Source organism: Antedon bifida, chromosome 3 (genome assembly GCF_963402885.1).
Source record: "Antedon bifida chromosome 3, ecAntBifi1.1, whole genome shotgun sequence".
Taxonomy (NCBI): domain Eukaryota; kingdom Metazoa; phylum Echinodermata; class Crinoidea; order Comatulida; family Antedonidae; genus Antedon; species Antedon bifida.
This window is the reverse complement of record NC_136228.1, coordinates 14,615,042-14,687,130: the sequence shown is the minus strand read 5'-3', so window position 1 is coordinate 14,687,130 and position 72,089 is coordinate 14,615,042. Positions and strand designations below refer to the sequence as shown.

The 72,089-nt window shown below is 31.3% G+C and overlaps 3 protein-coding genes and 1 long non-coding RNA gene across 4 annotated transcripts; 3 read left to right on the top strand and 1 right to left on the bottom strand.

Moving 5' to 3' along the window:
* The first annotated feature begins 27,679 nt into the window (after positions 1-27,679).
* Positions 27,680-35,258, top strand: LOC144837123 (uncharacterized). The gene is made up of 9 exons (XM_078692132.1): positions 27,680-27,778; positions 28,079-28,267; positions 28,834-29,034; positions 29,341-29,655; positions 29,914-29,967; positions 30,488-30,698; positions 31,254-31,301; positions 32,643-32,696; positions 35,108-35,258. Exons 1-9 carry the CDS (start codon positions 27,680-27,682, stop codon positions 35,146-35,148), a joined length of 1,212 nt encoding a protein of 403 aa, XP_078548258.1. The 3' UTR covers positions 35,149-35,258.
* A 1,820-nt stretch (positions 35,259-37,078) lies between these two features.
* Positions 37,079-37,627, top strand: LOC144837844 (uncharacterized). The gene is made up of 2 exons (XR_013611554.1): positions 37,079-37,380; positions 37,563-37,627. It is a non-coding gene; the product is annotated as an uncharacterized LOC144837844 (long non-coding RNA).
* A 9,049-nt stretch (positions 37,628-46,676) lies between these two features.
* Positions 46,677-55,457, top strand: LOC144837121 (uncharacterized). The gene is made up of 9 exons (XM_078692129.1): positions 46,677-47,205; positions 50,128-50,654; positions 51,243-51,377; positions 52,006-52,141; positions 52,309-52,338; positions 52,580-52,609; positions 53,321-53,850; positions 53,936-54,542; positions 55,338-55,457. The coding sequence occupies exons 1-8, from the start codon at positions 46,677-46,679 to the stop codon at positions 53,951-53,953; spliced, it is 1,935 nt and encodes a 644-aa protein (XP_078548255.1). The 3' UTR covers positions 53,954-54,542; positions 55,338-55,457.
* Positions 55,458-62,689: 7,232 nt separating this feature from the next.
* Positions 62,690-65,171, bottom strand: LOC144837930 (uncharacterized). Its single transcript, XM_078693263.1, has 4 exons — positions 65,010-65,171; positions 64,640-64,799; positions 63,830-63,936; positions 62,690-62,841 (listed from the first exon to the last, which is right to left on the bottom strand). The coding sequence occupies exons 1-4, from the start codon at positions 65,100-65,102 to the stop codon at positions 62,755-62,757; spliced, it is 447 nt and encodes a 148-aa protein (XP_078549389.1). The 5' UTR covers positions 65,103-65,171; the 3' UTR covers positions 62,690-62,754.
* Positions 65,172-72,089: the final 6,918 nt, after the last annotated feature.

The window sequence follows — 72,089 nt, the reverse complement described above, 5'->3', positions numbered from 1 at the left end:
AGTATTCATAAATTTATACTGTATTTTGAGTACCCTTTTCTGCGCCAATAAAAAAGACCGTTATTTTAATTTGCTGAGTTAAAATGTTAAACATTTAATTTGCACAATGTAATAATACTTAATAGTGCACAGGAAGAGACTGTTTATGTAGTTAATTTATGCAAGCATCCACATATTGTTCATTTGGCTAGTAGTCTTTTGTGTCTATAAGTACCTATTGTTCTTCTATTCTGCATTATGCTGATTAATTCATTTATTTGGTTAAGTGAAATGTCAACTTACTATTTTTTTGTAGACATAGGTTGCATCGTTTAATAATATTATAATTGTTATTTTTTGTAAACAAAATATTGTCCCCTTATAGAATCCCAAAAAAATGTTTTTTTTTTTTTGCGATGACGTCATTACGTTTCACATTCATTTACGCGAATCTCGCGATGTCAGTGTGCTTAGACCATTATCTTTCCGGAAGGTGATACTGTATTTATTTTTTATTTGATAACGTCATCACGTCAAAACATTGGAATGATGTGGGTCACCTATTTTTATCTTTGCAGTATTTTATCAATCAATCAATTTTAATCTGTTATAGCTCTTCCGAATAAAAAGTGATACCCATGAATGTGTATACTGTACAATGACCCAAAATATACAGAATTCACCATATAACAACAAAATATTATTTTATTCTATAATGGCATACTTTTTTTTCTGTGCGCAATATTCTAAAGTAAGTAACTTAATGACGTGCAAGTGGATTTTGCTGTGCGGATAACTAACTCGTCAAAGTAGGCCTAACGAGTTCAAGTCTAGTTTAATTCGTTTATTTATTTTAAATTGTAATATTATTTTAACTAGTTGGATGGCGATCAGTAAGTTGATAAGTATTTTTTTTTTTAGAGCCAACGTGGCCAATAAGCTTAAGAATGTCTTTTTAAGGGGTCAAAAAGCTTGCTGAATGCTGCTGGCCTACACCTACCATGTTGTTCGTTTAGGCGACCCACCTAGGCGTATTAAATTAGTCAACAAAGCAAAGACTAGTAGCCTACTATTGTTTTATTCGGATATGCTTTGTTTTATTTATCTTTTAAGAACAATGGTATTTGCGTGTGGCTTTTGCTTCGGAACTGAATATAGTACGTCCATGAGTTGGGAGGTTTAAGTTACAAAAGTTATTCGCGATTACAAATTACATCTCGGGTCCTCCGTGCGTGGAGTATATTTTAGCTACCATATGAAGGAATATATTTATTTATTGTAAATATTGTATTTATTTTGACCACTTTGACCCTGGGAAAATAAACGGGGAACATTGGTGGATTTTCGTTTTTCCAATTAATTTATTTTACATGAATAGCCTATATAGCATAGACCTACCAGTAACATTTCAAGTTTATTTGTTGTTTACTAGGCCTATTTATTACTATTCTAGCTTTGTTCTCTAAAAATTAATAACTACGAAACACCCTACTTAGTCTCATAATGGTCATAACTGAAAAACAACTTCAGTATAGTATAGTATAGTATAATTAATCTTTTAATCTGATTTTCATAAACAGCAGAGCACATGTACACAATATGCATAGGGTGGAAGAACATTTAAAGAAAGAGCCTGTTATTGCTAGGTATGCGCGTAAAACAAAACAGTCCTTTGTATCCACGGCAGAGCACGTGTACACAATATGCATAGGGTGGAAGAACGTTTAAGGAAACGGTCCTCTGCCGATCCTTTGGATCGTCGGAGCACGAGCACATGGCCTAAACAATGTCGTTTCTTAATATGTGCATGACCATGTGACATTGACTGAATTAATAATATAAATTAATGAAGTATTTTATGATGATAATCATAAAATAAGGACACACTTAACATACAAACAATGCATACATTTCAAAGAACTAAAATACTGAATCTTCCTAAACATTCAAATCAAGCTATTTAGTATTATATTCGGCTATACAAAAAAAAAAAGCCGTATACGGTACAGTATAGGCTAATGAAGCCTACGGGGTTTCCCCATTTATTTTATGTATGTATACGTACACGACAGTATATGTATAGACCGGGGAATAGGTCTACATTTATCAGCCGATTTCTTTGTTGTCATAGGACCTGACCCTAAAAACGCATTTTTATCGTTGTGTTCGACGCAAAATCGATTTCAAAATAGTATTACATTAAACCGCGATGTTCGCGTTAATCGCGTCTTTTTACCGACGTAATAGTAGGCGGTCCTAAGCTTTGAATATTTAATGAGTACAATTAATGAGCTTGATTAAGACGTTTAACGCGTTAAACGGTCAAAGAAATCTGAACCGCGTTTCACGCATAATTATCGTTTTGAAACATTTTGACATGACGCCTAATGTTATATAGAAGTCCAGGGCTGGAAAAGAATATCGGTAAATTGGCAGACTGCGCACATATTTTTTTGTAGATATTTTTCTGACCATGCGCAGAATGAATTTCTGAATGAGTAGTGGCTTGTGGTGCGTCATGAGAGGTACGAAAGAAGGCCAAAATCCTGTCATATGGGGATCGTCGATTTGTCCATAATGATTGTGTTTTGCCGGCTGGAAGTTTTCTATAATTTAAGGCCAAAAATCATAATTTTGCGTATAGTTTTGTATTTCCATGTATTACCCTGTTTATCTTCATGTCCGTACGTCTGCAATAGTAGGCCGAATTTCCTTAGTAATTATCACGGAGTAATACTCTCATTAGTTTCTTTGTTTTATTTTTGAGTGTGGTTTAAGCAACACTATTATTATACAGTATAGTGGATAAATGGAAATGAATTTTGGAAATTGTGGTTTTAACTGCAGACTTTAACAATTTAACGTTTTTCTCAATTTATTTATATATAACAGCAGCAGCTTCAAATTTTTTTCTCTAACTTTTTCAAATCAGTAATTGATAATAATAATAATAATAATAATAATAAGTAATATTCATTAATTGATTACAGTTATTAGAAATTGAATATATTATTATTATTCTCACCCTGCTATTGTGAGGTTCAAGGGAATTGTTTGTTGCAAGGTTTCTTAATTTGTATTCATCATAAATGTTTGTGTTTCAACAATTTCCTTTTTTGGTTTAAACCAGGGCAGTTTTTGTATTGTCATTTTGAGATCAATGATTCTTACCATATAATAGTACAAATTATGCTTAAAAGAGACATTTGAAAGTCAATGTAGAATTATGCATTATTGATATATGATATTATTGTAGTCAATACAGTAAAATGCAGTTGGAAGGCATATAGTCCAGTAAAAAATCACCCTCACTGTGGCATAAGCTGATGATGAAATTGACATAGTATGTTCAGAATATTTGTTGTAAAGATCATTCCTTGATTTTACGTCGTGCCAAATCTGGGATTTAACAAGAAAATTAGACTTTTATACAAAATTGTTACCTACCTCATGTCGTAATATTTTTTTACTGCAAATGCGACGAAGCGTGACCAAAATTATGATACACCGTTAATGCATGTAAACAAATATATTAATAAAGCTATGAAACCTATGGTAATTAACTGTTTATAGCATAAATTTAAGTATAGTTTACAATAAAATATATAATGAAATACATAACATATAAAGATATCCAAATATAAACTAACAGGTTTATATGTTTCATGGTTTTTCACAAGCGCTTTGAGCACTTTAGTGGATATGTGCGCTGTATAAATCTTATTATTATTATTATTAACAAATTTACAGATACGTGTTTAAAAATGTCCAAATAAACTTGGCCTTCCGTAAAATGAAGTAAAAACTATCATTCAGAAATATTGTCTGATTCAGACGAATCCCAAACTGTCGGTGGTACGCTCTTAATGTTTGAAAAAGTAAAGGTAGCATCTGTCATAGGCGCAAAATGGATTATGCTCATTTATATTATTAGGTGATCATTTAGAATTCTAAATGATCACCTATTGTTATTGTATGAAATCTTTATTTTTAGGTGATCATTTAGAATAAAATGATCACCTATTGTTATTGTATAAAATCTTTATTATTGGTTTTCCGCAACGAAGTTGCAGGAAAACCTCTTGTGATTGTACGAAATCATCATCATCAACATCAACTTTTTATTTATCTTCTTTCTTTCTGTATGATTTTTGTGTATCGCTTTTCTCTGAAACTTGCAAACATAACATTTTGTGAACTATGTTAACATTTTGACATTTATGTAACGTCGTCAAGCGAAGCTTTTCATGGTGTTTACAATTGCGCATCGTGACGTACGCGCGATTTAACGACTTTCTCGTATTTAACATAGGTCAAAAACCAAATAACATTTTATATTGAAACTTTGCACAAATTTAATTTATATCATGCGCTAACTTTCTGTCGAACCAAAATTGCGTGTTTTACACAAAGTTACGCGCGCACGCGCATTTAAAATTTCAAAATGCGCTAAATTATTTTCTAATCAAGTTTCTACGCGTTTCATGTCGTTTTAAGCATGTAAAAAATTCCCACGCGTGCGCAAATTTTTACGTGTGCGGTGCGCACGTAGCATTAAAAACATATTTTTTTCGCGTGATTTATGTTTTTCCAGCCTTTTCTAGTAATTTTACCAACTTTTAAACAATTTCGACTTAAAGTAACGTCATACGAGCACGTGGAATTGGACAATTTGCGCGAGTTTTTGTTGAAAAAGTTAAAAAAATTGTCAAAATTATGCCTTTTTTTAAACAGTCGTAATTTCTAAACTGCACGGTCAACTTTTTGTGGATGACATTTTCTGGAAGTTAATGAGTTGTAGATATCGGATCATATATTAATATGGCTAACCGGACATTGTGACGTCATCGTATGGCCACGCTAATATAAAATTTAGGATTTTTGTATCTTTCGTCATAGCTCATCACATTTAATAGAGCGCATCTCCACTTATCCGTTTTCCATTTTCACCCAAATTTTGATATTGTCTAGGTCAATCAACTGTCTTTCGCATAAATTATAAATATTTTAATTTTTTTGACGTCATCATTCCTAAAACTTTAAATTACGTGTGGCATTAATTTCATCTTTACAGTAAATTTTAATCTGTTATAGCTCGTAAGAATAAAATTTGATAATCACGATTAAAACGTTTTCTGGAAGCTATTGGATTTTAGATACGAAATCATGTGAAAATTTTGCCAATCGGATGTTGTGACGTCATCATATGGCCAGTTAAATGAAAAAAGTCGTATTTTCATCTTTTGCGTCATAATTCATTGCATTTAAAAGAGCGCGCATCAATATTTCACGTATTCAAATTTCTTTTGCACGTTAATATGTTGTTGCTGAGATAATATCCTTCCGAAATTGCTATCTTTGTATTTCATTTTGATGCCGTCGCCATGTTAAAAATTGCAATAAATAGCGGGTCCCGTAATTTCACCTATTCTACACTGTATGTGATATGGATACAGATTATACTGTGTATACTATATATGAATCAAAATAATAGAATTCAGCAATAAAAACATATCATATTCTTCAGTTCAGGTCATAATGCCAACGTGGACACTTCCTTTTGTCCTCAACCTATCCCCTTAATGTTCGGTACGGTAAGGTACGTCGTTACACGTTCATGTTGCACCACTTGCGCGGCGGAAAACCAAACTCGTCAAAGTGACGAGTTACATGTCTAGTTATTTTTAGGTGATCATTTAGAATAAAATGATCACCTATTGTTATTGTACAAAATCTTTATTATTGTTTTCCGTGTTGTTATTATTCTTTCTGTACACTTTTTGTGTAACAATTATCTCAAAAAGTTAAATGTCAATGATCACAATTCTTTTACAATGTCTTTTAAATACTTTAACTTAACCATAGTAAGCTTTTCAGCGTGATCACTCAACCGTGACGTCATTAATACGCGATTTTGTGAAATCACACTATCAATCATATCTCCATAACTCTTTATCACATATCAATAAAATTCAATTTTCGTAAACTTCAGGTGAAGGATAAAAATATTAACAAATAAAAACTTACGTTTTTCAAGGTCATGCACGTGAAATTGCGCGTTAAAAATTTAAAAAGCTCCAAATGAAGTTTTGATCAATTTAGAGCATGAATTAGGCCATTTGCGTGTTTAAAAAAATTACTGCGCAAAAATGCGTTTTTGCGCGCGCAATTTTTAAAATGCGTAAAAAAATATAATTTTTTTTACAAATCACATTCTACTCACCATCCTTAGTACATTCACCAAATTTGAGTCTGTTCCGACTTAAAATAACGCTATACGAGCACGTTAAAAATGACAAAATGCGTACAATAATTTCACAAAAGTTCTGAAAATGGTGAAAAATAGGTCTTTTTTAAAATGAAAATAACTCTTCAGAATGCAAGATGACCCCCAATTTTTTTAACTTATTCGGGAAGCCATTGAGTTGTAGATATAAATTCATGTACACATTTGACGTACAAAATGTTGTGACGTCATCAAATGGCCACTTGAATTTAAAATTAAGTTTTTTTCTCTTTCGTCATATAATTATCACATTCAATAGAACGCATCTCTGTTATTTTGTTCCTGATTTTCGCTAAAATTTTAGTATGAAATTTTTCAATTAATTGGCTTTCTCATGACTTGCCCCTATTTTCATTTTGATGACGTCATCACGCGTAAAACCTTGAATAACGTAGGTCGTGTAATTTCAACTTCGCCGTAAATTAAAATATCTTACAGCTCTTCAGAATTGAAGGTTACCTTGATTATTATAATTTATTATGAAAGCTGATGAAATGTAGATATGAATTCATATAAAAATCAAGCCTATCGGATGTTGTGACGTTAACATATGGCCAGATGAAGTTAAAAAGTAGTTTTTTCATCTTTTTCGTTAAAGTTATACAAATTTCAAAGAGCGCGCACAGCGCTTCTACGTGCCAGATTCTCTTCCAATTCTTATATTTATTTGCTCTATTTATAATCTTTCGAAATTGCCATCTTCGAATTTATTTTGATAATTCCATCATACCAAAAATTAGAACATGATGTGTGTCCCGTAATTTCACCTATGCTACACTGTATATAGATATACAGTATATACTGTACATATTGTATATGGCATATAATAGGCACAACTCAGCACTATAAGCATATAATAGGTTGGTATACATCAACATTTTCTGATCGTATGTTAACGTACGTGCATGTTTAAAAAAAATTAATTTCAGTAAAATGATAAAAATGATCACCTATAATTCGTCAAAATGACGAATTAAATTCTAGTTTTTCTTTTTATTGTTTCTGTACACTATTTTGTGTAACAATTATCTCAAAAAGTTTAATATCAATGATTACAAAAATTTCAGAATATCTTTCAAATAATATAACTTAATCCTAATAAGCTTTCCAGCGTGATCACTCATCCGTGACGACATTTATACGCCATTTTGCGAAATCACATTATCAATCATATCTCCATAATTCATTATCACATATTAATGAAATTCACTACACGTAAACTTCAGATCAAGGGTAAAAATATTAGCAAATAAAAACGCACGCGCACGTAGGTTCATGCGCGTGATATCGCGCGTTAAAAAATTAAAACGCTCAAAATTAAGTTTTGATCAATTTAGAGCATGAATTAGGCCATTTGCGTGTTTCAAAAAATTACTGCACAAAAATGCGTTTTTGCGCGCGCGATACTTAAAAAGCGTAAAAAACATGAATTTTTTTACAAATCTCATTCTACTCACCATCCTTAGTACATTCACCAAATTTGAGTCAGTTCCGACTTAAAATAACGCTATACGAGCACGTTAAAAATGACAAAATGCGCACATTAATTTTACAAAAGTTCTGAAAATGGTGAAAAATAGGTCTTTTTTAAAATGAAAATAATTCTTCAGAATGCAAGATGACCCCCGATTTTTTTAACTTATTCTGGAAGCCATTGAGTTGTAGATATGAATTCATGTACACATTTTACGTACAAAATGTTTTGACGTCATCAAATGGCCACTTGAATTTAAATATTAGGATTTGTTATCTTCTTGTGTAGATTATCACATTCAACAGAGCGCATCTTGGTTATGTGTGCTCGAATTTCGCACAAATTTCAGTATGTGCTTGCTTAATTAATTATCTTTATCATGAGTTGACAATATTTTCATTTTATTGACGTCATCACGCGTAAAAACTTGAATAACGTAGGCCGTGTAATTTCACCTTCGCAGTAAATTTGAATATCTTACAGCTCTTCAGAATTGAAGGTTACCTTGATGATTATAATTTATTATGAAAGCTGATGAAATGTAGATATTAATTCATATAAAAATTAAGCCTATCGGATGTTGTGACGTTAACATATGGCCAGTTGAAGTGAAAAAGTAGTTTTTTCATATTTTTCGTCAAAGTTATACACAATTCAAAGAGCGCGCACAGCGCTTCTACGTTCCAAATTTTTTTCCAAATTATTATTATTATTATTATTATTATTTTTTTGCTCAATTAATTATCTTTCGAAATTGTCATCTTAAAGTTTAGTTTGATAACGTCATCATGCCAAAAAATTAGAACATGTGTGTCCCGTAATTTCACCTATGCTACACTGTATATAGATATACAGTATATACTGTACATATTGTATATAGGCACAACTCAGCACTATAAGCGTATATAATAGGATGGCATACATCAACATTTTCCGATCGTATGTTAACGTACGTGCATGTTTAAAAAAAAATAATTTCAGTAAAATGATCACCTATAATTCGTCAAAGTGACGAATTAAATTCTAGTTATTGTTTCTGTACACTATTTTGTGTAACAATTATCTCAAAAAGTTTAATGTCAATGATTACAAAAATTTCAGAATATCTTTTAAATAATATAACTTAATCCTAATAAGCTTTCCAGCGTGATCACTCATCCGTGACGACATTTATACGCCATTTTGCGAAATCACATTATCAATCATATCTCCATAATTCATTATCACATATTAATGAAATTCACTACACGTAAACTTCAGATCAAGGGTAAAAATATTAGCAAATAAAAACTCACGCGCACGTAGGTTCATGCGCGTGATATCGCGCGTTAAAAATTTAAAACGCTCAAAATTAAGTTTTGATCAATTTAGAGCATGAATTAGGCCATTTGCGTGTTTCAAAAAATTACTGCGCAAAAATGCGTTTTTGTCGCGCGATACTTAAAAAGCGTAAAAAACATGATTTTTTTTTACAAATCTCATTCTACTCACCATCCTTAGTACATTCACCAAATTTGAGTCAGTTCCGACTTAAAATAACGCTATACGAGCACGTTAAAAATGACAAAATGCGCACATTAATTTTACAAAAGTTCTGAAAATGGTGAAAAATAGGTCTTCTTTAAAATGAAAATAACTCTTCAGAATGCAAGATGACCCCCAATTTTTTTAACTTATTCGGGAAGCCATTGAGTTGTAGATATGAATTCATGTACACATTTGACGTACAAAATGTTGTGATGTCATCAAATGGCCACTTGAATTTAAAAATTAGGATTTTTTATCTTTTTGTGTAGATTATCACATTCAACAGAGCGCATCTTGGTTATGTGTGCTCGAATTTCGCACAAATTTCAGTATGTGCTTGCTTAATTAATTATCTTTATCATGAGTTGTCAGCTTTTTCATTTTGATGACGTCATCACGTGTAAAAACTTGAATAACGTAGGTCGTGTAATTTCACCTTCACTGTATTTGAATATTTTACAGCTCTTCAGAATTAAAGGTGACCTTGAAGATTATAACTTATTATGAAAGCTGATGAAATGTAGATATGAATTCATATAAAAATTAGGCCTATCGGATGTTGTGATGTTATCATATGGCCAGTTGAAGTTAAAAAGTAGTTTTTAAATTTCTTTAGTCAAAGTTTTACAAATTTCAAAGAGCGCGCATTGCGCTTCTACGTGCCAAATTCTCTTTCAATTCTCATATTTATTTGCTCAATTCATTATCTTTCGAAATTGTCATCTTCGAGTTTATTTTGATAATTCCATCATACCAAAAAATTAGAACATGATGTGTGTCCCGCAATTTCAACTATGCTACACTGTATATAGATATACAGTATGTACTGTACATATTGTATATGGCAAGTAATAGGCACAACTCAGCACTATTATAGTGCTGAGTTGTATAATAATAAGTGTATAATAGAATGGCATACATCAACATTTTCCGATCGTATGTTAACGTACGTGCATGTTTAAAAAATGTTAATTTACGTAAAATGATAAAAATGATCACCTATAATTCGTCAAAGTGACGAATTAAATTCTAGTTTTTCTTTTTATTGTTTCTGTACACTATTTTGTGTAACAATTATCTCAAAAAGTTTAATGTCAATGATTACCAAAATTTCAGAATATCTTTCAAATAATATAACTTAATCCTAATAAGCTTTCCAGCGTGATCACTCATCCGTGACGACATTTATACGCCATTTTGCGAAATCACATTATCAATCATATCTCCATAATTTATTATCACATATTAATGAAATTCACTACACGTAAACTTCAGGTCAAGGGTAAAAATATTAGCAAATAAAAAGTTGCGCGTTTCAAGGTCATGCACGTGAAATCGCACGTTAAAAATTTAGAACGCTCAAAATTAAGTTTTGATCAATTTAGAGCATGAATTAGGCCATTTGCGCGTTTCAAAAAATTACTGCACAAAAATGCGTTTTTGCGCACGCGATTCTTAGAAAGCGTAAAAAATAAAATTTGATGTATAAATCACAATCTACTCACAATTCTTAGTACATTCACCGATTTTGAGTCCATTCCGACTTAAGATAACGCTATACGAGCACATTAAAAATGACAAAATGCGCAAATTAATTGTATCAAAGTGCTGAAAATGGTGAAAAATAAGGCATTTTTAAAATGAAAATAACTCTTCAGAATGCAAGATGACCCCCAATTTTTTTAACTTATTCGGGAAGCCATTGAGTTGTAGATATGAATTCAAGTACACATTTGACGTACAAAATGTTGTGACGTCATCAAATGGCCACTTGAATTTAAAATTAAGTTTTTTTTCTCTTTTGTCATATTTTATCACATTCAAACAAACGCATCTCTAATAATTTGTGCCTGATTTTCGCTCAACTTTTAGTATGTGATTGCTCAATTAATTGACTTTCTCATGACCTGCCACTAGTTTTATTTTGATGACGTCATCACGCGTAAAAACTTGAATAACGTAGGTTGTGTAATTTCACCTTCGCCGTAAATTTGAATATCTTACAGCTCTTCAGAATTAAAGGTTACCTTGATAATTATAATTTATTATGAAAGCTGATGAAATGTAGATATGAATTCATATAAAAAATAAGCCTATCGGATGTTGTGACGTTAACATATGGCCAGTTGAAGTTTAAAAGTAGTTTTTTCATCTTTTTCGTCAAAGTTATACAAATTTCAAAGAGCGCGCACAGCGCTTCTACGTGCCAAATTCTCTTCCAATTCTTATATTTATTTGCTCAATTCATTATCTTTCGAAATTGTCATCTTCGAGTTTATTTTGATAATTCCATCATACCAAACAATTAAAACATGATGTGTGTCCCGTAATTTCACCTATGCTACACTGTATATAGATATACATTATATACAGTACATAATGTATATGGCATATAATAGGCTCAACTCAACGCTATAAGCGTATAATAGGATGGCATACATCAACATTTTCTGATCGTATGTTAACGTACGTGCATGTAAAAAAAAATTAATTTCATTAAAATGATAAAAATGATCACCTATAATTCGTCAAAGTGACGAATTAAATTCTAGTTGGTTTTCTTCTTACTCTAATTGACATTGACCAATCGCGAATAGAGGAATATAAATACAGGTACATGAATTTTAATTCATTTAAAAATGTCCACTGCCCACAATAGAAGTGGAAAGTAACCTTAGTAAATACTAATCTGACAAATAACTGTAATTTTATGCCTACTTACAAATTCTTAAACATGTTCAATAAATGTTCCTATTTGTTTTATAATTTGGTTATTATATATGTTACACAAAAACATGGAAATTAATCTAATGCAATATATTCTTTACAGATGACATCGTAAATAAAGTGAAATGGCAGATTCACAAGGTAATGTTCAGATGATTATAAAATTCAAATCAAAATCAGTCTAATTCCATTCATAAAATTAATGATATAGAATTCTATTAAGTCGGTTTTATAGTCTTGGTACTAAAGAAGAAATGAGTATTATAAAATAGTTGACGATTTAATTGTACAGTTCAAGTATATTATATACCTGTATCAATAGGAATGTATTATATTGTTAATTCAAATGTATTTGATGATAATTGATAATTAATTTTGTAAATTGAAGGAGTCAAAAAATACAAAATTGACTACCAAAGAAATGTCATTCTTAGGTCATTGAATATTAAGGGTAGCATAATCTTGAAGATCATTGTAACCACCGTTTTAGCCTAATTTGGTATAATTTTTCTTTTGTCCAGAGAATTAATAAAAGAAATTAAAACAAATCTATTTAAATCAGTGCATATAGCCTATAATTCGTCATAGTGACGATCTAATTCTGGTTTTTTTTTTTTGAGTTACTGAAAAATATACTTTGAAATCTTATTTAGTTGAAAATGATCCATCTGCTATTACTGCTCATGGTGCAGATGTTCAGGAAGCGTACACTAAGGCATTGACTGAGGGATCTGTCCCTGTCAATCTTGGAATGCTTAAAGTGATTGGGCAGGAAGGAGTGGGTAAAACATGCCTGATCAATGCCTTACTTGGAAAGGAGTAAGTACTAGTTAAGTACAGGGAAATGAACATAAGAAGTATGTGAGTCAACTAAAGAATACAAACTAGCCATTTTCTTTCATTTATATCACAGGAGAAGATCTTGAATTTTTTAAATGGAAGAGAGTTAATAACTTCTTTGGCACATATCAAATAGATATCAAAAAGTTCATAATTTCATCTTAACTGTTAAAAGGGGGAGTGCACACCCCTAGCCCCCCCCCCCCCCTTGCTTCTGCATTTGTTTCAATAAACCACTTGTATTAAAGTGTCACAATTTCAATACTTATTTCGAATAATAATAATATTTATTTGGCAAAAGTTCTTAAAAGTACGTTTTACATTTCATCTTGCCATGAAAAAGTAATAGACATGAGCCCAAACTGAAAACTGCTCTTACTCCATCAATGATTTTCACTTCAGATTTAACCCCAAACATGATGTTACAGATGGAATAGCAGTGATAAGAACTGTAAGCACAACATGGACAGAAGATCATGATGATAGTGGTAAACATGAATAAATTTAGCATTATTATTATCATTATAAACACTGGCAGCATAAGTGAATAAAGATCTCACAGCAAAATAGTATACTTCATATTGAAAGATAAATTGAAAATATTTTTGGATATTAATTTGCATATTAGCAATAGAGTAACCTGAATAATGTACATAGAGGCTTATTGTCAACAATCTAATTTCATTTCTTATGCATACTTTGTTACATTGATTGACGAATGAACAAAATTGGTGAAATGGTTTAAATATTATAGATATTTATTAATATTTAACTATTAATAAAACCAATATGATTATATTTTTCTACAGGTAACCCTTCAAAACAGTATACAAAAATGGTCGCTGATAAACTGAGAGGAATGGTAAGTTCATTTAAATAGCGCCTAGATGACAATTCTAATACTGCTAAATTATATAAGTCTTAAACCAAACAGCATGGAATGATTACAATAAAGTAGACAATGCTTTTAATATCTTATTTTTATCTTGTGCCAGGTTGACAAGGAATCTCTAGCAGAAGGTAGGCCTATGGAATTCCTTTAAATTTTTGTTTTTTGTCAATAATACTTGAAGATAAGAATATCTAAGAATTTTAAGAATTTAATTCTAAGAATGTTACACAACTTGTTTTAAACATTTGCACTTCTAAGCGACATAAATTAACGTTTTTATATTAGCTGAGTTTGAGTAAAGTTTAATTCCCTTTTTGGTAAAGTTCTCGTTTCAGTTTAGCCTTCTAATTCCTGTAAAGTTCTGCTCTAAATAGACAATTTTGTTTTGGCAATTGAGTTATTGACAATGCACAACCATTTAGAATAATCTGATAATTTAAAAATGTATTTTCCCAATCTAAAGTAGCTAAAGAATTAACATACAATCTCCATTGTGGTTATTTAATCAATTAACCAATCTGTATAACACTTTTCTAAATCTACTATGACAATGATATTGACTTGAATGATAAAAATAAAATATTGATTACTACTACAAAAATGACAATGACAACAACAGTGATGATAATGAATACACCAATGTTTAAAAAAACAATGATGGTAACACAGCTGCAAGAATTGTTATAGTCTTCAAAATCATGACAATGACAGACAGCAATGATTATGGAGACAAAGATGACAGTGATAACAACAGTGATGATAATGGATACAACAATGATACAAATATATACAGCTGCAACAATTGCTGCAACATGAGAATGACAGACGACAATGATAGTTGAGACAAGATGATAAAAAGATCAAGGAAAATGATGATAATAACAATTATGATAATGTTCATGATGCTAGTTGCATACATTTTAAGTGTTGAGTGTGACCCAAAAAAAAAATTTCACTGCAGGTACTGAAGCTATACCATTTGATACAGAGGAACAGTTAGATAAAGATGTGATTAAGACTATTGAGCAAAATAAGGGGGAAACATATGAAGACACGTTCAACATCTGGGATCACGGGGGACAACACATATACCATGGTCTACAGCGTGTAAGTTATGATTGTATTTGCTTTGAATAAAGGTCAATAGAAATATAATAGTATTCTTCTATTCTTCAATATAATAACAACATTGATTATTTACACAGTGCTTAAATACTTTTTTTACAATTTTGTTTTAAATATTTATTTACTACACTATTAATTTAATAGAGAACAATTGCACTTGATAAAAAGATCTCAGTGTTTGAGTATTGATGTTTCAGAAGTTTTTATCTGAGAAACTTCCTTTACTGTAGGAAATAATATTTTTACATATTTCTTTTTTCCTAGATGTTCATGACATCGGAAGCCCTTTACATCGTAGTGTTCGATCTCAGTAAACCTCTTAATGATCCTGCCATTTACATTGATTCAAATGGAGTAAGTATTTAAAGACAATGTAAGGTAAAGGTATTTGTGATTAAAATTACCTACCAGAAGAGTGTGACGATTAAGAAAAAAATATGACTATTTCATTTTATTTTAATCAAATAAAGATATAATGTGTAGTGTCTTTTTTTTTCAGCATAAACGTAAACATCATTGGACCAATCTCCAGTTCATATTATCTTACATCCAGACAGTTTATTCTCATAGTCGTATTGTGGAAGAAGATGAAGAGAATGAAGTTCACAAACCAACTATCCTTATTGTGGGTACACATAAGGGTAAGCTTGGTAAGACTGAAAAAAAACAAAATGTTGAGGTTAATACTTTCATTATTAAAATAGTATACATTTCTGTTCTAAAAGCTAAAAAAAAAAAAGAAAAAAAAGTAGTATTTAAATATTATTTAAAGAAATAACAGTAATATTTAAATACTTCAAGTCCTATTTGAGTACTGTATCAAATACATTCAGTACACTAGTAGGACTTTTAAAGAAGTAACAGTTTTTACCCCATGTTCTCATTTATTGAAATTGCTTACAACCAGGCAATGGAGGACTTTATAACATTTTTTTATCTTTATTTACAAACAGGCAGAACAGATGTTTCACAAGATTCAAGATGTGCTGAAAACTAAACCATATGGAAAACATGTGTATCAATATTTTGCCATTGAAAACAGCCAACCAACTACAGATAAGAGCTTTAGTGACCTCAAACAAGTTATTGATGAACTTATGAAAGCTTTAGAAAGAAAAATGCCTTTAAAGTGGATGCGTTTCCGATGTGAACTAGATTATCTAAGAAGAGAAAAACACTTTTCTTTGTGTCGTTTAGGAGAGGTAAGTTTTATTAGCATCATTTTTTGTTTCTGTTTTTACAGAAAAAAGAAACATTAAAAAAAAAAAAATTATTAATATTACATTTTACACAGTCAATCCAATATACAGTTATTATTTATTTATTATATTTATTACTAAAAGAAGTCAGTGAAGGAGAGGGCTAACCAGTTCAAATGCACTTCTACAACAACCAAAACCATATTTGCATTGATTAATAAAAAAAGAGTCAAGAAACCATTAATTATTTACAAAATTCAAATGTATCTAGGCCTAGAAACATTCAAAATAAGACAAAAAATAGTAAATTAAAAATTTATTTAATTTATTTATTCTTGGTTCTAGAAATATCAGTAAATAGTTAAATATTTTGGCGCATATGGCGTTTCATATGTTTTAATACAAAAATAAAAATGCCAACTGATGGACTATAATGCCTTGCCTACACTATCAAACTTTATGATGTGTCCAAATATGGTAGTGGTATGCCCAAAGATGGTAGTGATATGACATCATCATGTCCATACTGTATATGGGCACATAACTTTGTTTTGGCACATAAAGTTTGATAGTGTAGACAGAGCTTAACATATAAAAGAAAATAACTACAGCCTTGGGGCAAGTCAGAATTTTTTTATTAGCTAAAATTATGTAGATTGACAATTGACACATACACAAATAGAAACCCATGTGCAAACATCAACAGACAGTAATATTAACCTATTTTTATTATATTATTATGAAACTTATTTATATAACACCAATTGTTTTATATTGTTTGATGGAGGTTTGTATGGTGAAATCAAATGTTGATATCAAGTTTGCGGTACACCACCTATATATAGTTCTGTATTTGATTAATATACTTTGGTCGTCCTCAGGAGTGAGAATGCTTTGTGATAATTGTTTTGTTGTTATTGATTTTCCACATACAGATACAGAACAACATCAAATTCATGATGAAAAAAGAGTGGTGTGGCTGCAAATATGAACTTTAAGGCTTTCCCATGAACAAAACAAATAAATGCACTTCAGTTGAATAAGAATGAAATTTAAAATCTAAACAAACTTTTTATTTATTTTATATTCAAAATTGTCAAAAAGTCAGTCTCTCCATGGTGATGTACTTTTGCTTCTGTATTTTTGTATAATATTTTGATACCGTTTACAATGCGCTTTGGGATTCCATATGCTGCAAATATTTTAAACATTCTTTTTTGATTAATAGAGTCAAATGCACGTTTAAAGTCTTCAAAAAACATGTGTCCTATGTATTGTAAAATGTGTAAAATTCACTTTATATCTGTTGAATTATATCTGTAAAATATAGAAATTAGGGGAAATTTAGGGGAAATTTTGCGGACACTCTCGTGTTATGGCGTACTGTTGTTGTCGCGAACTCCTTGACTGATTGTGTCGAATAAATAAATGAAAAATGAAATGGAAAATAATAAGAGTATATTTACATAAATTTTACAAAAAATTCTGATTTTGAAATATTTTATTATTTCTTTAGCTGAAAGTGCTGGCAAGCAGGAATGGTATTGTTGACGAATTGGAAGTATCAGTCCTGCTTCACTTCCTGTATGATCTTGGTGAAATTGTTTACATGCCTGACAACAAATTATTAAGAGATAAAGCAGTGTTAGATCCGATGCAGCTGGTTAAAATTGTTACTGCTTTTGTAACAGTCATTCCACCAAAATCTCCAGTAAGTAGGTTCATAAAAATGTTAATTCAGTGTTCCTTGGGGAAATAATAGAGGTACATGTGAATTTCTATATCATTCATGTATCAAATGCAATATCTGACAGTTACCTTATAGTTTAACATTGAGAGGTATAAGGGTTGAAACATGTAATTGCATCTATAATTCTGCTGTTTGATAACTTAAATAAACACAATTTTTTTTTTTTTTTATGGCTAATTGGTGTGTTTTTTTAGCCGGCCATGTATATTGATGCCTCTGATAAGCTTGACGAGGGCATACTGGAGGAAGACTTGTTGCGAAAATTATGGAAAGAGCGTAAAGTTGATGAAGGAAAGAATTTTGAGTTTCTTGTAGCACTGATGATTCAATTAGGATTTATTTGTGAGAGGAAGACAACCAGCAGCCAAGATGTGACAAGTACATCTACAGTAGGTTTTGTTCAGTTATCTTTTCTAACATGTTATGTTTTGTATGCAAGATTATGTAAAAAAATAATTTTTTGGGGATGATACATAATTGGTGAAATTTTAAATACAATTTTAAAATATTTGTAGGCTTATGACATATTTTGGTTAAACATCCTGCTGAAAGATGATTTTATCATGTACAGGAAATGATACTTATTAAAAGAAATCTAAATGGCATTTTACAAATCAACAATTTCAGGAATCTGTTGGAAAGAGATCATTTTATGTGCCACTTCGCTTTGCTTTCAAGACATCCAGTGAAGTGAAACCAGTGCCTGATGATTCACAATCTATCAGTATCTATTATGACTTTAAGGGATATCTGCCACCAGATGTATTGTTTCCATATATGATTATTGATTTCCTCAACAAATTTCAAAAGAAAGGAGTTGACCCAATACTGTTGTATAATCATGCTGTACTCTACTTAGACCAAGATCATCATGTGACTTTATCACTTGTCAAACTTGTGACTAAGAAGAATGAGCAAAAGTTCTTGTTAAAGGTATGACAGATTCTATTGCTATTTGAATGTTTAATATTTTTGATTGATTTGATTTTTAGTCAAACAGCCCTGCAATTATCATAAATGAATAAATAGATCTTATTACTAGTTTTATTTTCATTGTTGAATTTATTTTCAATATTATAAATTTAGGATATAGAAATGTCACAACTAAGTTTTCTTTTCAGATGACTATTAAAAGAACAGCAAGTTTTGGTAATGAGAAATATGAACCTTCCTCTGAAGCTTGTAAAAAGGTTTGTAACAACCATTTGTTGATTACTATATGAATAATTGTTTGACATTACAAGATATTAACAATAATTAATTATATCAAATAAAAACAAAGAGTTTGCTTTCTGCTATTTGTTTAACGAAATGATGCCAGTAATAAGTATTAAAATTGTATTTTTGTTGTCAAAAGTCAATGAAAACTTTTTGGGGGCCGCATATAGGAAGTAATTTAAAAACAGAAGATCTTTAATGTGTACTACTGATTCAAAAGCATATATTTGATATACAATATTATTCTTATTGTGTGTCTTAAATTGTCAATTTGCAGTGTGCTGTACATTATGTTGTTAGAAATCAACATTCAATTTTATATCTTTAGGCATTGTCAACGGTTGAGATGTCATTTGAACATTCTAAAGATGGTGGTAGAAGAGGGATTCAGTTTGAGAGATGCATACTTTGTGACAAGTGTAGTGATACATTAGGAAAGAAGCATATTCAAATTCTTGAGGATCTCCAGCATGAGAAGTTGCCATGTAATAAAGATGGCAAGCTTGTTGAGATGGATGTGGCACGTTACAAGAGACTATTTGGAAGTAAGAATAATAATACAGTAGTAATATAACAAATGTACAGCATACTGTATCCTTTAATACATAATATTAGTTAATAAATCCCTTAAAGGCATTGAATCAATATTGTTTTGCAGTATGTTGTCTTAATATACACATCATTTTTAATTTGTGGTAGAGTAGTTGCAAAAGTTATGGTAACATTGCTAGATGATCATAACATTCTGTGGTTGTACAATTTTCTAATTGAATCCATAATCTCTTACTTGAGAAATAAGTGATATAATGCAATTTTTTATGTTTATGTCTACATTTCTAAAAATTGAATTTTTTATCATCTCGGTGCACTATAGTTTAGCCACACACACTCTAAACATTTGAATGCTGATGTTTATTGATTTAATTTAAAATAATGTACATGTAAATCTGATTTTTATCAGTGCAAAAGAATATTCCATCGGCTATTGCTGCTCAGAGTCCAGAAATCATATTAGAGTATTTTAAAGCCTTGAAAGAGGGATCTGTCCCTGTCAATCTTGGAATGCTTAAAGTGATTGGGCAAGAAGGAGTGGGCAAAACGTGCCTAGTCAATGCATTACTAGGAAAGAAGTAAGTACTAGTTATTGGTCAACAAACATTATGACAACCAAACTAATGCATAGAAGATAGATTGACATCTGTTAAGTGATTGCCTGATTTAATATAATATATTTAATAATATTATTGATTTACGTCAGATTTCAGAAAAACCATTATGTAACAGATGGCATAGCACAGACTACAACTGTTAGCTCAAAATGGGAAGAAGATAATGCTGATAGTGGTAAACATGATGAATTATTATACAAATAATGAATGTTTATGAGTTGGATGGTGAGAATATTTTATGAGTTAAAAGATTGACTGCTCTATTTTTAATGAGGCAGAGCCGACTCATGAAAAATTCTCTCCATTCAATGAATACAAAATAGTCATTATTTGTTTTATAACACACCTACTTTTATTCAATGTATCTATCAGAAATCATTGACAAATGCTAGGCCAGGAAGATAGATTGGATGTGGAGTAGAACAGTTTTGATGGCACACACAACAAGTTGATTTTCAGATGCAATCAGCCAACAACATCGTGTGGCAAACATTCTCAAATTGTTTACAAAAAGCTGAGCGTGCATTAGAGCGTGTTTATTATCACCATTAGATATCATTTTCCGTTAGGTAGGGTTAATTTCAAATGACACCTGATGTGTAATTAACCAATCAAATTGCAAGAATACTATCAGGTGTGTTATAATATTATCATCTATCCCCATCATCATAGCCACAAACAGTTGCACTTTGCATTTACTTTAATTCTGCTCTCAATCAATCTGGCAACTATGGCATGGTGTCAGCAGTTTAAGTTTTACATAATTTACATTATACCATTGTTATTTACAAGCAAGCTATGTTACCATGTTTTAATGCTACACTGTAGTTTTTTAATGAAATTGAACTACATTAATCAATGAGTTTTACAGTGGTAAAACATCCAGATTATAGTCACATATCAATGTATTCACTTAAATCAAACATACTGTACGATCTACACAAATATGTACACTTTGGTTTTATCCCAACAGGTAATCCTTTAAAACAGTTTGGAAAATTGGTTGCTGACAAACTGAGGAGAGCAAGGTTAAATAGAAATGTATGTCAACAATAATGTAATAAAAATAAATATTAGTGCCTACAGGACATTTCCGCTATCAAACCAACCATAAGTGAATGTTTTTGTTATGAATTTTGAAAGTTTTCTCAAAGCTAAGTTAAGTTGGAAAGTAAATGCTATTTTTTTTACACTATTAAAGCTAGACAATATTATTATGTCAGGTTGAAATATCAGCTATAGATGATGACTACCGTGATGATATTGTTGACGAAAATAGTATTGATAACAATGATGACCATGGCAATGATGTAAATGATGACAACCACGACAATAATGATGACCATGACAATGATGTTAATGATAACAACCACAACAAAGATAATGATGACCATGGCACTGATGTTAATAATGACAACCACAACAATGATGATGACCATGGTTTGTAACTTCTCCTCAATTTATTCTTCCAGTCAATAATACTGATAAAAAGAATATTATTAAGAATTGAGTATTATTGATATTAAAAGCGGTTGACTACAAATATCAACCTATTGTGGCCAAATGTAAACAAAAGGGATTTTCTTCATACTTTGATAATTAATCACACTTTTGGAAAAAAATTAATTGTTGCAATGGTAACAATTAACGCCAAACAACGCCAATTTTACCAATTTGGCATGTGAATTTTGCCCTTAATTAGATATGGCACCTACAAAAAAAAAAAATTTGTGAATTGTTTTTGTGAAATCTTGCTCTTATGTAAACTTGCATAAAAAAGAAAGGGACTGCCAATTTTAAACGTAATATCCTTTATAGATTAGATCATAGTTCAAGAGTTATTTAGATTTTCTCTCCAATGAAGTACATGGAGACCCAAGTTATTCAATCCAACCCAATATATTTATAGAAAACACAACTTCACCTAGAAGGGACACAGGCCCTACACAGACTGATGAAAGTGGTCTGTTCTGTTGGCCAGAGGAAGATTAACAAAATCAGCAGACAACATATTGTCATTAAGTTCTTGACATTGCCAGAAGTATATGAGTGATAATTTGTTATCACAATTTGAGAGGAAAATGCATTCAAATTAATTGGTATATTTTAAAGTATAGAACATTATGCGAGTATTCATATTATGACACCAGACATATTAAAGAACGTATGTAACATCAGGGAAAATTACAATTAATTTTTCCGCGGTCACTCCTTGTGACGATGGATGGACATAGTAGCCAGGCTGTGGCCAAAATACTTTGTGACCCCCCTCCCCCCCCCCCCACCACACACACACACACAAATAGTCTGTCCCGCATTCAAAATATCTCAAGTTTGTAACTGTGTACGTACACAAGTTAACAAAACACTGAGTTCTATATTAAAAATAGATTAAAAAATTTTGGGTAGGGTTTAATAAAAATAGCTGTTAAAGTACAGTTTTTCTTTTCCAAACATTTAATTCTTTATATTAATGTATAGAGTAATGTCTGCTCTACATTTTGGTTTTAATATTGGATTCAATTTGAATTCAGTTCAATTTTTATGCCATTGTTTTACAATTAACATATCCTGAAATCAGAAAAAATACAAACTTTTTGTATAACAAAAATATATTCCCCAAAGTTTTTTTACAATTACTAATATAACTAGATTTGAACCATATTAAAATATGGGAAAGATTGACAAAAATGTGCGTAATGCAATTGAAAGTTGATTAGAAATTATTTTTAAATTTTAAATGCGGGTGCGCGTAACTTACTCTGAAACACGCCATTTTTACTCCACAGAAATGAATTAATTTACTTTTGGTTTTTATGCTATGATCAATCATTGAAATTCATAAAATCATAATTCATAAGTCTGACTTCATTAAAAAATAGGAGGTGTACAACTTCATGTGAAAGTCGATATGTTGACAAAGTTACAAAATATTATGTTTACACGTTTTTGAGAAACGCATGCACAAAAATAGGGTGAAAAGAAAGAAGAATAATACAGAAAAAAAAGATGATCTCATACAATTTCAATAATGATAACAAGGACCATTATGATGCAACAATGTTATGAAATAATATTTGTTTTACCTACAGATGAAACTGAAACTCTATTGAATACAGATAAAAATGTACTTCAAAATTTTGAACTAAATGAGAGAGAAACCTATGATACCTTCAACATCTGGGATCATGGGGGACAAATGATGTACCATGGTATACATCGTGTAAGTTATAATTGTATTTGTATTGTAAGTACTTTATATAGTATATAGATATATTTTGGTATTGTATTAACATTGATATTTTATCCATATTTCTATAATTACTACACAATCTGTAAACTCTACATAAAGTTGTATTAGTTAATCTTGTTTCCACCTAAAGTAACCTATTTAAATGTAGAAATACATATTTTAGTACAAAAGATCACAATATCTTTCCATGGTACTAATTTATTTTTTTGAAATGCACTACTATTACCTTCCCTACAGTAAAGCCTGATTTTTGTATAATTTTGTCCACATGTCAATACAAACCCTTGGTAAATGTCTCATTTAAACAGTCTACCAAGTGCTATATTTTCAGTAACTCTTAATTTATGGTTTTTGTTTTCAATTTTTACTGGTTCAGGGTATTCATGAATTTGTACTACAAAAAATTTGCTTTATTGGAATGAGTATGAGTCGCATCTAGCTTGGCTAGTTAGTTAAGCCTGATCTGTTTGTCTGGCTGACAACAGGAGCACATATTGCAAAAAAAACTTTTTTCCACCTGCTCCTCCCAAAACAAATTTAGAACCTAATTAGTCAAATATTTTATATACATTATTTTTCTAGATGTTCATGACATCAGAAGCACTCTACATTGTAGTGTTTGATCTCAGTAGACCCCTTAATACTCGTGCTACTGTCATTGATTCTACTAGCGTAAGTATTTCAAGATATTGTGATAATAATAATGTATTGTCCCCCAAAAACATGAAAAATGAAGATTAATAAAATCAGACTTTAAATAGCCCATTTTGCAGTTTTAATAAAGTTATTTACTTCTGTAAAAAAAAATAAATAAATAAGTATTTTACTTATAAAAAGACAAAAGAAATGGTTAATTTTAAACAAAAACTACTGACAGAAAATTTAAGCAGTTTTTTGCTTTAAATTTTATTTTTTTTTTCGATCCAGTTTTTGGTCAAAGTGAATAACTATTTTTGTGACATTAAAATGACATAATAAAAAAGAAATGTAAAAACAATTTTTGTTTAGGGGGACTGTTGAGCCATGAAATGTGCAAAAATTCACATTTGTGCAAACAACCACATTTATGCAAACATGGCACCCACAAATGTTCAAATCTGTAAACATTTGTAATTCACTAATGTGCAAACATCACGCAGTTATTATGTAAAAACGATTAGTTTTGACGTTAAATGTGCAAAAAGAATTTCTACAAATGTACAAAAAGAATTTCTACAAATGTGCAAAAAGAATTCCTACAAATGTGCAAATTATTTTCTCTTGACGACAGTTATAAACCATGTGTTGTTATGCGCACACCAAATTATTCAACACAGGGGATGTATAAAAAACACACTACCTATACCTAATTACTACAATCATGAGTGAATCTTGAATTATTTTATAATCATCATAGTTCTTGAGATTTTTAGTACGTTTAGTGTATTTAAAGATGTATTGTCCCCCTGAAAAAATAATTCTCACCAAAATTTTTGTTGAATATGCCATTTTAATGTAACATTATGGTTATCCACTTTGACCAAAAATTGGACGGAAAAATGTATTTACCTGAAAAAACTGTAATTAATTGAATTTAACCATTTATTAGGTTATATGTAATATCATGCATATATATTGATTCTGTCAAAATCTTTATTTATTTATTCTTTCCTTAGCACTATTTCCTTAGTCAATTTTTCACAGTAAATTCCTTATGGCCAGGAATCGATGTGGTTATGTTTCACGATGGGCAATCAAAAATTTTACGAAATCATGTTTGTTTCATATATCAATCATGAATCACAATTAAACAAAATTTGGTATTTCAGGTCATATTTCATCATGTGGCAATACAATTACGTGCGTAGCGCATATAATGCATGCGTACGCTCGCTTAACATTTTTTAAATAGTCAAAACATTTTTTTAGTTAGAGTATGTTTCAGGCAACTTTAAGCGTTTAAAAAATTGCCATGAGTGCATAGATTTTTGCACCGGCACTGCACGTTAAACGTTGATATGCACTCATTTTGCCCGATTTCTGTTTTACAACTTTTCTTTGATAATATCATGATTCACTTTTCTAATTGAAATTGCGTAATACGAGCACGTCAAAAGTGACAGGCTATGCACATGTAAGTTAACAAAATAGTGAAAATATGCTAAATTTTAAAATTATTATAGATCGTCAGAATGCTCGGGAACACCTATTTTTCATTTCATTTTCTTGAAGTGTATATGTATGATTTATTATGAAATTAAGAGAACAAAATTTGATTAAGTCATCATCAATTGCAAATTAAATTTTTTTTTAAATTTAATTTTGACAATCCAACAAATTATGACATTTTCTTAGGCCGAAATAACAAACTTAACATTAACTTTCTTCCTTAAAATGTTCATATATTAAAGTTAAAAGTATATAGTTTGACATAGTTTTGTCATTGTTTAAAATTTTTAAAGATGCCATCATAGTAACAAATTATAATTCATTGCAGTATGTAATAATCTATTTGCACCAAAGTGGTTACTGCATAGTAAATACATGGAGGAATCTTTCTACAACTTTTAGTCAGTTGTGTATGGCTCGGTGGTCTTTGCTCGTGTCTATAGCATTCAAGGTACCGAGTTCGAGTCTCACCTTGCGAAACGAAACGAAATAAGATTTTTTTTTATTATCCGTATTGTTTGTTCAATTGTATTTCTTAGTGTATAGATTATACACATGATTTATAATGAAATCTAAATAAAAACACAAATGTGGTATATGACATTATATACGCAGAAGGATCTTTGATCGGATTGTTATATTGTATTTGTGTTAGCAAGGTCCTATCATATATTATAAATAATTAAAGATTCTGAGAAAATCAATCAATCAATATATTATTTAAAAATCAATTATCTTTATTTAAATCAATGCATATAACTTATAATAGTTTTTGTTACTCTAAACTCTAAACTTAAATGTCATTTTAATTGAACATTATTTTGCAGAAAAAGCGTAAACATCATTGGTCCAATCTTCAGTTCATATTATCTTTCATCCAGACGGTTTATTCTCATAGTTGTAAGGAAGTGAAAGAAGACACAAAGAATGAAGTTCACAAACCAACTATCCTTATTGTAGGTACACATAAGGGTAAGCTTGGTTGTACTAAAAAAAAACAAGAAGATGAGGTAATACTATTTCTGTTTATATATTAGGGAGTTTTTGCAGGAGCACATAAACGTTAACTTTATTTCCCAACATGCAACATGCAAGCTCCACTCCCTTTGGAAACAAATCGATCTGCGAGAGATCACTTATTTTTATTAATTAGGCTGCAAAGTGCAGGGAAACAAGAATTTCTGTAAATTTTCGTTCTGCAGTAAAACTCGCTGAGATGTTCACTGTTTCTAAGGACCCTTCCACAAGTGTCCGCTCTACTTTTGGTTAATGCATTGGGCAAAATGTTGTCAATACCTTTGGCAAATTCCAGTAACAATGATTCCCGTCTAACTTTCAGATGAGGTAGACTAAGCAGCTCAAGTGCTTAGCCATATGATTCAAATTGCTGGCCAATTCTGCAAGCACGTTTCTGTATACTCTCTAATTCTTTAGTCTGTGCATCAGTTAATCCAAAATGCCAGACAGGACATGCATATTCTAAAATAATTAAGAAAACAAAAATGGGAAATTTAAATTTATGTTTTAATTAAGCCAAACAATAAGAATTGTGCATCACAATGTCCTATTTATCATATGCATGATTAAACAAGCCTAGCTAGGTGTAGTATCTAAGGCGCCAAGGTATTCAATTATTTGTTTTAAAACGAGCAGAGTATGTTGTGTGCGCGACACATGCGTTTCGTTCTACACTTCCCGTCGAAATCAAAAAAGAGTATGTTGCGCAACTGTTGGCTGAACTACGCTGTTATGCAAATAGTAGAATGTTGACGTCATCCGTTAAAGTTTACGTGCTCCTCTGAAAACTCCCTGTTATTAAAAATTGAGAACTAATACATTGTTGCTTTAAAAGCTACTGGTGTATGTATTCAATACTTTATTTTTTCAATTAAAATATTATTGTCCTTGCAATATATATAGATAAATTTGAATTGTTTATTATAACCAGGCAAAAAAGCTGTTTGATGAGATTGAAAAGGCACTTGAAGACAAACCGTATGAAGATCATGTACATCGACCATTTTTTGCCATCGAAAACAGCAACGCTGCAGATGAGAGATTTATTAAACTCAAACAAGCTATTGATGAACTTATGACAAAATTAAAAAAGGATGTTCCTTTAAACTGGATGCGTTTTCGATGTAATCTACATGATCTAAGGAAGTCTTTTCCTTTGTATCCTTTAAATAAGGTAAATGTTGTTTCTTTATTGAATGCCACACTTATATAAGTTGGCTATGCAGATTTTTTTCATGTTTTGAGTTGCAAAAATGTGGTAATGTAATGAACCTATCACAACAATAATGCTTGCTATAGCTTTTGTACGGTGTCTTTGTTGTGTAATGTTTCAAGAATTCTTCGAACATGCTCTTTTATATTACACTCTATTATACTACACTAATTTACAAAAAACTATTTTAATGACATTTGGATGTAAAAAATGAATAGAAATTCATAGTGGAATAATACATGACATTCGTTATTTCTTTAGATCAAAATACTGGCTTCTAAGAATGGTATTGTTAGCGAAAGGGAACAGTCAGAGGTGCTTGACTTCTTGTACAATATTGGTGAAATTATTTACATGCCTGACAGGACATTATTAAGAGATCAAGTGGTGGTAAATCCAAATAGCTTGGTTAACATTGTCACCCAATTTGTAACTGTGGTTCAACCAAAAGTAAGTAGACTCATATCAAACTATAAACAAGTGCTCAATATCATTTCTTTTTCCTTTTGGAAAAAATTGTATTTTCTAAATTTTAGAGGCAAGATAATTTTGAACAGTAAATGCCAGAGAAATCTAAAAAGTTTTCATCCTAGAACTATATGATACCCATCTATGTTTCCTTTGGTAAAAATGATGTTTTCACACGTCAAATCAAATGACATCATGATTAGTAAAAGCAATAATATCGTGACAATACAATGATTTTATTGTTTTATTTATCATGACATCATTTGATTTGAATTTTAACAATATTATTTTTATCAAAAACAGCATAATAATTATCTTATAGCTCTAGAACAAAAACCATTCTAATTTGTTTTGTTTTATGTAAAAAAATGCATACTTATCTATTTATCATCGTGGTGGTATAATGTATAAGATTATATGTGATCCTTAAAACTTGTTATTGTGTCTATTTAAAGCAATGATGCGTTGTCATTCTCCTTCAGTTTCTGAATATTCTGTCACTGAACACACAATCACATTTGTGGCTAATTATTGGTGCTTTCTTTTAGCCGACCGAGTTTATAAAGGCTTATCGTAAGCTTGGCGAGGGCATACTAGAGGAAGTCTTGTTGCAAAAATTTTGTAAAGAGTGTAAAGTAGATGTATGCAATGTACAGAATTTTGAGTTCCTTGTAGAACTGATGATTCAATTAGGTTTTCTTTGTGAGAGGAAGACAACCAGCAGCCAAGATAGGACAAGTACATCTACAGTAGGTTTTGTTTCTTTTTATTGTTTATGTAAACCATTTTAAAGGGCCAACTGAGACAATTTTTCATTTTTATGCTCTTTACTTTGTATGGCATTTGATGAAATAAATGTTTGTTGAACTTGTTAATAAATTAATAATTTCCAATGTGTGTAATATGATTTGTCTGTGATTTTACTGAATAGTTGATACACAATTTTAGCCTTGAGACATGATTTGTTAAAATTTCTACTAAAAGATATTTTTAACATATAAATTAACTGATCTTTGGTTCTTTTAAATGACATTACACAAATTTATCAATTTCAGGAATCAGATGTAAAGCGATCATTCTTTGTGCCACTACGCTTTGCTTTCAAGACATCACGTAAAGTGAAACCAAAACCTGATGATTCACAATCTATCAGTATCTATTACGACTTTGAGGGATATCTGCCAGACGTTTTGTTTCCATATGTAGTTAATGAATTCCTTTCCAAATTTCAATCTGATGGATTTAAGACAGAACTATCGTGTAATTATGCAGAACTTTACCTCAACGAAATTCATCATGTGACTTTATCTCTTGTTAATTTTGAAACTAAGAAGAATGACTCATCTTTTGAGCAAAAGTTCTTGTTAAAGGTATTGTACAAACTCTAGTGAATATTTAATAAATATCACAAATATATTTTAATTTGATAGTAGTTAACGAAATAAAGCAAAACAATTTATATATTATTATTTATTTGCTTATAGTATATATTATTTATTTTATTAAGGTCTTTATATTGCCAATTTATTGTCAATTTCATAAATCTGTTAAATATCAATTAAAGAATTTACTTTTCAAACATATCAACTCAAATTCTAATATCAATTATTTTGGTTATTTTTTTACAGATGACTATTAAACAAAACAAGAAATGTGACCTATATCCACAAGCCTGTCAAAAGGTATGTTATGATTGTGTTTTTGAGATATTAAGAGTAGTGTTTATACATTTTACATCCATTTGTCTATTGCATACAAAAAGTGTTGTATATTAACACTTAATAGATTGTATTAAAAATATGTAATTCTGTAAAAATAATGATAATTGAATAGTGGCTGGGGTTCAGGTAATGGTTAAAAAAATGCTTGAGGTTATCTGGAGACAACTGTTGCTGATACACGGTATAGTATAGTCTCTAGATCAACTCATAGCAATAAAGTAGCAATGATTTGAAGAAAATGTATAGCAGTAGCCTACCTTTTGCATATATTTTAATAAATTTAGAAAAATGTTTCTTTTATTTAAAATACATATGTTATTTATTTGGTTGTTTTCATTTCTTTTTACAATTGTATTGTAAATTAAAAATTAAAATAAAATTGTTCAATGCTTCTGTTCAATAAAGTAGCTGTTATTTTATTTTGTTTTGTAAATTGTCTGTTACAGATATCTCTAAATCTGTATTTAATTTATATCTTTAGGCTTTGTCAACGGTTGAAAAGACATTTGAACAATCTAAAGATGGCGGTAGAAGGGGGATTCCATTCAAGAGATGCATTCTATGTAGTTGTAGTAGTGATAAGAAAAAGAAGCACATTCGAGAACTAGATACATCCAAGGACGAGTTACATTGCAACATAACTGGCAATGATTTTTGGACTGATGTTACATGTTACAAGCGGCTATTTGGAGGTAAAGTAGTAACAGACTACAACTTACAAGTTTAATTATATTTCATTTATTTCAACAATATAGTAACAATGCTATAGGCTGATGCTAAAATGTTGTTATCTTCATCAATTTGGCAAATGTATTTCTCCTCCACTCCACACCAAAAAAAGACCTCAGTTAATAACTAGCACACGGTGGTGAAATCACTCACGGAATCACAGAATATACAATTGTCAATTTAAGCGTGTAACTAAATAACTGTTTTGAATAAACAGTGGTCGAGGCACATGTTCTTAAATAGTGGACATCCCGATCAATAATGAAATCTAGTAAACATTGTTAGTCACATGATTACAGAACACACAGTTGGATGTAAATAAATGAGCAAGCTTTTTGACTAAAACAGTTGTAATCCACAACCCTGTAAAATACTGTGTGTTGTCACAGCTCTCTTTGGTGCTATTGGTACTATAAAACAGGATACAAAATAAAGAATAATAATGTACTGTGCTATGACAAACAAATGATTTTTGTCCTGTAATTGAATTATATATACACTTATTTCACCTTTTACAGAGATATCTCCTGTTACAGATGCAGTTCCAGATCAAACATGTATTCAAGGTAATCAAAAACTTGCCTAGGTTTCTCTTTCTGTTCTCAATTAATGTAGCTAAGAATTATTTATAAATCAAAGAGCTGCATAGGCAGAGTAGATGGAAAAAAATCAAAATCAAACAAGTTAAAACTGCCTCAATATAAATTTATATAATATGTTTCAAGCATAGCGGGATCCACATAAAAAACTACATAATATAGCTATTAACAAGTCATTAAGACGGGTTACTAAATTGTGTGTTGAAGGCGATTTCACTGACAGGCTTAAGATTCTAAATTTACCAGATATGGTTCAAAGAATGAAATTTCATAGTATAATTTTTGTAGTTAAGTGTTTGCATAATTTAATTTATTTTGATATATTTGAATACCTTACAATTAATTCTCGGTATCCAGAGTCCCTCACCTTTAAACACATGTATGCTAGAACTAATGCATTTAAATACTCCCTGTTTGTTAATTTCCCTCGAATATGGGAATGTATCCCGCATGAAGTTCGTAACAAAGTCCTGTTTAACTTTGGGGGGTTTAGAAGGGATTTGAAAAAATGTATTACAGTGTACTGATATCGAATTCATCTAGACTATCACTGTGTTTTTATGTCTATTGCGTTTTTCGTACTATTAGTTGGGAAAGCCACTCGACAGTGCAGTTCTTTTGAACTGATCCACTTTTGGTTACCCGCAGGTACTGATAGTACTTTTGTTCTGTTTTGTTGAATGATGTTTATGATTTTTGTATGTTACCTGGAAATTGAATAAAATAAAAAAAAATAAAAATAAATAAAAAAAGAATTAAACATATCTATGATATCAATATTTGAAGGGTTTTGACAGGCAGAGATACTATTACCAGAGTTGTTCAGTATAGTATGAAAATTTAACCAGTTTTAAGTGAGGATTTATACTTCTTTTCAGTATTAATTAATTATAATGCATTTAAAGGAAATTAAAGTGTTATAAAACGTTAATCAATTGTTTGTTTGTGACTCTGAATTTAAATTCAGGTTCAATTTGTACTGTCCAAATAATGTCTTCTTTACTTATAAGACTCTTCCCCCACAAACACCTGAACGTTTAGTTTGTGTAACAGTTGATTTTGTAATATATTACTGTAGTTTATTGTATTACACACAACGTGAAACTGAGAAAGCTGTTATTTCCAGTATTCAGTGGTTATACATTCATTGGTTGTTCTTATATTATTAGTGTTCTACTGTGTTATGTTGTCTACATTTATAAGACTTATTTTCCTGGTGAATAGTGTGTTAGTTAGTTAATTGCACTAAATTTTTAATAAAGAAAATATAGAATACAGATCATACATTGAAAACTTTACTTTTCACAGATGTGCAGAGTAATTCTCCAGCCGCTCCATTACTTTCATCAGCCAATCAACAAGGTAAGATCTATTTTTCCATACATACATTTTGTATAAATTACAAAATTTAAATACAGTGTTTAATAAAGACAGCATAGCTTTCAAATGCTTGGTGAAGAATAGAATTAAATAAATACACTTTATAACAAATTAGGATTGCCATTAAAACCATCATACACCATATTAAACAACTCCACATCCAAAGACTTGTTTAAGACCTTTGACAATGATAGTAAATTAATTCACTCGTGCTTATTTTTGGCACTTATTTTCCTTTAATAAACAGACTAACGTAGCTTTCAACACAGCCAATGTGTATTATTAAATTCTAGCAATACTATCAGGTTTATATGGTATCAACTTCTTTGAGAACAAATTCTAAATTGCTGATTATTTGCACTTGTTCAACCATGAAGCATGTGTGGTCTAATGGTTAAGACGCTTGCCCTGGTTTGTTTAGTCATTCGTATACAAGCATTTGAAAGACACAATTTTTTTTTTAAAGTGGAAATATTTTGTGTTTTAGTCAAGTCAATAAAATGAAAGTTTGTACAATACCATAAACACTAAACTGTACTTGTATATTTACAATGTTAAAAAGTATACAAATAATGAATGTTTATGAGTTGGATGGTGGAGAATATTTCATGAGTTGACAGAGGCTGCTATATATTTAACTCGGCGATCCACCATCAACAAATACAAACATTCATTATTTGTTTTATAGCACACATACTTATTATGTCAACAACCGAAACATATTCCTAGTGTAAAAAGTAAAAAGAGATACGAAAAATTGCCAAGCAGTTGAAACTGATCAACTGTAGGCTGATTCTGTGTTTTTTCCTCACTTCTTGTATAATTAAAGACCCCTTCCCTGCAATTTTGGACGTTTTTTGGAAAATAATACATATATATCACTTTAAAAACATTAAACCATGTCATTCCTTGTCTTAAATGTACGTTTTATGGTAAATTATGATAAAAAAGTGAGAAACAATGCACTACCTAAGTAGCTCGCGGCGATCGACCTCTCGTGGACGGTCTTAGGCCTAGCCTAGCTAGGCTTAGTTTTGTAGGCCTAGCTGGTAAACATCGGTAACGTACGAACATCGTACGCTAGCTATATACCTAGCCTGACGTTGTATAGTTGCTGATTAATTGTCTTTCTATTTTTGCCAGACTCCGTTGATACAAATTGGGGAAAACCCGGTATTTTCGCTAAAAAGTTAGGAGTCTTCCATTTGTTTTGGCCTCACGATCGATCGAAAAGTGGGCGAATTACAGGTGAAAAACAAAAATATCAATCCGCGCGCAATGCATTTTGGGATTTACAGCGGGCCGCTATAATTATTAGAATCGACTTATTTTTCACATTTTTAACCGTTTAAAGACGAAAAAAGTTATCGCAATAGGACCATATAGTATTATTTTTACATTAAATATAGTTTGTGATCTTAAAATAGATCTAAAAAACGTAGGGAAGGGGGCTTTAATTAAAATCATACAAATGATCTGAAGCTAATTTGAGTTCTTTTGTTGGGTCTAAATTAGTACAAAAATGTTAATTCCGATTGAGTGCCATTTGAATGTAATGTTATTTCCAAGCCAAACAATTTGTGGCGCTATTTGTTTTCATGCTGGCATGCTCACAGTAGGCTCTGAGATTATTTTTTTTTTTCGTACAAAAAAATCTGACGATAGTTTAATTTTGTAAATGAAACACCATCTGTACCACCCAATCGTCCAATCAAATGACAAGAATATATTTGTGTAATATAAATATTTATGTAACAAATAAATGCTATATTTGATGTAATAAAATAATAAGTATCAGTTGCACACTGGGCATAGATCAGACAAAAACTGTTATCTCTCTCTCTTGGGATTCTATGATTCTATGGACATCCATGTGTTATGCATGCTCACAATTCTAAAAGGCATGACTAAAATGTTTGTTTTTGTACTAGTACTGCAGTTTTTGGCGACATAAGTTCTATTTGTCCTCCTATTCCTATTTCCTTGAGGAGACAGCCTGATGGATAGTATTTTTTCATGCCACAGGTTTTTTTTTTGCAAGAGTTGACCATTGATTACCTGAGTAGAGTTCTCATATATGTCCATCAAAGTGTGTTTTAGTGATGAAGTTACTCTAGTGGATATTTAGATTAGAAAAACAACATTAAATTATTGAAATTTAGATGTTTATGCGCAGTGGAAAATTTTGAAATATATTATTTCTTGAATTTCTAAAGATATTCAATAACACACTGTAGATTACCAGAGAATTGTTAGCATTACTGTACCTGGAAATATAGTAAAATAAAAAAACTGAAATAGATAATTTTGATTTTGGCTATAGATCCTTCTTTCAGGCAATGTATAAATACAATTACTGTACTCAACTGTTTAACTGTTGCTTGCAATTACAGGTATTGCTACTTCAAGTTCAGACCAACGTCGTAGCAGGTAAATATTTTTTTGGGTAACACCACTCTCTTATTACCACACTCGCACTGTTAAAATGTAATTACGGAATTGTTTTAACTATAGAGCTACAGCCACTACCGTATAACTCCCATTTAGAGGTGTTCCTTGAAAATAAAAATCCCCATTTTTGTTTCACAGGAAAAACTGTATAATTTTTTCACTAAAAAATATGTACACATGTAGTAATATATATATAATGTACTGTACAAGATGCAAGTGAATGAGTGGCCCATCGGTTAAGACAGTGGAACCATAATACATAGCCATAACGGCAAGGGTTCGAGGCTCATTCACTTTATGGTTCTGGTGGTAGAACAATATATAGGTCCAGTGTACACATCTGGCTCTTGTGCACTTTAAAGAACCTAGTACATCTTTCAAGACGAATAGGGGTTACCCCGGTGTACTAGTATACACACACACATCAACTGTCACATACAGCCACTTATCTAGGGAACCGCACATCCTTTAGGGACAAATTAATAAAATAGAAATAAACTAAAATACTTAGTGCTGTATGCATGTGATGGTGTTTCTGTGGGATCTCCTCTTGTCCTAGTATTACCTATATTTAAAGATGTATTGTCCCTTGAATCACAAAAAATGGTCAAAATATTCTAAATTTAAATTGGCCATATCAAAGTAATATTAAAGTTATTCACTTTAAGTTGAAAATTTGAGCCAAAAACAACAAGTTTACGTAATTAACAGATAAATTAATTTGATTACATTTCGTCTGGAAAATCGTCGCGAGCGAAAGTAAACAAAGATTTCAAACCATTAGGTATGCATTATGCATGATGCTAATTAGGATTGTTTACAACTCATTACGGTTGAGAAGGTGTTTTCACACAGATCGTGAGGAAATTTTATGAATATGCATACAGAGTAGCCAAACAAGCGCGTTGCATTATGAGATATGTTTTGATCGAAAACTTTATTTGTTGAACAAAAAAACGTCTGTATTTCAGTTAAATGATTTTTTTTTCGACAAATTTTTGGTGAAAGTTAATAACTATTATGATACTTCAATGACCAACTTCTTTTCGAAATCGTTTTTGTTGTTGTTTTTTTGGAATTAGTCAAAGGGACAATACATCTTTAATGACGGAATTGAAAAAGTAAAGTTGGTCTTCCAACAAAGAAAATATTCTCTCCATTCAATGAATACACATTTTTGTCTGTTTAATCCCTACTGTCTTAAAGCAAGTTATATAATCACCACAAAATTTACCACTTCAACCTTGAATTTGATGTCAAAGGCAAGGTGACTGGAAGAATGGCGGCGCTGAAATATTCAATTATTAGGTTTTGGTTGGATTATTCGTTGGTCCATCTCGTGGCACAAATTTTCTTGTTTCAGAAAAGACTGGTCATCCATTACAGTAGTGTCACTTTAAATGTTAAAATAATATCATTTTAAAACAAAATCAATTTGAAAGTAAATTTATTACGATGACTTAAGTTCATTGCTTGGAAGATGTATTATACTTTGTATCTGAAGTTTATTCAGAGAATATGTTCCAAAGGCTTGTTTCTTTTGCATAGTGGCGAATAAACCTTTTGTTTAGACTGACCACCTTTCTGCTAAGTTTGTGCTTTTAAATAACTGTTTAAATTCAGTTAACATTACCCAAAATGCAATGCAATCAGGCAGTCAAACATATAAGATTCTATATACAATAAAATAGCCATTATTTTGCATTGCAGCTAAGTTTCACAGCAATAACCAGTTAAATGGCGTTCTAGTCTCCAATCGTTTAGGTGTTTTTTACTGTTATTTTTACATTGCCATTTATAAATGCCGGTTAAAACCGGTTATTCCCATTTCTGCTGCCAAGAAATTTAGGGTAATTAATTCAAACAGTTATTAATACATTTTTTTACAGCAGAAACATGTCCTAAAATTATTTTGTTACTGCATTTGAATGGTTCAATAACTTGTTATTTATTATTTCACACCTAAGAACATAATGAATTATGTTGATTCCCATTTCAACGATTGGAAGTACAATGATGATGTGCTACTGGTGAATAATGTGTGTTTAAATACCAACCAATGTGAAAGGGAACATTTTGAATGCCTTCCTTCCACATTCCATTGGAGTTCACTCCATTTAATAGAAATTCAATCTATCATTCATTATACAGTAGTCATATACTAATTATGTGTACATCTTTATTTATAGGCTGACTAAAAAGGACATTTTCAAAGGTAATTTAATTTTTATGTTTTTTAAGTCCTAGGTCTAAACAAATTATTTCTATTTAACTGAATGAAATAGATATTCTTCACCATTTTGCTTTAATTATTAATTGCAACCATTTTTTTTGTGATTGATTGAAAAATTGAAACAAAAAGGGGAACCTTTCTCATAATTTCTCTTTTGATTTCAGAGTGTTTTGTTCTGACAATTTGTTTGATTTTGGTCATAGTCATGGTAATCTTGATAAATGAATATGACAAAATAGAAGATACTGTCGGTAGCATAGTATTGGCTGTAACTGTGGTGGGATATGGCTTATATGTATGTAGAAAAATATACTATTTTTATCATCGGAGAGAGCGATAAAGAGACTAGTTCATGTCAACTGCCTGAACTGGCAATTCAACTGACTACAATTGCTTAGAACAAGCAAAAAGACATTATTAATCAATTACTCTAACCATCAATGCAAACTCGGTGGTTCAGAGGTATGAATACCAGGCTGTTGGTCTGGTGGTAATGGGTTCAAGTCCCACCCGAGAATTACTTGCACATTTTTCAGTGTTGTCAGTATGTACTTATCATAAAGTAAAGTTACGTCAGAGTAAGGCAAAAATCTGACCAATTACAACAGACATCATTTAACTACAGTAGCTATACTACTCAAATTATTTGTAACAAATTGTTTGTTAGCATATACTGTACAACATTCCAAAGATTGTAATTGATTTAGTAGTATTACCATGGAGGAAATATATACAGATATTGTACTATATATTTCCTCCATGGTATTACCACCAGCTAGGAAGTCTGTTTGTTTGTATATTATTTATTGTTTTTTTGTATATTTGTCTATGGAAAAGTTAAAAGAATTAATCAAACTGTGATAATTGTAAAGAAGTTTAATTTGGGTCAAAGGGTCAACTTTGCAGTTGAGCTTGACAGCTATAGACAGTAGTCCAACTCAATCAGGAATGCTGAATCACTTGCCACATTCAAACTCCTCAAATCTCACCTTTTCAATTTGCATTTTCAACATTAATTACTTAGTGCATTTTACATTTTTTGTCAGCTCTTAGAGGCACCCTGCATTTTGCGCTATATAAATTGAACATTATTATTATTAAATATTTAAATATAAGAAACAATAACACAGTTATTAAGTGTGTTCATTTTATTTGTCACATCATTACTTATCAGAGGCTTTATATAATAGTATTCATGGGTGTGTGTTTGCTAACAAAAACAAAATCCTACGGCAAATGCACAGACCATAGACCCCGCTAAATTTTGCAAATTGTAATGCAAAAGACAGGACACTAATTTCAGTTCGGCACCTAAAATTTGCCCTTTTTGTGAGGCCTGATAAATGATGACAATGATAACATTTATTTTTCCCCCTTCTTTTTTGAGGCCCACCCACTACTTTTATTTCTTCCATATACAATCCAATTGTTGGTAAAATGAAAAGAATGTATTTTTATAATTATTTCCTTTTTTTAAAGAGTTTTGACATACAGACTGTTTTTTAAAAACTTTTTTTTTTCAACTATTTTATATTTTTATATGTTCTTAATATAGTGTATTTAGATACAATATTAATTGTATAGAATAAGTCTTTTACATAAATAATAAAATTGCTTTTCTTACTCCTGTCTTGTAATTTGTTTTATGTCTCATGGTAATGAGTTGCTTAATTCTTGATCATTAACTTTTATTATTTAAAAGTTAAACATTTTAAAAACTAACTTTATATGAAAAAGTTGCTTAAGAAAGAAATAGGCTCCCATGTTTTCAGCAACCAGAACTTTACACAATTTGTTGTGAACCGTAACACAATTTATTGTGGACAGCAACACCATTGGAAGCACAAAATTAAAAATAAAACTGGATATATAGTTGCACAAGTTGAAATTTCAATTTGTAAGGACAAATTATTTAGGGGAAATTTTTTGAATGAATGTGCACTAAAACAAAATATACACACTACAAGAGCTATTGTTAAGAGATAAACAATGTATTATAAATTATAGCAATATAATATTGTTAGCCATTTTACCATAGAGAAATAATTTTACCAACCCTGAGTTGTCCTTTAAAAGTTCTTTGATGTTGCCGCGATGTCTTTTTAATTTAGACTTAAACGTTGATTGTGCCCTCAATAAAGTTTGATTTCAACTACGTAAACCAAAGAATATAAATAGGTATTTAAATGTGTGCGACTCTTTGAAGTGTAGCGAACACAAATGGCAATTCCTATGCAAATAAGTCATAGATTTGTTTTTTACTTTTTCAAGTCTGCAATTTTTAACCCATTCAGCACACCTAAAAAAAATGATTCATAATATAATAACAATAAATATAATAATAATCATGACTTGCTAATGCTAACATATAGTGCGCGCTGTGTATTTATGCATCAATCAATTAAATTATTCTAAATAGAATAATTACGATGTTACGATAATTGAAAGTTTGCATTTTTTATTTCTCGTTATTTTTATTCCAAAATTGTTACGTTTTTTAATATAAATTTATCATAATTATACAAATAAATAATTGAATAAATACCTAATAATTTTAATACTAGCCTAGGCCTTGACCTAGCAATTGTTAATACTATATTTAAATTATAATTTTATTTAAAAAAATGTATGTTGTTTTTTGAGTAATTAAATAGTCAATAATTAAAGTCACTAGCCTATATAAACCTACAGTTTATGCTGACTACACCAAATATTAAAAAATACTACTGGGGTACCAATTTATTTAATTAAATAAGGTAATACCTAGGCCTTAACCTAGTGTAGGAGAGTAGTACTATAATAATATTAATAAATAAGATCAACTAAAATAAAGACTCCCTCCTAACTTTAACTAAGCATAACAAAACTAAATTAACCTAATTTTACATTTATCACATTTCAATATAAGAAATATATATATAGTTTACCTTTCATGGTCTTTTGGAAATCTATGAAACGTTAAATCATTGTTTTCGATTGAATTGAATACGTTTTCCCATAGTTAAGTTTATTTTGGTGGTGTTGCACGTCATTCGCTGAAAGCTTTACCTTACCCACGCCTGAAGGTGGCGCACTTCTTCTAGCGAAAAAGAAGTGCGCCACCTTCAGGCGTAGGCAAATAGTAACCCGGATGTGGTTTACGCCGCTGTTCTAAAATTTCAGGTACCCCCCGTAACAGAGTGCACCCCTATCGAATTACAACAGTAACGGGTTGCATGCTCCGCCTACTTTATGTTTATTCAACGAATTTTATGCATCACTAACTCTCGCTTCTTTTCCGGGATACAGAATATTTTAGCTTAGTTAAAATTTTCAGTACCCCGTGACAAATTGCACCCCCTACTTGATGAAGGCTGCTAAATGTTCTGGCTGTTACTTTATCGTTTTGATTTACCTTTTTCTTTATTTTATTTTGTATCCATTGAGATCATGTCACTGAAACCCACAACAGTTCAGTAATTGTCTTTTTTTTGTCTTGTGTGGGTTCGTCCCACTTTTATTATAGTTCTCTGTTATAAATATAATAATAATATATTATATATGCACATTTATATCTCTTATTCAGTTCAGTAATTGTCTTTGTATTGTACTCGATCCTTGGACTATATAGCCTATACATTTATGATACAATGATTATTCACTATTATTTATTTATTAATAATTAATGAACGGAACTGTTGTATCTTCTTTTTATAAAAGTAAGTATTTACGGCGCTAGTTCCGTTTCGCACCTGTCAAAATATATTAAAATTGAACGTAATTTTCACCAATAAATGCATTAAATATATGCATTATATTGAGTTTTTAGCTCTCTATTATGATAGCATTTATTTGTTACTTTTTGTGTGATCTCCTTCATAAAAGTATTTTTGGGGCCTAATTCTAAGGTGTGGTAGGCCTACTCACGATAAATTTATTTAACACATTTTGAGTCGAAATAAATGACAGGTGCGAAACGGAACTAGCCTAGCGCCGTATTTACCTCATGAACTTAAAAGCGCCCGGAATTCTTTAGAATGGCAGATAATATTCATTGATAGGCATGATTAAACCTATCTTACTCATATTATGTTGGACTAGCCTAGATGGGATCCAGTCAAGTCGCCCCATCGCAAAGTCGCCTCATACAAAGTCGCCCAATACAAAGTCGCCCCATCGCAAAGTCGCCCCAAAACAAAGTCGCCCCGGCACAGTCGCCCCATCGCAAAGTCGCCCCATCACAAAGTCGCCCCAACGCAAAGTCGCCCCATCGCAAAGTCGCCCCATCGCAAAGTCGCCCCATCGCAAAGTCGCCCCATCGCAAAGTCGCCCACGGTTTTATTTCTGTATGATTATGAAGCGCCGCCGCTAGTAGTACGCTGTTTTAATCATATCGGTTGCGTTTGATATCGATTGCGTTGTTACTTTGGTCGCGCTAAATGTCGCATACATTATAATGTTTATCCTATTATATACATAATTTGTGTTTTAATTTTTATTTTACAGGTTTTAATGGAGTGATGTGCTTTTAAAAATCATTAAAAAAATACTCCCTTGTTTGAAAGTTCTAAAAAGATTATCCCTGATTTATAGTTTCGAAAATGTTAATTTAATATGATTTTAAAATTAGTTACCAGAGCCACAATTACGAATCTTTCTTCAACCTACGCGTGGATACCAGCTCAATTTTTAGGATAATATAATAAATGTATAAATGTGTAGTAGGCCTTCGTATAGATTTACAGTAGTTAAAACAATAACAGTGTTGTAAGACAATGAGTGTTATAGGCTACTTGATCATTTTGCATTTATTGACAAGTTATGTGTCTTAATTTTATGACTTTTCAAAATGAAGAAAAAAAAAAAAATTTCATCGCCGATATGATTGTTTTACATGCAGGTATTTTAGTAAAATTTAAAACGCTACATATTGACCATGGAAAAACCATCGTACAGTATCGTGTGCATGTTTTTTAAAAAGGGGAATCCCCGACGGTCAGCAGAAAGACGTAGCAGCTGTGAGGAAACAGATACCAGAAGGCGCAGCTCCGATTGGTTTCAGAGTTTCAGATGGCGAGTCGCCTTTTATTCAACAGCACAATGATCATTTTACTGAAGAAATTCTTTTCAACCCTTTTGGTTATAGAACATTCTAATTATCATGCCTAATAAATATCCTCATATCGGGTGTTTATTTAATTTTAAATTAAACAAGACAGAGACACGGAGTAATACGTACACGGACGTACGACGAATACACACACGCACGTCATCATTTACGACATATAGTGGTGATATGATGCAATTTTATAATGGATATAATGATGGGATTGCCTTTCAAGGCTTACAATCAATGTTCATTGTAATACTATGTATATAATAGTAAACTGAATGTTTATAAATAAATTGTTTTACGTAATTTGTTGCATATAAAATAAAAGACACAGACGCAGCCTACGTTTCCTATAAAATATTTCACATTTAAATAATTATGTACTGTTAAATGACATTACATTATGCTGGATAATACTATAATCTTAAACTATGTTTACAAATTGTCATTTTTTAAGGCACACATCTTTCTCATCATACTGACCTGTAAAATAAAAACAAAAATCAATTATTAATATAGGCCTAATAATAATAAATATTCATCGACCAAAGTAAAAATAATCTAGATAGTATAACATCATTTTATCGCGACCAAAATTAAACGCGACCGATTTCGAACGCGACTGATATCATCGTAAAACTCCGGCGGGGTTTCCCCATCTTCAGATGATGCGTTGTAGTGCGACAACGGCGGAGTAATTACGGGGGTTTCCCTCTGGTAAGCTAGCACGTTAGTGCGACCGCGGAGTGATTAGTCAGGGTTTCCTCTCTGATGATCGGGGTGCGTGACGATCGTGTAACCTGAGACTACATGGCGGGACTTCCCCTTTTATGCATACACGTTCCGTGTTATTTTGTGTATCATTGCGACATTTTACGCACTTGTAAACTATTTTTTAACGTTTTGGGGCGACTTTGCGATAGGGCGACTTTGCGATAGGGCGACTTTGTGATGGGGCGACTTTGCGATGGGGCGACTTTGCGTTGGGGCGACTTTGCGATGGGGCGACTGTGTCGGGGCGACTTTGTTTTGGGGCGACTTTGCGATGGGGCGACTGTGTAAGGGGCGACTTTGTATGGGGCGACTTTGCGATGGGGCGACTTGACTAGCATCCGCCTAGATGATCTATCTTATCTAAGCTAAACCTAGACTAGGCTAGTCCCTATTTCTGTATTGTAATACTAGCTAGGCGATGAACAGACGATCGGGACCACGGACGATTGGGCCTTGGACGATCGGGCCTGATAGTCTTACAATGGGCCGCCGTGAGACGATCGGGCCCAACAATGTTTTAAGACGATCGGGACCAGAGACGATCGGGCCCAACAAAAAAAGGCTATCGGGCACGTTTTATTTTGGTCGCAATTAAACCCGCTTTTAATAGTGAGTTCTCTCCTTTCAATTAGTTTAGTATGTCAACTTAGTCTAGGTTCTATCTAGAATGTGTTTTGACATAAAATTAGTAAAAAGATAAATATATTGCCACATATATGGCGTTTCATACATATAATGCTAATTGATCGATCATCGGAAAAAAAAACAGTAGTCTCCAAACAACAATTGAAACGCTATCCGGTGGACTAACATAAAAAAGAGAATATTAACTACAGACTTGGGGCAAGTCATCTAATATTTGGGCAACTAGTCTTTGTTATGGATGATTTTACCAATGTACAGAAACAATTTTATTGCATTAAATATTTTTTCTTTAGTTTTTAAAGATGTATACAGTATAGTGATTCTGACATTTGTTCATGTTTGAAAGAGTTGTCAGTTTATTTCTAAATGGTAGCATAAATCAATGTCGATGATCTATTGAAATATAGTACACCTTCCCTCCCCTAAAATTGACACTTAACAAGTATATAACTTTACTTAACTTATTTAATTAAACTTTACAATCAGTTGTGTTAATAATTAATGCATTTTATGTTAAAGGCCAAAACTCGAATAGCAAAAGCTGATTTGTTTTGGTATTTTTTGTCATAATTGTTTGCAAAGTTTTTATATTATTATATTATGAGAGTGACAAATAAAGTATTTCCACAAATATATATATTTTGGCCTTATGTGTTATAAAGATATTTTAAGTTTAAACACTCAAGTTGCTAGCATTACAAAGAATCTACAATTTCTTTTTAAAGAATTGTAGCCAATTTAAAAAAATGTCCTAAATAGGATAGTTTTTGCAGTTTAATTTAAGCATGACAGATTTGCTCCTGTATACTGAAATCCATTAAAGCTATATCGTTACCTGGAAAATATATATATTTTTATTGAATATGCAATTTTAATGTCATAATAGTTATTCACTTTGACCAAAAATTGCAGTGAAAATAAAATTATTTACCTGAAAATAATGCAAACAGTAGTCAAATTATCAGACAATGGGTTGAAGCTGCAGAATTCCCAATTCAAAGTGTGATTTATTAATCTTCATTTATGATGTTTTTGGGGGTAAATATATCCAGTACCATTTACTTTAATTTCTAATTTGAACCTGGTGAACTTAAGAACAATAATGAATGTTTAAATTTAAGCAACAAAAAAATAAAGATTATTGACTGATGATTGACAGTTTGGATTTATTTGTCATTGTCATGGTAACAATTTAAAATAAAAAAGTAAACTAAATACATGTTTTTATTGTTCATATGGATTGGGTGATATATTGTATATAAGGGCACTTTCCATACTAATGGAGAATTTAAGTGTAAGTTTCATTTTGATTGGTTCAGAAACGGTAATGGTAACATGCATAGTGAACAGACTTTTAAAAAAGATTACATTATTTATTTCCTCCATGATATCACACAGTGTGCCTTGCTTTTGTGCATACACTCTTATTGATTGAATCAACTTGACTGGAAAATGTTGAGATGCCAATTGTGTAGTAAAATGATTTCATATGCTCTAGTTAACATCTGTTTGTTCTTTGTTAATATGAAGTGTATAGAAACTAAATAACATAGTTCCTATTTTCAATAAATAGGCTGGTCATGCAAGACTGATTTAGGAAGTCATGTGACACAGAGAACGCAGCAAAGAGAGTGTTGGCACTTTGCATAACAATAAACACCTTGTAGGCACCTTTGATGTAGAGCTGTTCAGTCAGAGTGGATAAGGCAATGGATGATCTGTTTCCAGACATTTAAGCTACAAGGGTAATTGTATGCTTACCAGCAATTCAGTTTTTGTTATTCAGATTCAAGTGTAGCGTGAGTTCTTTTTTCATTTTCTAAATTTCGTATTAGGTCCTTTTCGGCCTACAATAATTTGACTTGGCCTACACAGAATGCTTGAGAGATTTACACCATGAGATGGTAACAATAGGAAGAGTGAAATTGTACTCTTCCCTGGTAACAATGCAATACTTTGGTTCAATTCAGTGGTAGAACCAGCAAAAGTGGGAGGGAAGAGCTCAGACTCATGTTTGTTGGGGAGAATTCTTCATGTTTTAAGTATATATTTGGATTTCAGCACTACATACAATATTATAACATGACTAAAGCTCTGTTTACACTATCAAACTAGTTCGACAAAAAGTATTATGTGCCCAAATATGGTAGTGATAACTGATATGCCCAAATATAGTAGTGACATGCCCAAATATGGTAGTGATATGATGTCATTGTGTCGATATATGGGCACATCACATTTTTTTGTCACATAAAATTTGATAGTGTAGACAGAGCTTAAGTGTATCTTTGTATTATTATTGTCATCAATGGTTTTGTATCGTGTGCCATAAAACAGTTAAAGGCACTGTTAGATTTTTTAAATATTTTGAACAGTTTGTTATGTATTACTTTCCCCACTAATTTACAGAGTATATGCTATTTTTAGATTACCAAAACATACATCTCTCTAGTTGTTTCTTCAACTCTTACCTTGACCTACAGTAAATACCAAAGAACCTAAATTGGGGATGAAATATATGCTGGGGAGGGAGTATCCAAAGAGGTTTCATACTGTCTGCGCAATTGTATTTAAAATTTTACAGTATTTTCCAAAAAACACTGCAATTTTAACTTTAGCTGGTGTATCAGTGCTATTTTCTAAAGATGTTGAACCCTCAACCACAACCATAGCAGATTGGTATTGAAACAATAATAAGTATCATGTGTAATCATTGTTTTAATTTGATTCTTTATAGCCTACCTAGACAACAACACAATTCGACAAGATGGCAGATTCTAAACTTCACGAATTCCGAAACTTGAAATCTAATCTGAGTAGATTCTATGACGGTGAAAGGTACTTTTGGTTACGATTATGTTTATTCGATCTCTTAAGTGTGGGTGATGTTACAAATCCAGATTCTATTGGAAACGATTTATTTAATGCGCTTGAAGACAGAGGTTTAATCACACCCATCAATGTTAACATTCTTTTAGAGATAACGAAGCTAACAGAAATGAAAGATGCTGAGAATCTTGTTACAAAATATATAAATGACAACAACCTTCCGAATACAGATGAACCAAAGTTGTCCTCTTTCCGGAAGCGACTGTTCAAAGCCATGAGACAAGTTCACCCAGATGAATTTAGAGGTCTTATTGATTACTATAACCTAATACATTCTAGCTATAAGAATGTATGGGACGTAGTTCTGAGACTGGAGATGGACGTAGTTTTAACAGATAAACCAGACAAGATAGAAATATTTGCGAATTGTCTGGGACCAGCTGTGAAAGAAATCCTAATTGTTAAGGGTATGTACATCAGAAAATAAGCTAGTCTATAGTTATAAAATTCACCGTTCAAAACTATCTAATTTTTTATTGTTGTTATTGAAGGATTATTAACTTTAAACAATTGAACTATTATCTGAATAACTTAGTTGGCAATACCTTTTTAATTTTAGGCAATACTGTAAATAACGAAAATAGGGGCGTATATTAAATATTTCTTCACATATTTTTTAATGAATTATGACAATAAGAGACTTTTTTACATTAAATTCAATTTTAAATTGTACATAACAGAGGCTTAAAGCCTGTTTTCCTGTCGACGTTATTTGACACTATGGTGTAATTGGCGATCTACTACGTAAACTTGAAATTTTAACGATTTTACAAGAAAAGGTACTTTTTTAACTAACAACAATCGACGCTAGAAGTCGCGATCATTGACAATCGCTAGAGTTGAATACAGTTCAACTCTAGCGACATCGCAACGCTAAAACGTAATCATTGACTCATCTTGGCAATACAACACATGACGTCACATAATTTATGGGAAAATTCTGCAGACTACATTTATTTTTGTTGCATCGGGATGTGGTCAAAGCTAGGCTTAGCCTAGCCAAAGTGATGTTTCGGAAAGTAGGCATGGGGATATTAGGTAAGTCTAAGTCTTTAGCCTAGTCCAAAATGCTATTTGGACCAAAATGCTATTTGGACTAGGATAGGCCTACTGAGAACAAAGAACCATCAGTATCGAGATAGCAGTATGTCTCGTACACTGTGAGCCTACTAGATGATAGCGTCGACTAACGTTGACAGGAAAACAGACTTAAAAGGGGAAGCCCTGCCTTAGTCAGTTGGTTTAGGAAAGCGGTCGCGTTTAATTTTGTTCTTTAGTATAATAAGACAAGAGATTGCTTACTACGAACTGAGAAAATTTGGCTTCCAAAATATTTGGGATGTGGTATTCACTTTATAGAGTATCGGAGCATTAGAAGATGAACCAAGTAAAATAGAGAACTTTGCACATTCGTCTTAATCGACGTGCAAAGGATATACTACTTGATAGAGGTACTTTTATTAATTATTTAATTAATTTTTTTTAAATATTACTTTATTAAAGAAATAAATACTAATTTGTAAATATAAAATAACAATAATAATTTTTAACAAGCATACCAGAAAAGGATTATCTTCTGCTACCGTATGTCATATTTTGTTTAGTGACTTTTTATTGAATTGTTGTTTAACAAAATGTATTTAATTAAAGTATGCTTTAAAATAATAGATCAAATAACCATTTTTGTATGGTAGAGATAAAAAGAAAAAGCCTGAAAATTACGAAAATGTCATTGTGATTATGATTTATTTATTAATTATTTACTTAATTCATCATATTTCAAGAGTGTTAGCTGATTATGGGCCATCAACAAGACAAAACAACAAACAAAAACAAAGAATTATAAAAATTAAAATAAAGATATGAATATGAACAAGATGATAATGACAAAGAAGTTTGTGTTAATGAGAATGATATTACTCTAACATTAATAATTAGTATCATATTTTAACACAAAGAATATAATGCTGATTATTAAGACAAAAATAAAGTGTGTAGTTTTGTTGTACTGTAGTTGTTTCTAAATCTGATTATAATATAGAAAGTTATTATAATGTTTCACAAATCTATCTGAAAACAATGATTTCAACAATAAATATAGCATAGCATAGTTAAATGTAGACAGTGAACAATTTTATTCCTTGGTGGTAGTGTTTTCTCTGCTTTGGCCCTCCTCAGCACACCACATTTTGCTGAAACAAATAAAAATATAAATTTACATCATTGTGTGAACAGGTGCCATGTTAAAATATATTAAATATAAATTAGACAAATTTCATATATATCTTGTTTTTAAAATAGACTTATATATATATATTATATAAAAATCATAGATAAAATCTCATTGATAAGATGATAAGTGAGGGTACCAATGCCTATTATTGTAGATAAAGGTTATATATAATAATATGATTGTTATCATGATGATGATCAAGATATGATAATGACACTCGGGCTATATTCAGACATAGCCTCACCAGCCTTTGTAACCTACACCAGTATAAAAATATAGAAATTATTATTATATGGTAGCATTATGAACATTAACAATTTTTGCCAAGTTGTGTCTTTTAATATTTCTTTTTATGAAAAATATGTGTTAAATATTTTGTGTGTTACATTTTTTAGATTTACCAAGTCTTGTTAGTGAACAGTGTCAATGAGTTGAAAGATTAAGAGAATTATTTAATTGGTCAGATGTTTTGTCTTATTCTGACGTAATTGCACTGTATACTCAGTTCAATGAGAACACTTTGCGAACAAATTTAAAAGTATTTCACAGATTGGACTCAAACCCATGACCTCCAGATTACTAGCATTGCGTATATACCTCCAGACCACCGAGCTCAGTAGTATAGAGAGGTTTGAGTCCCATCCACACACTCATTATAGTGTAAATATCTTTTTAAATGGTTACATATTATTTTAGTTACTGTTCATGTATTAATTACAACAGATGGCATGGTAATGATACCACAACCAAAGTTGGCTGCAATAATATTAAAAACATGAAAAACTATTTTTGTTATAAAATTAAATAGAACTAACACTGTGCAATTCAAGTTGAAATAAATGAATTGAGGAAAATAGACAATCTTACATTGCTGTATATAAATTTTTCTGCTAGTGTACTTTTAATGTTCCAATATAATATCTACTTACTGTACTGTTAATATAATCTTGACAATAAAGATGATTTGGTACTATTTTTGTTAAGGAGATAGAGAGCTAACATTGTAACTTTGTGATGGAAGAAAGTATAATTGTATAATGAAGGAGATTGTAACAATTACTATATAACACAATTAAAATAATATTTCATTCTGCAGATCGAATGGAGTTAATTGTTGACTCTACAGGTGGAACTCTTCATCTTAAGGATGAAGACATCAAGTTGGAGATACAACCTGGAGCAATAGAAGAAGGAAAGGCAGTTAACATATCACTAGAAAATATTGTTGAGGAAATAGACATGCCTGTATCTCATCCACTTGAATCAATAATATCACCTATTGTTAAATGTGGACCAGAAGGCACCATCTTCAACAAGCCCTGTTTACTGTCATTTCCACACAATGCTGTAAATGAAGAGTTTTGGGAATTCACTTTACTTTTTCAAAAATGCTCTCAAGATAAATGGAAAAAACTGACAGAAAGTAATGAAAAGGACATGAATTTTACTTCAAAGAATGGTCGATGTTTTATAAATTTAATTCACTTCAGTGGTTTTGCATTTATGGGTCGAATAAGAAACGTTTTTCATGCTAAGAAAAGTATAAAATTTGGAGTCTTTGGAAAGATGATTGTAAATGAATATCAGCTTCGAGTAAAATTTTGGATGCCGGAAAAACAACAGGTCATTTTAAATTTGTTTAAATATTCATATTCTTTATTTCAAATCGTACTTACAGTGAAACACTGAATTACTGTAATTTTTACAATGTTAAAACATTTTAAAACTATTAAATTATAGTAAGTAACACCATATAAAACTAAACTACTGTACACATAAATAACAGAAAAAAATAAAGTTGCTGTGATTTTCAGCTTCCTAAAAAAATTCAGTTGCACTAAACAACACAAAAGAAATTTAATGGAAAATCAGCCTACAATTTGTCTGAAATTGATGGCGAATTAAATAATTGTATAAAATCTTCAATACTTCAAAGAACTGCAGTTTTACCACACTGCCGTCATTCTAAAAGCTGTATTTAGATTATTATTATTTAACTTTATTTATACTATATGTATAAATTTTATTGATTGGACTAACCATTATAAATACACTTAAAAAATGTAAACAACATTTTTAAACTTGAAGCAGATCACAAGTGCTTGAATTCAGAGCGGAATAGAAGATTCAGAGACATATGTACTGTACTCATAAAACAGCCTATAGTTGATCAAAAATGTTCAGTTTAAAAAAATCTTGTCTGAATTTTAGGAGGTTGATAAAGAACAAGCATACCAGGGAGAGAAACTTTTAGAAGGAGGTACAGTGCTGTCTTTGTATAAAGACTTGGAAATAACAGTTGAAATACCAAATCAAAAATGGAGAGTAGTGGATAAAAGTGTAAAAGTGAGAACATTTATTTTGCTTTTTTTTTAAATAATTTAATAATGATAAATTCTATTTATCTATACATATTGTAATATCATCACAATGATACTACAAATAAAAAAACAATAAACTAGACTCTGGCCTCTTTTTTTGTTTATTACTTGATAGTTTAACTTGTAAATGTTTTATTTGTTATTTTCATTTATCCGATTCAGGGTTTAATGTATTTAATTGACTATGAAATTAAAATGTAATATTTTTAAATACTGTAAATTGGTTTTCTTGTTTGATTTGCCTGAACTATGGTATGCTCAATCCTACTGGAAGATATCCGGTTCCCAAAAGATAGTGTTTTATCATTTTGAGTGTGAATTAATGTTTAGCTTACTATAGGCCTACATCTGTATTGATTAATACCTTGCTCGGAGCGCTTATGTCAACTGAATTTAGTTGAGTTTGAGCCTAGGTTTTTCAGAATTACGGCCAATAACTGGTGAAACAAAATATCTCTGATTTGAAGATATTAACCTTAATCTAATGACCTTATTTGGCTATTAAAAAGCTGTCTACAGCTCCCATCTACAAATTTAAAATCGGTAAAAAGAACTGCTTTACTGTAAAATTTATCAACACACTTTCTTTTTAGATTATTCTTGCTCAATACCTTGAAATATCATCTAAGAAATTTTGTTTAGAAAGAAATAATTCATCCACAAATCTTCTAAAGGCAAAGTTATTGCTTTCTCAGGATTCAAATGTTATTCCCGAAGTGGAAGTGAATTGTAAGTATTTAAAGTACAATTTAAGTAGCAAAAATCTACATATAAAACACATTATAATTTATAAACTACATTGTTCTTTTTGTAATCAATTTAATCTGTGACCTTGGACTGTTGTACTGTGTATCCTAATTAAACCACAAATGATATGTTGTTTTTTATTTTTGCAGGTGATGTTGGAGCATTGATTTCAAGCCCAAGTATGTATTTTCAGTAGAAACTGTTTATATTATATATTTCCTTCATGAAAAACTGATAATTCGTCCATCCAAAATAGATGTTTTTTTTTAGTTATATACATTTTTAGTAACATAAAAAGAGATTGTTTGCATGAGGTACAGTATATTTTTTTGTTTTAGTCAGAATTAAAATTAACATGCTACATTCTTCACATGCAAACAGAATGTTGTTATAACCACTTGAATGTATTGTTTGTTACAGGTAATTTTGTACCATCAAGATCAAATTCAGGTATAATTATTATATTTTTATGGCTATGAAAAGTTATTAAGGTAAATTTTTACGTTCCAATTTTTTTTTTGTACAATGATGGTGACAGTGAAGGGATTAACATCAATAATCTAAATCAACAGTATTAATTATAAAAAGAAAGTGTGTATTAGTCATAACAGAAAAAAATGATTTTAACTTGGACCAGTAAGTAAGTATATAAAAATAAAGAAATTTAAGTAAACCATTCAAAATCATTGTAATTAATTATGGGTAAAAAGACATTTATTAACACACAAGAAGAATAGGCCTACTTCTTCATATAATTCAAAGAAACCTAATAGAATTATCAACTGTTTCATTCCAACTTTTCAAAATAAATCATTTTAATACAGTTTTTTTTATATGAGTGTGCAAATGTAATTTAGTGAATAATAAAATAGTATTACTCAAAAGATAATGCTACTTAAATCTATTATAAGCAAATTTAAAGGGTTTAGCTCTTTAATAATTAAAACAAAATTGCACACATGAATGCATTTCAAATTGTTGTAAAGATTTGTTTTTACAATCTATATATAAATTATGGTTAATTCTGACATAGGCGAGCACAATGGAAAAACTTCGGTATAAATCTCGAGAACCATTCGGGTACAACCACTAGAGGGTGCGCGAGCGAACCCTCTAGTAGTAATAATTGTAATAAAGAGGACTACTTTTTTCTTTTTGCAGTCACTGTAAATCCATGGCAAGAAAGGTTCAACAAGTTGAAACATGATCTTAGTCTACTCTATGTTGGTGATAAATTTCTCTTACTGAGATGCTGTCTCTTTGACCACATAGATCTACAGCACCTTACTGATCCAGGTTGCATCGCACATTATCTATTTAACAAACTCCATGAAAAGCGTTATATCACACCTACTAATGTCAGTCTATTGTTGGACATTGCTAAAGTATCAGATTTGAATGATGTTGAAATTCTTATAAATCAGTATGTGATTGACAACAAGGTTCCAAACACTGATGAAGAAAAACTTTCACTATACAGGTCAAAATTGTGTGAGGCATTGAAGCAATTTGACCAAAATACTTTAAATGGTGTAATTGCTTTCTATGAATTGGATTCAATGAGAATGCAATTGCCAACCATTTGGGATTTAGTGTTTCACCTGGAGAGAATTGGAAAATTAGTAGAAGAATCAGAAAGGAAGATTTTTGCTGAGCGTCTTGGAACAATTGCAAACAATATACTATTAACGGTATGTATTTGGTAAATTAAACATTTTTTTTATTAAAAAAAACCCCACAAAATGACATTCACTACCAACCTGTTTTTTTCTACAGGTACTTGCTGATGAATGAGAAGATTCACTTCCATCCAAGCAGGTACCATGTGAGACAATCAAGAAAGTACTGTACCATTACCGTGTGAACCATTGCCATGTGAGACAATCTAGCAACTACCATTACTGTGTGAAAAAATCAAGCAAGTACCATTGCCATGTGAGACAATCTAGCAACTACCATTATCGTGTGAGAAAATCAAGCAAGTACCATTGCCATGTGAGACAATCTAGCAACTACCATTATCATGTGAGAAAATCAAGCAAGTACCATTGCCATGCGAGACAATCTAGCAACTACCAGTACTGTGTGAGAAAATCAAGCAAGTACCATTGCCATGTGAGACAATCTAGCAACTACCATTATCGTGTGAGAAAATCAAGCAAGTACCATTGCCATGTGAGACAATCTAGCAACTACCAGTACTGTGTGAGACAATCTAGCAACTACCATTATCATGTGAGGAAATCTACCTAAAAGTACCATTACCATGTGAAAAAATCAAGCTAGTACCATCGAGTGACAATCAAGCAACTACAATTATTGTGTGTGACAAGCAAGTACCATTACTATGTGACAAGCAAATGCCACTGACTGATAAAATCAAGTGAGTACCATAAATACTGTGTGAGGTTTAAAAAATGCCACCAATCTTCTATCAGTACCTTCAAATTCTCGAAAATGAAATATTTCTGTAGGTCCTTTTGAGAGACCGTTTTTTGTTTTTAATTCAACATGACAAATATTAGGAATTATGATGCAAACAAGTTTATTTTGTATTTGTTGTGTGTAGATACTGTAAAAAACCATTATGTACTATAAATATTTTCCTAATTTGGAAATGAGCATCTCATTGTGATCATTTTAGGCAGTAGTAATGACCTTTTAGGCAGTGGTGCTTGGGACCAAAATAAAGTCACATCATCCAGCTACCAATCTCAGCCAAGAGAAGGTAAGTTGGTAAAAGATAAAGATTATAATATGAAAAGAGTTTCTCAACCTTACAAGTTTACTTCCTTTATGTTCTGTCTTTCTTATTTAGCCTGACAAGCATAAACTAATAATGACAAAACAATCACTAATGACTAAACAAATACCCAAAGGAAATCTATGGACACATAAATAGTGTGTTAATTTTAGGCAGTAGTGAAGATGAAAGTGAGGGCACATCATTGAGTCAAAGTTACTAGAGTACATTTAATGTCTAATCTTAAGTTAAGAATAAAACACATTAGGTATTAATTGTTTTTTCTTGTTTCTAGAGCTGAATATAGATCTAAACCACTAAAAAATTATATTCATAACCATATTCTTAAAATGTCAAGATAATTTATGATTCAAATGATTGCTATATTATACTGAATTCATTACATGATATGAAAACCTGTTTTTCTTCATATAGATTTCTCAGAGGACGATTTTAAACAGTTGATTGCAGACTTTGCAAAATGGTTTGATGAACGTGAACTCCTTAACAGGCTACAAGCTCTATTTATAGAAATAAGAGACATTGAAGAGGTGAAAATTTAATTTTGGATCTGGAATCACGAGGGTTGCTGAGTGAAGACCAAATTGAATCCATTGAGAAGTCATATTGTACACTAGGCCCTACATTGCAGATTGTACACTATAGTCTATCTTGTGTGAGCAGCCATTTATTTGTCAATGTATTGTTAGCGTGTCATACCTCAGTGTGTGTATTGTAATACCACAATGCATAGTACAGGAAAGATATGCTCAGAATCAGTAAAAGGTTGAAAAAATTGCAACATAATTTTTTTCACCACAATGCATTTCTATAAGGTCCCTATATGAACATACTAAAAGTCTAGAAAAATCCAGGTAAGGGAAATAGGTTTTTTTAAACAAAATGGCCGCCAATGGCCAAAAATGTCTAAAAATGAACAAAAAATATATATTTTATGTCTAATTACCACTTGATAGCAGTTTTTATAATGCTTTTTATATTTCTTTAGTGTCAAACATTTAAACTGCAATATACATATTAATTTAAGTGCTGTTTAGCAGCAAAAACACACATTTAAGTATCAAGATATCACCATGGTTATAATAATAGACAACGTAGTCCTATGCATTATAATGCAGGACTACGGTGTCTAATAAAACAGTTCATTTACATTTGTACTGTCACAACAAAAGAATTATACAATCTTAGAATCTATTAATCCATTCATTTTCATTGTCCAGTTATCATCCTCTGTCTATAGGTAGGAATTAAGCATGTGCTGATGCCGTGGTATTCGTCACAAACAGTGGTACTGGTGGTAAATTTGTCATCAATGGACACATCACGCCATTTGTAACTTTCCATCCTCCAGTCTGTGGGTTGAAGAGTATTTTCTATCCACTGCTGTACCATGGTAATATACACGCAGGGAATGACATTTTGCAGCATTTGTTGTTGGGGGAATAGAATTTATTTCAAGTGCTGTTTTGCTTTTTGCTACTTTCTCCTAGAACGTATTCCTCCATACAGTATATAGCTACCAATGCCAATTCCTCTGATGCGATGGTTTCTTTTTTTTGGAGACGTTGGTTTTACAGAGTTTGTATACTACTGCCCAGGTGTTATGACTTTTTAAGACTAACACCTTTTCCTATACCAAATAGATGGGATGTAGTATCACATCCCTGGATTCCATGTATAAAAAGCAAACTAATTTTTACAGAGCTTCACACCAAGGACAGACTTTACATGCATTCACAGTGCTCCCCATCGAGAACATACGGTATTAAATCAATGAATGAAGCAACCGTGACAGAATATTAATTTAAGAGGAAAGAACATATTATTACACATGGGTCAAAATCAACCATATTCATCAATAAAGAAGCAGTGTGCATATAGCTCAACATTTAAAAGTTTCTTTGGTTTAAATACAGTTTATTTATGTGTTGACCTTCACCTTTGAATCAGTGACACAAAAAGTGTTGCAGTCAAGTATAAAAACAAACAGAAAATATGAAATTAAACAATGAAAAGGGAAAAGAAATTGGAAGTACTCATAAGTAAAAAATGTTAAAATTAAAGCTAATCAGAAGAAAAATGACTTAAGTAACTTTATTAATATGACAAAAATGACTTAGTAATTTTATTATCATAACATTACTAGTAATTTTATTATCATAACATTACTGGAATATTTAGAAGCAGCAATACAAGCAATCATTGGGATTTGTTTATTTTAATTATTTTCATTTTACATAAAGCATATATATATAGTGAACTACTGTATATATAAATAGTTCACTATAATCTCTATGCATAAAGTGATGAAGCTGTGAGTTTTTCTTGTCAGAGAATAATAAAGATTCTCTGCTATATACATTTGTACATTACAGTGATCAAATATTACATAAAATGTGAATAAGATGATTTATTTTTGTATAAAGAAAATTGTAACAATAAAAAATTTATATTTTGATTCATTTAATCAGTCATTGTGTTTTGTGTGTATAGCAATATAAAGGATTATTTGTGTGTTATACATTGTCTGCTACATTGATTTTGTAACTGTGAAATACAGTCAACTCTCTCAACCCAAAACATTCATGAAAACTCTTAACAAGACCATTTTAAAGACCAGAATTCCTTTCTTGCTTTTATAAAATGTTTTTAAGAAATCATACTTTTTAGCTTGGATGAAGTGTGTCTTGCTTCTTAAGGAGCATTGGCTCTATACTTTAATGGATATAATAGGTGTTACGTTACCAGTTTTGTCTAGAATAAAAAAATGTTTGTTTTCTTATTTTGCAATTATACATTTTCAGCCTTAAAGTTGCTTTTTGTTCTACCCATAATACAAATATAAAACAAATCAATGCAAAATTTTGAGTAATAATACTATAAAAAATAGAGAGGTAAAATACGATGGAACTGGAATCTTATTGGAGGCTTACTTGTCTTGTAATCAAATTAATTTGTGATAGATAGAAGCACAAAATCAAATGTAAAACTGGAAGAGGTAATGTATTATTATTATCATTAATGTTTGATAAGAAATGTAGGCCTATTACAATTTATAGCAATATAATATTTGTATCCATTTTACCATGGAGAAATAGTCTTATTAACCCGGAGTTTCCCCTTGATTAGGTTTTTTGATGTTACTGCGTCTGTTGCCAATGCTCTCCGATTTTGGTCCATGATTTTAGAGCGGGGTTGGTGAAATCTGTCCACAATAGGTTACTTTTCTGTCCATAATATTAATAGGTTACTTTCTGTCCACAATAGGGACTAGAGGGCGCTGTTGTTTGTCCATAATAGGTGACTTCCATAATTGGCTGTCCAAAATAGGTGACTTTTTGTCCACAATAGGGGACTTTATCAGAGCCATATATAGAGAGAGTTACGGCATTGCGTTCACGGATTTTAGAAAGTCACGTGGTGTGCACACCGGCCATGTTTGTGTCCAACTATGCCTATGTAGCGTATGGAGTCGAGTCCTTTGCTTTTAAAATGTATAACTTTCACAAGGCTTTAAATATCGAATTTAAGATAAAAAAAATCAATTTGTTTAAAGGTTTTTGTTAAGATAATAACGAAACTATAAAGTTACTGCGAACATGATTTTAAACAACAAAATGTAAAAACAATGCATTACTATAGAGAATCGCTGTACAAACTAAACGCGCACGCGTAGAGCGTGCATGGAGCGCACAGAGCAATTTATTGGAAAGAGTCGGAAATTGAATGGATTAAAGCTGTTTTTGTTGTTTAAAATCATGTTCGCAGTAACTTTATAACTTCGTTATTATTCTAACAAAAACCTTTAAACAAATTGATTGTTTGATATTAAATTCGATAGTAAAGTCTTTTTAACGTTATACATTTTTAAAACAAAGGACTTAACTCCATACGCTACATAGGAATAGTTGGACACAAACACGGCTTCTAATCCATTCAAAGTCGTAACTCTCTCTATATGGCTCTGGGGCCGGATTTATCAAACTTGCTTAGCAAAAAAATCGTCTTAACTTTGCCTTAAATCCTTGATTTTGCCTAAGTCAGATTTATCAATATATCTAAGCAAAAAAATTTGCTTAATTTTGTCTTAAATCTAAGACGAACAATACCCTGCCTTAAGATGAAAAATTTCGTCTTATCTCATTTCTGCAACAGAAACATTCTTTTTTGACAACGCGAGCGCGCTAGGCCGGAACATTGAGCATTCGGAAAGGCTACGCTAGTGCGTTTTCCGCTGTACTACGGACGCTAAAATAATGATATCGATCTTCGTAAAGATGGCCTAGAAATTGGACAAGCAAAACTAATATTTTCGGGATAGGTACGACCCACTTGACTAACTTTTATAAAACTGTATTGACTGCCAAGGGTCGCTGTCATTGATAAAAATAAATAAATGTTGATTTGATTTAAGTTTAGAGCGAATGATTTTCGTATGTATTTCCGACTGTTGTGCTCTTTCTCTATTTCAAGTAATAAAAACAATAGTAGCCAGAATGCGCCCTCTCTTGTTGGGAGTGAAAATACGGAGATAAAATGTTATAGCGCCGCCATCGCTAAGAGAAAAAAGCTAATGCGCACGCGTAAGCAAGGGTTTTTCGTCTTAAGACATAATTTGCTGCCCTCTAGAGTTTAATTTTGCGCATGTGCAAAGTAAAATTTACCTAAGACAATTTTTCTGCTAAGACATTGCTAAGACGGTTTGATAAATAAGCTTAAGCTATTTGCTTAAGCACTTCTTAAATATTTCACCTTAAGCAAAAATATAAGCAAATATTGATAAATGCCAACCCTGGACTTTATCAGAGCCATATATATAAAGAGTTACGACATTGGATTATAGTCACGTGATATGCAGATCAATTTGTGTCAAACTTGTCTCCGTTATTGCATGTAAAGTATAGGAGCAAGAAAATACTTTAAATTTTTTCTTATATTTAAAAAAATGTAATTGCACATTTTACGGTGAAATATCGATGTGCACAGCGTACAGAAGTACTTGCGGCAAAGAATATTGCGCGCGCGTGCGCTAGTACATTATAAAGTTCGATTGATTGATTTTGGAACGAAACATCCCATAACTACGTCCTATTAATAACAATTATGTAATATTTTCAATTCATAATGCATGCTTTGATGACTAAATAAAATAATAAAGTGTCGTGGATATATTTGTTAATATATTGAATAGGGTATGAACAATATTAAAATAATAAAGGCAAATTATTACAAATGAAATGATGAACGAGTCTCTGAAAGTTTGTGTCAAAAACACACAGAGAGCCATATACTGTATAAAAAGAGAGGTGAATGTGTGTGTTTTTTGTATTGGTTCATGCTTTGATGTATCCTGACTTGCATGTAGGCCCTAGCATTTATTCTTTTGTTATTATAGACACAATATATATACGTTACCAAATTAATACCATTAATAAAATTAATTACTAAAATAAAAACGGAATATAAGCGTTATTTCATAGACAAAAAAATCTAAAAATAATGCATGAACTATAGGAAAACGCTATACAAAAGAGACGCGCGCGCCCTCAGCGTGCAAATTCTTTGACACAAAAATGGCTTCTAATTTTCAATGTCGTAACTCTTTATATATATGGCTCTGGACTTTATTGGAGTAGTGCGCCATCCATTATGTTGTCCATAATAGGTGATTTTTGTAATGTGTAACTTGTGTAGGAAACTCCATAGCATAGTAGACTAGAAATTAAAGTAGCCTGGCCCTAGTATAGGCTAGATAGTGGCCAACCAAGTACTAACTAAACTAGGCCTAGCCTAGGCCCTAGGCCTATATCCTATAGGCCTCCAAGTCTGAGTTAATAGTAGGAAAGTTGCATCGTAAATAATAATTTGCTTTCTGGGAAGAATTATGAATTGCCTTTTGAATTCCAACAAAACCAAAAATAACCCTTCAACACCTTAAATCCTAATAAAAGTTTAAATGTAATTCAAACAAGTCTTCAATAGAGTCTTCAAATAGGTTTTGAGAGAAAAAATCCTATTAAAGTGTGATTTTCCGGTTTTTTTTAATTGTTGTATGAAATTTTTATTCTGAAATAAGTGATCAATCAACCAATAGGTAATATTTCTAGCACTTTCAAACTATAAAAATAAGGTAGGCCCTATGTCCCAAGTGTGTCTAAAATCACTTTCCTTGTTGTTTTCCTTTGTATACTCCTTGTTGTTTTCCTTTGTATACTTTTTATTCTCTAAACATAATATTTCTCAAATGGTGCCCACACTACAATCTAACCACTAGGAGTAATAGAGCTTTGTTCAACTTGACCAAGACATATTTTATATAATGCATGTAACAAAGACGTAAAGACAAGTGGAATTACTCAAGAATCAGACAATGTTCACTAAGTTACAGCCCAGCAAACAATATAACGTTTGCAGAACGTTATATGAATGTTTCCATGACGTTATATGAATGTTATAAGATAATGTTAGGATGACGTGAAAGTGTGGACCCTTTTTTTTGTTAATCGAACGTTATAACTAACGTTAGTTTTAACATTTAAGAAACGTTTGTATAACGTTATTTCTGACATTAAAAGCAACCTTTAAAAAACGTTACTTGAATGTTTTGTTTGAACGTAATTTGAACGGTTTAAAAATAACGTTAGGGTAACGTAAAAGTGTGGACCCTTTTTCTGGTTAATCGAATGTTATAACTAACGTTGGTTTTAACCTTCAATTAACATTGTTAGAATGTTATTTATTACATTAAAACTAACTGTTAAAAAACGTTATATGAATGTTTTTTTCTGAAACATTTCGTGAATAATGTAAAAATAACGTTAAGATAACGTTAAAATGTGGACCCTTTTTTTGGTTAATTGAACGTTAGAGCTAACGTTAGCTTTAACATTCGGTTAACATTTTTAGAAAGTTATATATTACATTACAAACAACTGTTAAATAACGTTATATAAATGTTTTGTTGAAACGTTATGTGAGTAATGTAAAAATAACGTTAGGATGACGTTAAAATGTGGATCATTGTTTTAGTTAATTGAACGTTATAGCGAACGTTAGCTTTAACATTTAAATAACGTTTGTGTAACATTACCTTTGAAATTAAAAATAACCTTTAAAAAACCTTACTTGAATGTTTTATTTATAAATTATTTGAATGGTTTAAAATATCGTTAAGATGACGTGAAAACGTAGAACTATTTTGGGTTGGCCGAACGTTATAACTAATGTTTGTTTTAACATTCAAACAAGGTTTTTAGAACGTTATATCATTTAGTTGAAAGTTTTGTTGAACGTTATTAAATAAGATAAAATAACGTTAGGTTAACGTGAAATGTGGAGCTTTTTTGTTTGGTATAACATTTAAAGAACGGTTTTAGAGCGTAATTTACTTTAAAAGATTACTGGTGTTCTGAACATATTAATTAGTCCAAGTTAAATGTTTGTTTTATTTTTCACACATTTGTTGGATTGCTTTACAATTGTTTTAGAAACGGACAACGCACACAATTCAAATTACCATCATTATCATTGAAATAAAATACTTTATTATGGTTTTAATAATATTTAATTATTTTACAAATAACAATACTGTAGGCTTTAAGAAAGAGTACGGCTGGGTGGGTGGGTCTAGATATATACAGTATTAGTTAAAAATTAAAATATAGAGGGTGCAATTTATAATACAGTGTAAAAGATAATAAATTATAAAGATATAGCGCGTTGGCGGCGTCTTTTTTTATTTTAGAGCAGAGCCATATATGGCTCTGTTTTAGAGTTAATCGCATGGTTTCCTCATAGTCATAGCCTCATCACTACACCAGTACAGTATGCATTATATGTCTAGGCCTACAAGGTCTTCTGTTGTATCGTCATCATCCTCCTCCATTGAATCGTCAATGGAATCGTCAATGGTTACAGCCTGTAGAGTTAAAAAGTCATTGTTTAAAATAATCATCCTTATTTTTAATTAAGTAGACGTATCTTCTATGGATTTTTTAGGGCGTTAGCGCACTTTCGCACCCCACGGTCTAACTAGGCTAACCCAATTAAAAACATTCACCCGCTGCGCGGCGGTTACAACTTTACGGTGGGTGAACAGCAGAGCCATATAGGCCTAGGCCTATATATAATTCATTCATTCATTCATTCTTTATTTAGCCTTTAAAATCGAAATACATTTAAAACAAGGTAACAAAAACAAGACAGGTGGAAATCTAAGGAGGCAAGGATAAGCAAAAGCAATTAAAATCGCTGTGTAGCTCACAGACAGGCTTGCTTATCCATCCTTAGATTTAAATGGCCACAAATTTATTTGTGGCCATTTTGGATTTTGGCCGCCATCTTGAAAAATAAATTACGACCAGAGTGGCTCCTAGGAAAAAATCAATTAGTAGGTCCCAACGAAGCTCTATTTGGCGCTTTTGTATGGTCCACCGTGTAACGATTTCCTAATTTTTTTGTTGTTAAGCCACCTGACTATATGCCCAGCGATCTTGGATGGTAACTGGCTAGATAGAGGTTCGAAAGTGCTCAGCGCCTTTTTTAGTTGGTTCACTTAACATTTAGACATGGTATAATGTATCAACAACATTGCTTTGGGATAGCTTAATGCATAACTATTTTATAGTGGTGTGGTACGGTTATCAAAGCTTGTCATGTCAATTTATATAACCTGAATTACTTTCGGGTATTAATATTTATAGTACAACTACTAGCCTAGGCCTAGTATAACAAGGTTTGAAGCAATTGACCATTTTTGTTGTTCCATCTTTCTATGTTCCAAGTCCTGTTTCATTGTCTATGTTTAAACAATGACTATTTTAGTTAAATACTTCAGACTATTGAATTTCATATCCTAGATTGAAATAAATCGGTCTACTTGAAAATAGTTCAATTGCTATTCTTACCTTCATCTTTGTACCTCCTGGACGATGAGGAGCATATTTTAAAAATTCTCCAATTTCTGTCTCGATTATGCTCTCCTTCGATTTTTCGTGAACCCGGAGACACGACCCTGCACATTAAACAAGAAAATATTTCAAAATTATACTTAGATGATTAACTATACAACAGCTAATGAAACAGGTAGTGCACTGCTTGCAGGCTATAAAGACACATTAACTAAAATTAAATAATAATGTACAAAAATAACAGTGAGTATGTATAAAATACGCTAGGCTATGTGTGTGCTCCATGTACTGTATTCTGATTGCGCCCAACATGCATGTCGCGTTGTGGGGAATATCCCTGACGAGTAAGAAATAGTTTTTCGCTTTGACAAAAAAAAATGTGAGCGATTAGGTGAAATCTTTTTTTTACAGCAGTAGCAGAATTTTATTTTTTTATGTTTTTTAAAAATAATAATAATTTAGGTATTTGTATAGCGCCAGAATCAACTAAACCGAAGTAAAAATCAAAGGCGCTTATATTGGATGTTAAAAAGATGCGTTTTAAGTTCTTTTTTAAAAATAGCAATAGAAGTTGATTTAGTAAAATGACGAGGGATAGAATTCCAAAGAGAAGCAGCAGAGAACAATATATATTTAATTAATATGCATAAATTTTACAAAGCATAAACAAATTGCAGATACATGGTCTTTAATATTCTAAAAGAAAACCATGAGTGTACAGTGATACATACTTTCAGCCTTGCATTTAGACAGTACAATGAAAATGAATAGTTTTAGTTTTTTGGAAATAAATATAATGATACTTACTTATAATTACTCTGGAAAGAATAAGCTTTTTAAAGCTTTGCTTTCCCTTCCTTCCCTTCATGCTATAGGAAGACCATAGTTTGTTTGATCCGATCTTCCTAAGCATAATTTTAATGGATGCCTTTACTGTAGGCCCACCAAGAACACTCAGATACTTGATCTAGAACAAAAAATAACAATAATTAATTAAATATTTTTTTTCTAAAAATAATATCATTGGCATATCATCAAAGATGCTGCAGTTGAGTTGGTGTGACTACACAGCTTCAAGGCCTCCTACTAAATATGAAGCTTATATGCATTGTACTGTGCAGGGTACACTTTTAAAAAGCTACTGTAAACTACAATCGCAAGAATAACAATAACATACTATGTTCTTTCTGAAGTCTGTTCCTTTTAGCTTTTCTTCTAGGTCATCAAGTTCCTCTTTTGCATCTAAGGGCTGCAGGAACATGTCCTCCATATCAAAATCCAATGGTTGGTGATTTGCAGCTTGCCGCCGCAAGAATGAAAGCTGTTCTTTTTGATTTTCTACTATTGTGTCCAACTTCATTAGAACATTTTTTTTGAAAGCTGACAAAATAGAACATAAAATGTATGTTGATTTATGTTGTTTTTAAATTACTGTATAATAAACTGTGCAAGTAGCTGGCAGTAGTAGATGGTACAGTATTATTAGGAATTAAAAATTGTTTTGAATTTTACAACCTTAGTTACGCTTTAACAGCATGTACTATGTTCATGTGCTAGCCAAGTTTAAAAAATTGAATGTCCATCCCATTTTAGATAATGGCAAGAAAAACTTTAGCAATAGGTGATTCGCCTGGTATGAATCACCAAATAAAAAAAAATGTAGAAAATATTAACAAAATTTCTATTCTGAACTTTTCTGAGGATTAAAATTCTTGTTTTTATGTATGAATGTTATTTTTTGATTGTACTTACTTTCATCGGTGCTCTGGGTGATTGACGTTATTGTTGCAATACGTCGTGATGTAGATGGTGTTGTTAGATTTGGTGGCCCCACCATCTCATCAAAGTTTTTTCTTCCAGCACGTGGTGTACTTATTGATTGTGGTGGTTCGGGAAGCTTAGGAAGGTCCATTACCTTTTCTGCATTTGATTTCTTTTTCTTTGCTGAACCAATGCTTTCTGTAAGTGAAATAAAACGAAGTGTTAGGCTTCCAAAAATTGAACTGAATATATTCATCCATAATTTTGGTTTGTAGGGATTCATTCAAATCAGCCATTTGACCACTGTAGGTATTGAAGGTGTGCTGGTTTGTGTTGCTAATATAGGTCATAAAAAAATTACAAAAAATTGTATGTCATTAACAACATGTATACCTTCGCTCTCTGCTTCATAGTCTGTTACTCAAAAAAAAAACAACAATCCAATCCCCATTGGACCGAAATAAAAGTGATTGAATCGTGTAGTGTACAACTCATTTGGTATGTCAGTAAAAAAATAGTATTTATTTTTGGAGCACAAAACATCATTTTTTTGGTTAAAAATGGTTAATACAACCTGCAAACCTCTAAAAAACATTGCAAACCTCATGAAAACTAAATAATTTATTTTTGGAATTATACAACCTTTTTTTAACACAATTATTTCTAACCAAAAAATATGTTTTACCCCCAAAATAAGTAGGTAACAAAAAAACTGAAATACAACCAAATGAGTCGTACACTAAATGATTCAATCACTTTTATGGGAGTTGGGGTTTGCTATGTTTTTTTGAAGGTTTGCAGGTTTAACAATATACCACTTTTGACACCATTTACAGTAGAATCAATAAAGGTTAAAAAAAATCATTAACATCTACATCGTAGTGATCAAACATAGTATCATTCTAAAATAGTGATTATAATATTAAAAGTTTCAGTTACATTTTAAAATTACTGTAGATAGATTTTATAGCCTGTGTAAAATTCCCATGAAGATTGTTTCTTCCCCCACCATTACTTTGATTGCCTGTTGTTTTAATTCAGCTTTTGATACCACTCTTATTGATGCATTGCAATTGCGAACTTTATGTACACCAATGAGACGCGAGTTGCATGGATTGTCAAAGGCATCTTGAGTTCTTCTATAAACCCTGCACAGATATTTTTCTTTATCCCAATGCACTTTTCCCACAACTTCTGCACACGAGTCATTTGATAGCAAAAATGCATTGTTTGGCTCAGCTGTTGAGATGTCATCAGTACATGGAATATTAATTAAACTAGCCTTAGAAGTTTCAGCTAACCTCTTAGATATTTGAACTAGAGGATTTTTTCCAGAACGAACTAATTTTTTCAAGTGTTGTAAATAGTTTTCAAAGGGAAATGCTGAGCAGTTGTCAAGGCTTCCGAATGATTTTGCTTCATCAGCAAGGTGTACCATGCTGTGGACATTGTACACTAAAAATTCATTGCCATACAGAACACGTCCCTGCTCATTGAAATATAACATCAAATTATGTGCATACTCTATATAGGTTGCAGCTAACCTTGGTGAAACAAGAATACAGGTGGCAATGCTTAAAGTCATAAAATGGTCAAAATATTTTTTTTGGAGTGTGCCTTTTAAACATATTTTCCCCGTATATAAAAGAAACTGACGGAACTCTGTTGCCTTCCATCTTTCAACCTCTGCTAGGCTACGAGGTTTTCTAGCAAAACATTTGGGGATAGATTTTTGCAGTGACACCAACTTTGTGCTGACTATGTCTTTTTGTAATTGAGACATCCTTACTCCCACCTTTCCTTTTGTCCACAGATATATTAACTTCCTTGTGACTCCTAAACATGACTGGTGCATGTAGTCAATTGGGAAACACTTAACCATATCTATTGGTAAATTGCAGAATGGTGATATTCGTTGCTGTTCCAATCCTACAGGACGAAGATGATGCTCCTGATTAGATTGCCTGCGGAAGGCAGCATCAGATCTGCATTCAAAGGAACGTACATCTTGGTATGTGATTCGTCCACACCAAACTCCACTTTGGTTACACTTATCGCAACCATAGTAACCAGAAAATGATTTGATTTCTTTAACAAAGGCTCTTGCTGGTGCATCACAGACAATGCATTTTATCTCTACTGGTATAGTTTTTTCAGCATTTTCTAAGTGAACTGTGAATCCATTTGTCAGAACATCATTCAAATCTTGTACTATTTCATTAAGAAATTTTAAGTTTTTTGGTTTTGATGTACCGTAAGTTAACACTACCGGAAATACATGGACAACACCCATATTCATTATAGCACATAAAACAGGCCATAGAGATTTGTTAGAACTTTTGTGAAGAGGAATGCCATCTATGTTAAGAGATAATTTAATAGTTTGTACATTTTCTTGCATATCCTTTGGATATTTATGAAATGCACAAAGAAGTTGCTTCTTTAAACCAATGTAAATGTATTGCATATCAGACATTTCAGATGTTACTATATTTCTTGGTGTATTAAGTAATGTGCGAGCAGTTGCTGGTAAATTTGAATGGCCATTTCCCTGTAGTAATTTAAGTAATTCATCTGCAGCATTGTGTTTTATTTGATGTTTGTTTATCCAACTTGCTAAATCATCTACAAATTGATTATCCCTATCTTTTTCTAACTCATTTTCAAACTCAGAATCTGATGTTAATGGAATGTCATGGTCGCTGTAACCCATATGATTGTTTAAGTCATCGCTATTCTCTGAATCACTTCTGTGCTGAACATTTATGGGAAATTCAGGGGGTAAATCATTGACTACTGCTGTAAAATTTTGATCTAAAATTTGTTCTTCTTGTTCATGATTTAATTCATTTCTTTCAACATCATAGTGATGAGGGGGAAAATTATTGATGTTGCAGTTATCATCATCTGACGATGAACTAATTTCATTATGTTGTATTCTCTTTAAAGCACGGCTAGCTGCCATCCATTTTTTGTTGTACTCTGACTTTTTGTTGGTAGCCATCTGTAATTTTTTTGACTGAAAGAATGAATTGTTGTAAAAATTCTCGGTTTTTATTCTTATGGGTATTGCTAAACACCGCAAACCTCCAAAAAAACATAGCAAACCCCACCGAACCAACATAAAAGTGATTGAATCATGTAGTGTACAACCCACTGGGTATATCAATATAAAAAAAAATTAAATTTCTACTGACCCTAACCCAAGTTCTTATTTTTGGGGTAAAACATCATTTTTGGTCAAAAATGATTGCTAAACCCCGCAAACCTCCAAATAACCATAGCAAACCCCACCGAACCAACATAAAAGTGATTGAATAATGTAGTGTACGACCCACTCATTATAAAAGATACTTAATCTGTTTTTTATTGTTGCCAGATAGTTGTTTTATATAACTTACTTTAAATTATAACATTTTATTATTATTTATTTATTTTTATTAAATATGATTTATAATGTCGTTGCGGACGAGACATTTTAACATCCAAATAGAACACTTTTGTCTAGGTTAAAAAATATTATAATTTTGCTATTAAAAGAATTGTTTTTGACACAGCGCAAACTTTTATTTACAATCATCAATATAATTCAACCATTGAAACACTGATAAAAGGGGTGGTATTGTTAAATCCTTCAAACATCACAAAAAAACATATTTTTAAACCCCATTGAACCAAAATAAAAGTGATTGAATCATGTAGTGTACAGTATGACTAAATTGGTATGTCAGTCAAAAAAAAAATTGTTAAAAATTGTTAAATACAGTACTTATTTTTGGGGTAAAACATCATATTTAAGGTTAAAACTAATTGGGTTAAAAAATGCTGTTTTACCCAAAAATATGTTCTTTTAAATTGACATACCAAGTGGTAGAAAGGTTGTACACTACTACATATTCAATTCAAAATTCTTTAATCATCCCACACGGGGCAATTCAAATAAAAAGGTCTGGATTAAAATTATCTTACAAAATATCACAAAACACAGTACAAAATAACAAGAGTCAAATTAAAAAAATTTAAGAGTCAGATGGCCACTGCACTCGCAAAAACGAATTCCTTTTCCGGTTTGTTCTACATGCTGGGCATCGAAAGTGACACCAATGAGGCATTAGCTTGAAATCACTGAACAAGGCATGGTTAACATTTTTTAGAATAGCTCTACTTTTTTCTAGAGTTTGCATGTCACAAAAAGAAGATAAGCTACAAAGTTGACAACCTATTAATTTAGAACTTAAGTTAACAATTCTTTGTAGTGAGTTTTTCTCTTTGACCCTAACTAAGACTAAAAAACCAGCATAAAAGAGGAAAAAGTTAAAACGTTCTCAATATCAAGGAATTATAAAAAACCCTAAGAATTCAATCAATCAATTCAATCATTTTTATTTGGTTTTCATGAGGTTTGCCATGTTTTTTGAAGGTTTGCAGGTTTATGAATTATTTTTAACTAAAAATTATGTTTTACTCCAAAAATAAATACTATTTTTTTACTGACATACCAAAGTTGTACACTACACAATTCAATCACTTTTATGTTGGTTCAATGGGGGTTTGCTATGCTTTTTAAACAGTAAATGTAAGTGTATATTTTTTTTAATAACTAATTAACAAACTATAGCATTTATATATTGTGATATTATACAGAATTCCCACTGGCAATATAAAAGCTGAAATGTAAACATCAATAGTATCAAAACAAATGTAATGGTATTAAACTCAAATTAAAACAAATGAAAATGTCTATTCATTACCTTAATTTCACAATCAAACAGGTTGCTGTTGCTTCCAAATAGAAGTCAAATTTGTTGTGGACCAGCTGATGACAAAATTTAAAAATTTATGAAAGATAATACAGTACAGTATAATAATGTGCAAAGAGATATCAATTGTTGGCCTTGTTAACATTAATGCTAAACAAAGAATGAATTAGTTCAAAAATATAAAACAATTATAGGCTCAATAACTGACCAATCGGATTCAGTTAACTAAAATGATCAACCAATGAAGTGAATTATAGGCTAATGGCTGTTAACCATAGAGAAATTCTCCACATGAGTTAACAATTACAGTAAGTGGTTTTACACATAAACAATTAATCAGCAAGCAATCTCATGATCTGTGTTGTTTAATTCAAATAATGAGACAAAATTTGTATTAATTACTAATTAATAGAGTAATATTCAGCCTAAAAAAATACTTTTAATTTAGTTGCAAACAAGAAATGGTTATTTGATTAATCATGGAGGTAAACTCATTGGCTTCATTTCTTATAAGTCTAGTTTGCATTTCAATTGAATAATGCTAAATTTAACAAAAGTAACATTACCTAAATTCCATCAGCACTAAATGTGACCATGGACCTTTGCAGTTCCCACCAAGCTGACTTTCTCGTTGAACACTTTTAGATTTCACTCAATGACCAAAAAATAGATTACAAAAGACCTCGGCGTAAAATATTTAGGTGTACGTCAAATCCAAGTCTCACCAACTCTCTAATTCTAGTGAGAAATACGATCTGACGCAACGTCTCAAAATGATGTAATCATCGGCATGTAAATAAAAGTCTTATAATAGTTCAGACTCGCAAAGTTATTTTTTTCTATGGGTTTACTGTTACTGCTGAAGGTCCTTACTTATGACATATATTTTTACCATAAAACTTCAAAAGAACCCTAGGCCCTATAAGATTCTCCTTTTTTTAGGACTCTTGGGTGGGCTTCTTTTCGAGATTACTTTTGCAAACCAAACAGGGTGGGGAGGCGTTCTTTTTGAGAGCTTCTTTTCGAAAAGAAGCTCAGTGTAAACTACATCTCCCTGGTTCTACTGGGTAGTGTAGTTAATTGTGTTTGGTAAAATTGCTATACCACCAGTCCATTGGGAGTGACCTTCTCAGATATCACAAGATTTTATGAGAATTCTATGCTAATCATTGAAGGCTACTTTCAGTTAAATATTGTATTTGTTACCACAGTGTTATTTTGTCATTTTAACAAAGGTACTTTTCTATAATCTATAATAAATGAACTACAGTATTACTTGCCAGTACCGTACTGTAGTTTACATATTAAGATTTAGAATATTCAAGTATATGTTATGATTTCCATTACTAAATTGACATTACTAAATTTAGATCTTATTAGTAATATTGTTAAGGCTTTCAACCAATCCATTAATACTTGTGTGACTCCTAGTAATACTAATGAAGATATGCTAACTGATGAATCTCCCCAGCCTATTAGGATTGTACTACCGTACAAGGATCAAACTTGTTGTAACACGGTTACTAAACAACTTAAACAACTTAGTGCGAAGATTGAAAACGATATTTTACCAGTATTTACTAGTCGTAAGATAGGTGACACCTTAAAACCTAAAGAAATGAAACCCAGAATCATTAATTCACAATGCGTGGTGTACAAATTTCAATGTGGTTTGTGTGATACAAACTATGTCGGTTACACTTGCCGACACCTTTACAAACGCATTAATGAACATA

What these genes read in the sequence shown, in the direction of transcription:
- LOC144837123 (XM_078692132.1), top strand. Translation starts at nt 27,680, where the DNA reads ATGACAAAATTAAAAAAGGATGTTCCTTTAAACTGGATGCGTTTTCGA. An exon ending in ATCCACAAGCCTGTCAAAAG is followed by an intron (nt 29,968 to 30,487) that starts GTATGTTATGAT and finishes TTATATCTTTAG; the next exon opens with GCTTTGTCAACGGTTGAAAA. An exon ending in AGATCAAACATGTATTCAAG is followed by an intron (nt 31,302 to 32,642) that starts GTAATCAAAAAC and finishes TACTTTTCACAG; the next exon opens with ATGTGCAGAGTAATTCTCCA.
- LOC144837121 (XM_078692129.1), top strand. Translation starts at nt 46,677, where the DNA reads ATGGCAGATTCTAAACTTCACGAATTCCGAAACTTGAAATCTAATCTG. An exon ending in AGAAATCCTAATTGTTAAGG is followed by an intron (nt 47,206 to 50,127) that starts GTATGTACATCA and finishes TTCATTCTGCAG; the next exon opens with ATCGAATGGAGTTAATTGTT. An exon ending in TAGTGGATAAAAGTGTAAAA is followed by an intron (nt 51,378 to 52,005) that starts GTGAGAACATTT and finishes CTTTCTTTTTAG; the next exon opens with ATTATTCTTGCTCAATACCT.
- LOC144837930 (XM_078693263.1), bottom strand. Translation starts at nt 65,102, where the DNA reads ATGGAGGACATGTTCCTGCAGCCCTTAGATGCAAAAGAGGAACTTGAT. An exon ending in TCTTTCCAGAGTAATTATAA is followed by an intron (nt 63,937 to 64,639) that starts GTAAGTATCATT and finishes TTTAATGTGCAG; the next exon opens with GGTCGTGTCTCCGGGTTCAC. An exon ending in CAGGAGGTACAAAGATGAAG is followed by an intron (nt 62,842 to 63,829) that starts GTAAGAATAGCA and finishes TTAACTCTACAG; the next exon opens with GCTGTAACCATTGACGATTC.